This window comes from Trachypithecus francoisi, unplaced genomic scaffold (assembly GCF_009764315.1).
Source record: "Trachypithecus francoisi isolate TF-2019V2 unplaced genomic scaffold, Tfra_2.0 Lachesis_group5, whole genome shotgun sequence".
Classification (NCBI taxonomy): domain Eukaryota; kingdom Metazoa; phylum Chordata; class Mammalia; order Primates; family Cercopithecidae; genus Trachypithecus; species Trachypithecus francoisi.
Genome location: NW_022681470.1, coordinates 79952782 through 80024870, shown reverse-complemented (window position 1 = coordinate 80024870; position 72089 = coordinate 79952782). Strand labels below are relative to the sequence as shown.

At 38.1% G+C, this 72089-nt stretch overlaps 2 protein-coding genes and 1 long non-coding RNA gene across 11 annotated transcripts in view; 1 reads left to right on the top strand and 2 right to left on the bottom strand.

Moving 5' to 3' along the window:
• MIA3 (MIA SH3 domain ER export factor 3) overlaps positions 1-5282 on the bottom strand; it is a 55835-nt gene extending 50553 nt beyond the window's left edge. For both annotated transcript variants that reach the window (XM_033197634.1, XM_033197635.1), the window contains exons 1-2: positions 5114-5282; positions 2087-2220 (exon numbers count right to left, since the gene is read on the bottom strand). In XM_033197634.1, coding sequence (XP_033053525.1) covers positions 2087-2220; positions 5114-5246 — 267 coding nt within the window. In that variant the 5' untranslated portion in view covers positions 5247-5282. The remainder of the gene's footprint in view (positions 1-2086; positions 2221-5113) is intronic.
• A 16222-nt stretch (positions 5283-21504) lies between these two features.
• On the bottom strand, positions 21505-32043 carry LOC117074631. Its single transcript, XR_004433647.1, has 4 exons — positions 30677-32043; positions 28737-28866; positions 23252-23355; positions 21505-21727 (listed from the first exon to the last, which is right to left on the bottom strand). It is a non-coding gene; the product is annotated as an uncharacterized LOC117074631 (long non-coding RNA).
• A 587-nt stretch (positions 32044-32630) lies between these two features.
• TAF1A (TATA-box binding protein associated factor, RNA polymerase I subunit A) lies at positions 32631-68859 on the top strand. 8 transcript variants are annotated; one of them, XM_033196267.1, is made up of 12 exons: positions 32631-33312; positions 34475-34594; positions 38757-38926; positions 43149-43262; positions 45370-45568; positions 52299-52429; positions 53290-53448; positions 59161-59227; positions 59984-60107; positions 61749-61903; positions 64891-65040; positions 67274-68859. In XM_033196267.1, exons 2-11 carry the CDS (start codon positions 34477-34479, stop codon positions 65007-65009), a joined length of 1356 nt encoding a protein of 451 aa, XP_033052158.1. In that variant the 5' UTR covers positions 32631-33312; positions 34475-34476; the 3' UTR covers positions 65010-65040; positions 67274-68859. The 8 variants fall into 8 exon arrangements, with proteins under 8 accessions (XP_033052158.1, XP_033052157.1, XP_033052163.1 ...); XM_033196266.1 differs by lacking the exon at positions 67274-68859 and having other exon boundaries at positions 64891-65352; XM_033196272.1 differs by lacking the exon at positions 67274-68859 and having other exon boundaries at positions 43126-43262; positions 64891-65352.
• The last annotated feature ends 3230 nt before the right edge of the window (positions 68860-72089 follow it).

Genomic DNA, 72089 nt, shown 5'->3' with positions numbered 1-72089 from the left:
TTCACAAAACACCTCCATTCATGAGTGCTCTCGTTCTATCTGAAAACTATCTGAAAGCCAGTAGTACTAGTAAAATACTGCCATGGAGATTAGATAAGGGCAATTAAACTCTGTGTTATTGGCAGATCAAGTCTAAAACGCTAAGAAACCAAAAAAGACTGCAGAATGAAAACTAAGAAACAGAAACGAGAATCATTTTGAAAGCTGAAGACAGAGTTTTAAAATTCCTAAGAATAATGTTCATCAAATTAGAGGGGAGACTATTTTATTAAGGGAGAACCTGGAAAAAGGAAACAAATCAGAGGTAGAGGTATATAGAGAAAGGGAAATACTATACATTTATCTTCCTTAATCTTTGTCAATTGGGACCACAGGTGGCATCTCATTTCTTATGATTTGACAAAAAAAAAAAAAAAAAATAGGTCCACATGACAAGAAGCAATCTTTATGTCTAATTTTGCTTTCATACATCATTTCTGCCAAGGTACTATTGATTTCTTTTGGGCAGGGGGTGGTGAGGAAAGTAGAGTATTACCTTAAGAGAACAAATTCTGCATAAGATAATATCAGGACAAATACAAATAAATGCCAATGCCCTGTAAGGAAATACTGAAAAGGAAGACAGATAAGGCATGAGCCTTTCCATTAAAGAGTCTTCGACTTTATGTGAGCTAAGACAGTATACAAATTGACTGCCACACAAAGCAGTAAAGCAAATGCCACATGAACAGTGCAAACAAAGTGCCACCTAAACAATCACCAGGCAGCAAAGATCCCTTCTGGCTGGGTGCCAAAGGCAGCGTTCCTTAAGAAGGCAGGATGAGAGGTGCGACCCAGAAAGACTGACAGGACATCCAGAGGTGAATATGTGAATGAGCAAAACTGCAGTGGGAAGAAAATGTTAAGTCAAGTTCATTCATCTAAATGCTCAAAGATGAGGAGTGAAAAAAAAAACTTAACTGTTCTATGAAAACCACAGCCTAGGTACATGGAAAAACATTTCCAAGAGTAAAGAATAGCAACAAATCTCATTAGGTAGACTTGAAAGAAACAGAATAGATTTGTCTTGGTATGGAGTGAGCCACTTGGGATGCTCTCTCAATAGGAGAGCTGAACCTGACCAGCGGTTGTTTCCCAAGATTACTCCTGAGGAACCTGGAATGCCAACAAAATCAGTCTATTTTTCCCAAAGGGATTTCTTATTTTCTCTTTGTTTGTTTGTTGTTTTATTGAGAGTGAAAACTTTCATAGTTGGGATGGGTATTTCTCTAAGTGGGGACAATCCTAAAGATATCGAGGATGCTTACTACTTAAAGTAAAAACACAGTCCACACATCACGCTTTCTAAAAAGGAAAAGACAATAACTCATAAGACAGGCCTCTCAATTAGGTCACTCCCAGTGAATATCCTCGTTAAAAACACTAAAGCATTGATTGCCATGTCTGGTATCAGGGCACCCATAAAATCAGCTGGGAACAGAGCCCCTCGAGTAACCTCCAGACACAAGTGTCTGAAAAGCAGGACAAGGATGACCCCAAAGCTGCAAACAAAAATACAAACAAGAAAGCACATGGGAAACACAACATTTGGCTTTTTTACAGACTTATAATAGCATAGATGATTAGGGAACTGTTCCCAAGACTGCCACTTTTTCATAAATAAAAATATAAACAAAGAAATACACATAAAATCAACTTTAAACTTACATGTCTGAAACACTCTCTCAAACATAGTTTACATAGTAAGTCTAATTCCTAATTCCTATGAATCCTTCCTTTTTGAAGCAATGAAGTAAAGAATTTTTCAGCTCTTACCATTTCAACCCCTAATATGTATGGAGCATCCTAGAGGGTGACGCTGAGGGGAACTTGCCAGAATCAGTTCTATTTCAGAAGGCTCTGCTGAGCCCCTACTCTGTGCGGACCCAAGGTCTGCTGGGTACACAGGGCCATCTTTTTTCACAGTCAGGCAGAGAGGACAGGTTAACTCCATCAAGCGTCCCAAGAAAATGCAGTCATTTAAATCTACAGTGCTAGAGAAGCCAGTAAAAATTAAGCAAATAAAGTATGTCAAAATTTTACTTACACTTCCAGCCCAAACTTCAGGCCATGCCCTTGCCAGTTTATAGTAAACATATACAGGATCACCTTTTTTAAAATTCACAAAACGACAATCCGGGCCTGTGAAATCTTCTAGAGCCTCACCGCGGTACATTAACACTGTATGTAAAGACAGAGAGAGAAAAAAAATAGCCAGATATCAGGATTCAGTGTTCACAGTGCATATTGATTTATCAGGAAATATAACAATCCCACTAAAAACAACAACCAAGTTTTTCCAGTACTCTCTGGAATTTCTTTCATATGCTCAAAGAAAGTATCTCAAATCCTTAGAGCTTTACTGCTATATATCATATCTTCTGCAAGCAGACAGGGGAAAGGAAAACCTTCTCTATTTTTCTCTATGGATAATATTAAGAAACAAAAAGCAACGTGTCAACTGCCACACATGGCTTTTCTTACCCAAGTGAAACTCTCGATTCCCTCTCTAACCTTCTAGTCCTCAGTCTTTTCTGTTTCATATTCATAAAAAGCTTCCTTTTGCAAATGGGTAAATTCAAGCCCAGATGATGACTAGCTTAAGCATGACTACATGAAGGGTAATAGGGAGCTAGAGTACCCAGGAACTCCCAAGAGGTCAATTAACTTGAACTAACCACTAAAAGTCTCTATCTTCAAGTGGCTGTAACCGCTACTATGTAGCAGTAAACACTGTCAATTTCATTTGCAGCCAAGTTGTTCCCTCAGTAGTGTGTCTGGATAAATTAATGGGGAAGGATATCTATCACACCCTACTGTAGATTCAATTACATCACAAGGGAATCTTTTCTGAAAGTAAATAATGTTGACTGTATCCAATATTGAGTTTCAAAACAAAGGAAAAAATACCCTTATGTATATTTTTCTATAAACAAAATCAAAAGTCGACATCCCATTTGGCTGGGACTAAGCAAAACTATGAGAATAGGTCAGTAATTCAATCACGCTTGATCTAGAAACTGGTAGAAGCAGTACTTTTATTTTTGTTGACCACATACACAGCTTCCCATGTAAGATGAAATAGACAATAAATACACTGAAATAGCAGAGACAAAGAAGGATGAATGGAAATAAGATTTTTTCCAAAAGCCACTTTGCTATAAAATACATTAAAAACGTACCTTTAAACGGCTGTACATGCATATAGATTTGGAAGGGGTTACTTGTTTTTTGAAGCTAAACTCTGATTATTTTCCAATATGTCAGCTTTGTAGCTCAGATATAATTGAGTGTGAGGCCAGGTTTAAGGTGATGGACAATTTAAGGTTGGGAATAAGATCAGAATTGAAAATGGCAATGTTTTTCTTGCTCCCCCTCATAATAGATCATAGAGGATTTATAATATCAGAGGCCAAAAAACTGTGCCCTGCGGAACAGCTATTTGAAAAGCACACAAGGGCACCATACACACTCACATTACTAAACACTTTATACAACACAACACACACGCATCTAGATCTTGTTCCTGTTGATGCCTATTGTATTTGGTTTACTCTGAACACATACCATTTCTCAAGTTATGTTACAACCGTGAGCTCTTCTAACATCACGCCTTAGTACTGAAGAAGCATCAGTGATGTGATGATTCTCCAGGTACCTGTTTTGAGGAACCCAGGCAGGGCAACGCTTGCAAGCAAAGAATACCAACTATCTTGCCATTGCCAACGGCAAATGGGTAACAGTGTGGTTTTGACCCAAGAAAACTAAAGGGAAAAATCATGGCAGTTGTACCGCTTTTGTAGTGTTTATTTACATCAACCATAGGATTATCTCTAGGAATGGCTTCACACTCATTAGAGATCACTTTTCTTAATTAGTGTTGTAGAGATACAAACAGTTCCTATTATGAAATTTGGTTTTCATAACATCAATTTGAATATAAATAGCTAAACCGTAGGGTTCTTGCCCTTCTTAAAATGAATACTTTTCTATAGGCATTGCTTAACAATGTATGAAAAACCGTTTCTGCAGCAGCTATCGGTAAGTTACAAGGTTGAGCCTGCCTGGGAGGCCCTAAAATGATCCTGGTCCGGCGAACACAGAGGGAAGAGGTTTCAACACACAAGTGGCTAAGGCTAACCCAAGCTTGGCTTATGAGACCCTTGGAGAATTTACTGTCATTCCTGTAATAACCCTCTTCATCTGAGCCTGAAGATCTGTGCCCTCTCCACCGCCCACCTCCAATCCCAGACTGGAGAGCAATTCCGCTTCCTGCGCACAGAAGAAGAGGCTGCCGGTCCCAGGTGGCCGGTGCAGATCCTCGGTCTCTTCGCAGAGCGAATGATTTTGGTCTTCCTGCAGCCCTGCCTGGCAGTCTGCAAGGAGGCTTCCAAGCACAGAAACGACAGGATTGATCAAAGTCGGGCCAGAGACCTCGGAATACAATGTGTGCTTGGACTCCGGACTCGTCCCAAACCTAAACTCCCAATTTCTGTTCAAAAGGCGGTACAAGCCCAAATCCCAATAAAGCAGAAGGGCAAAGGAGCAGCGCCAGAGAGCCTTTCCTGAGAAACCCCACCATCAACCTGCCACTGGGAAAACGCCCACCGGCATCTGAGCCCTTAGCGCATCTGCCGGGGTATTGCACCCACCGAGGTCCCCGCAGCGCGGGCAGGAAAGCTTTGGCTGCGGCGTGGGGAGCCCAGACGCGCGGCGCGCAACCACATCTACCCTCCCAGCCCGGGCGGATGGCGGGGGGTGGGAAGGGGACGCTGTGAGCCACTCCTGGGGAAGCCGGGGACCACCGCAAGCAACCCCCAGCCCCAGTGGAGGAAAATAAAACGCTGGCAACAAGTGGGAGGTGCAACCCCCCATGGTCAGGCCCGCGGGGCTGGGCGCTAACAGAGCGGGAGAAGGCAGACATAGGGACCCGGAGCGCGCCCATTCCTGCGTTCCGCCCGTCCCGCCTGCGACCCCCGGGACTGCCCGCTGGGCTGCGGAACTCCGGCCCCGGCACAGCCGAGGCGGCGCCGCCGCGGAGACCCCGGGGCCAGCCGCCCACCGGCTCACTCACTGCTGCATTCGTCGTCCGCGCAGAGTTTGTGCTCCGAGAAGCGCCGGCCAGTGCTGGGGTCCAGCTGGCCCGGTACCCGCCAGGGCAGCCCGAGCACGAGCAGCCAGACGAGCAGCCCAGGCGCCGCAGCCATGTTGTGGTCACCTCGGGTAGCCGGTGACGCGGAGGAGGAGGCCGGGGCGGGGGCGGGGATGGGGGCGGGGACGGGGCGGGGGTGGGGACGGGGGGCGGGGACGGGGCGGGGGCGGGGACCGGGACAGGGACGGGGGCAGGGACGGGGCGGAGCGCCGGGGGCGAGTGGGAAGACAAGCACGGAGGGGCGGCGCCCGAGAAGGTCTGAGCAGTTTTCGACTGACACGTCAGCAGAGGCTCTAGGAGGGATGCGGGAGACCTCCAGGAAGAGGACTAGCAGCCGCCTCGTCCTCTCCGCGAAGCTTTCTCCTCTGGTCGCTGCCTTGGCAACCAGGACTCTAAGTGTTCTCCCTCGTCCAATCACCTGCCTTTGCCCCAGTCCCTCGCAGAACCCCCGCGTGACTCCCTTCGTTGTTCACCCCTCCCTGCGCGCTAGGGTCCCTCAACCCTGCGCCATCTCAACAGGTCCCTTCTGGCCCTTTCTTGCAGCTTCTGGTTTGTGGCCTGTCCCGAACCAGCGCCCCTCCACTTCACCCCGCTACCCCCACTCTTGGTATGGTACCTCCTTTTCTGAACTACCAAATCCCACCTGCGATTTGCCACTGTTTCAGAGTCTCTGGTTTCAGGCTCCCACCCCTTCAGCCTCCCAGGGCTTCCTTGGGGGCACCATCCCGTGATGCTCTTTACGAAAGGGAGAGGTGAATGGAATAGGGGGCTGAGGATGTAAATCAGAGCCTGTGGCCTGCTTGGTCTTTAATAGAAATGGGTACTGTTCCTTGGGCTGAGATCTTGAGATTCCTAGATCTATATCCATAGGGAAAAAGTAAACTAATTCAATAACAGTGTGATGAGCTTCCATTTTGTACTTATTTCATACCTGACATTGTATAAAGCACCCAGGGTGGTGTGAGAGAGGACCTTGTCTAAACAAGTCCACGACTTAGTGAAAACCAACTGACATGAAAATAACTAAACAATAAATGTCAGAGTAGGGAAACTAGTTAATAGCAGCTAACATTTATTGAGTACTTTATGCCCAGTTGTTATTCTAGGGTCTTTCTACATATGAATTAAGATTAATCTTCACAACAACATCACCTTAGAGTAGTAGGTCCTATTATGATCCCCATTTCAGAGATGACTACCATAAGGCATTCAAACACCTAGTGAGTGATGGAGCTAAGATTCAAACCCAGGTGGTATGCTCCTTTTTAATCACAACTCTGTAAAGCCTCCATCAAGCAACAAACAATTTTTGTACTTTCTTTCTGAGTAGGAAAACAAAATCTTATTTAAATCATATTATAACTGGATTATTTATATGTGCAATTAAAAAAGCGGGGGATGGCATGAGCAGGTCAGCCCAGAGAAGAGTGGCTACAATGCTCTCCAGCCCTGGTTGAAGAACTTGGCATTTTTCTGTGACCAGGAGCTTCTCATTGCAGTCTCTAAGGTTATTCATCAACCTTGAACAACAAACGCAGCAGCTGGTTTCCCAAACAAATCGTATTATTTAAAAGCAAGAAAGAATGTGGCTTGTCTGTGCAATCCATTATACTGAATAAGGAAAAAACAGTAAACAGATGCTCACTAATTTTTGTCTGTAGGAGCCGTGAGAGATCCTATTGGGCCAATGTAACTCCAATGCTGTCCTGAGAAAATATACATTTGGTAAGGTCATGGACAAGCACTCTCTATCCAAGTAGTAGTTCTGTTCATTCTTCATTTCTTTTCTACTGTGTATTTATTTGTTTTAATATCTTAGATGTGTCTAATAGGCATCTCTAACAATATGTTGAAAACCAAACTCTTTATTTTTTTCTCTCAAACTCTGCTCCTTTCAGTCTTCCCTATTTGAGATAGGAATAGGAATGACAGTTTAATTCCTATCTTTCAGGTGCTTAAGCCAAAAACATACAAACCATCCTTGACCTCTTTTCTCTCACACCCAAGTCCAATCCATCAGACAATCCCATGCCTTTTTTAATAGCTTCATTGAAGTGTAATTAACCTACAATAAATTGCACATGTTTAAAGGGTACAATTTGATAATTTTTGACATATGTCTACACCCATGAGACCATTACCACAATGAATTAACATATTCATCACCTCTGAAAGAGTTCTCATGATCCTTTATAATCCCTCCCTCCCTTCTTCCAGCTGTCTTCAGACAACCTTCTGTCACTGCAGATTGGTTTGCATTTTCTAGAATTTGATATAAATGGAATAATACAGTATACATTCTTTGTCTGATTCTTTCACTCAGCATAAATATTTGAAATATTAAGAATCTGACCACTTCTCCCCATCTCCAGTGCCAGCAGTGCAGGCCAGGCCACCCATCTCTCACCCGAATAACTGCAATAGCCTTGTCATTTTCTTGCTTCTGCTCTTACCCTTCCAAAGTCAGTCTCAATAGTAGCTAAAGCAATAGTTTTACGATATAAATGTGGTAATGTCTCTCCCCTGCTCATAACCTTCCTGTGGCTTTCCATTTCCAAGTAAAATGCAATTACTTTTTTATGGAGTATACTGTCTTATTTTACTCCTCTCTCCTTTTTCCCTCATTTCCTGACACTCCTCCCTTGCTCTCTTGGTTCCACCCAAATACACCAAGCCTAATCCTGCATTTATGTATCTGTACTTGCAATGTTCCTTCAGTCTGGAATAATTCCCCAAATAGTCTGCCTGGCTAACTAGTTTCCTCACTTCATCGTGTCTTTGTAACAGTGCCATATCTTACAAGTGAGGCCTTCCCTGATACCCCTACATAAAACAGAACTCCTTCTCATGACTAGCTGGCTCATCACCCTGCTTTATTTTTCTTTAGAGCGTTTACCACCTGCCTTATGTTTATCTACTTTACTGCCACCCAACCTCCAATATAAGCTCCATGAAAGCAGGGGATTTGTCTGTTTTGTTCACTGCTGTAATGTCAGTGCCTAGAACAATGTCTGGAATATATAAGGTACTCAACAAATGGTTTGTTGAATAAACCCATGGATCTTCACATATTATAAATATATTATGCTATTAACCTAAATAAAGCCTCCGTAAAATGAATAGTACCAAGAGGGAATATACCATGAAAACAAAGGCATTTGGTGTCTTCCCCTCAGCGGCATCCTTAACACCAAAGACAGAACCTGAAAAGTATTTACTGTTGAATGAGGGTGTATTTGTTGCAGAGGGAGTGGATGAAATAGCACATATTTTTTCCCTATATACTACCAGAATATTAAAGCAGATTTAAAACATGATTTTATCTTATTTCTCCTTAGATTAGAATTAATAACAATTCGTTGATGAAAAAAACAAAATTCCAAAATGATCTAATTGAATATTATTACTTTACAAAGTGGATAATATTTAATTTGACTAATATTTACTATGCTTTTACACGAAAGGTCAGAGCTCTCTGTTACTGAAGAACTAGCTACTTAAGTGTGTAGATTTTATAGGGTTTTGATTTATCTACATTTTTGAAAAAATTACTTTCTTAAAAAGATATTAACAAGCCGGTGGATAATTAGAAGACAGTTCTCAACTGACCACAATGAAGGTAGGGGTGGTGGTTCTTCCTCCTAGAGTTTATAAAATTAGGGGATGAATCAGCATTCATTTTCACTCATAGCATTTGAATACGTGGTATTGATGTTTAACATAAACTCTAATCTTACGTGTATTATTTGGTAACACTTCAAATGGAATTTTCAAATGGGTAAAAATTGAGTAAGAGTTAAAAATAAATTTGTCTAGTTTTGGGTGGAAGATACATAGAAACATAAGATTGGAGGGTTTCTGACCTCAGGGAATTTGCAGTCTAAATGAGAAAACAAGAGATATCTGAAACAAATAGGAGACGTCACAATAACATATATCATTGTAAACTTGCCATGGTGCCTAGCCATGAACATCCAGAAGGTCTAACACTGAAGTTACCAGTAAGAACCTAGTCTATGACCAATGATGAAATCACTCAGTGTTTAGAGAATGGAGTAAAACATTTATTGAGGACTATAGCTTCCATCCAAGATGGAATAACAGGGACAGGATTTACCCTTTCACATTAAACATCTAAAAGCCTGGACAAAATGTATGAAATATTTTCAGACATTGGACAATAAGCAATATAGAACAGTAATCCCTAAGATAAACTTGAAAGATGAGATGAGTGCTATGATTGTCCTTGCTTACTGCCTGGAGAATTTCCAGGACACAGCCAGGGAAGGGAAACTTAAATAGGAAATCTTCTTGAGTTAAAGAGACAGATTTGAGAGTTTGAGGAAGCCAATGTAGCTAGAGTTCACAGGGCAGAGTCCAAGAGAGGAAAAAAAAAAAAAAAAGCTACACGAAGAAGAGAGAATCGTACAGAGAGAGCTCCAGAGATCTACAGAGGATTTCCTTCAAGTCTTCAGCTGAGTAACAATAAGCATATATGTGTGAGGAACTAGCTGATGCCAGGGAAAGAACGCCAGGGAGGAATGGAAGAGACAATTGTTAGAGTGCAGAACAGTTTGTATTATCACCAGCCAGAGTAGAAAAATCTGTAATAAACAGGGCATCAAGTAAAGTATTCAGTAAAAGGGAAAAATTAGCCCAAGATTAGAGGCTACTCTGGTCCTGCCTAGCAAAACTTAAAAGCAAGCCTTGAAAAGATCAAAATGCTTCCAAGTAAATTAACTGCATTCCAGAATAAAGCTCTAGCGTATTTAAAAGAATACAAAAATATCTAACATTCAACAAGGTAAATTCATGATGTCTGGAATGCAGTGAAAAATTATAAGGTATGCAAAGAAGTAAGAAAATGCAACCCATAATGAAGAGAAATCGATCAACAGAAATTATTTAAAAAGACACTAATGATAGAATTATTACACAAGTATTTAAACACAGTTATAGTCCATATGTTCAAAATGCTATAGGAAAACATACGTATGTAAAAGAGAAGCAAGATATAAAAACAATTGAATTCAAACTTAGGTGAAAAAAACCAATGCCTGAGATAAAAAATACACTGGATAGGATTAACAGAAGATTATATACTACAGAAGACAATATTAGTGAGCTTGAAGATGTAGCAATACAAACTCCTCACAATGAAACCCATAGGTATGAGCTGACAGATGTACAAAGCAAAAAAAGAAAAAGAAAAACTTTTAAAAAGAAAAAAATAAAACAATGAAACATGAAGAATAAAGAGACGGAAAGAAATGAATAGACCGTCAGTGTGCACAACTTCAACCAGTCCAATATATGTGTAATTGGGGTCTCTGAAGGAGATGAAGAGACAGAAAACATTTTTGAATAAATAATGAGTGAAGGTATTCCAAATTTAATGAAAACTCACAGATTCAAGAAGCCCAACAAACCCCAAGCACAGGAAACATAAAAACAACAACAACAACAACAACAACAATAAAACAACACCAATGCCCATCAAATTGGCTAAAACCAGTGGTAAGGAAAAAAACTTGAAAACGATCTACAGAAAATATACATATTATATAGAAAGGAGCAAAGATAAAAATGACAGTATACTTCTTTTCAGAACCATGTCAGCTAGAACGCAGTAGATCAACATTTTTAAGCTCAGAAAGAAAATAAAGTTGACATTCTGGAATTATATACCAAAGATGAGGTAAAGTCTTTCTTTCAAAGATGAGGTAAAGTCTTCTCAATGAATGATGCTAAGACAACTGAATATCCATGTGCAAAAGAATTAAGTTGAACCCTACCTCATACCACATATAAAAATTAACTCAAAATGGATCACAGACCTAAATGTAATAGCTAAAACCATAAGACTCTTAGAAGAAAACCTAGGGGTAAATCCTGGAATAGGCAATGGTTTCTCATCTATGACACCAAAAGCACAAGGAACAAAAGAAAAGAACAGATAAATTAGACTTGATCAAATATAAAACTTCTACACTTCAAAGGCTACCATCAAGAAAATGAAAAGACATTATATCAAAACAAAATTTAAAAAAAGAAAAATGAATAGACAGTCACAAAGAACAGAAGAAAATATTTCAAAGTAATATATCTGATAAAGGACTTGTACCTAGAATACACAAGCAACTCTTACAACTTAGTAACAAAAAGATAAATAAATAGCCCAATTTGAAAATGGGCAAAGGGGCCAGGTGTGGTGGCTCACACCTGTAATCCTAGCACTTTGGGAGGCCGAGGCAGGGGGATTGCCTGAGCTCAGGAGTTCTAGACCAGCCTGGGCAACACGGTGAAACCGTGTCTCTACTAAAATACAAAAAATTTAGCTGGGCGTGGCAGCGTGCGCCTGTAATCCCAGCTACTTGAGAGGTTGAGGCAGGAGAATCACTTGAACCTGGGAGGAGGAGGTTGCAGTAAGCCGAGATTGCACCACTGCCCTCCAGCCTGGGTGACACAGCTAGACTCCATCTTAAAATAAAACAAAACAAAACCAAAATGGGCAAAGGATTGGAATAGACATTTGTCCAAAGAAAATATTCAAGGCCCTTATGCAAATGAAAGGATAGATACTCAACATCATTAGCTAGTAGAGAAGTGTAAATCAAAACCACAATGAGACACTACTTCCTAGCTACTAGGTTGGCTATAAGATAAAAGAGAATAACAGATGTTGGCAAGAATGTGGAGAAATGGAAACACATATACATTGCTGGTAGGAATATCAAGTGGTACAGGCACTTTGGAAAATAGCAGTTCCTCAAGAAGATAAACATAGAATTACCATATTACCCAATAAATCTACCCCTAGTTATATAACCAAGAGTACCGAAAACTTATAGCCACACAAAACCTTGTCCACCAATGCTCATAACAGCATTATTCATGAAAGTAAAAAATGAAAACAACCCACATGTTCATTCAACTGATGAATTAATGGTAGGTATAAACTATGGTAGGTATATCAATACAATAAGGAACGAAATAATGATATATACTACAACATAAGTGACCCTTGAATGCATTTCTCTAAATGAAAGAACTTAGCCACAAAAAGCCAGATACTGTGTGGTTCCATTTAGATGACATTTTCAGAATAGAAAAATCTGTAGACTCACAAAGTAGGATGCCCAGGGCTGGAAGAGATGGGAACTCAAGGGCTGACAGATGAAGTGTACAGCGTTTCTCTTTGGGGTGATGGAAATGTTCTAAGATTGATTGTGGTGAAGGCTGCATATCTCTGACTATACTAACAACCACAGAACTGTACACTTCAAGTGGGTGGATTGTATGGTATGCGAGTTATAGGTCAATAAAGCTGTACCCCTCCAAAAGACTCTCATGTCAAAAATTTCTAAATATGCAAAACAAAGCAAGACAAAATATGGTAAAATACATTTTCACATGCACAAATGCTGAAAGAATTCATCACTACAAGATCTACAATACAAGAAATGTTGAAGCCCTTTAGGCAGAAAAAGAATACCAGATGGAAATCTGAATATACAAAAAAGAATAAAAGAATGCCAGAAATGTATATATGTAGGCAAATATAAAATATTTTTCTACTTAAAATATATAAAACGTGTTTCTTATTTTAAAAATCTCTTTAAAAGATAATTACCTGTTTAAAGCAAACTAATAACAGTATATCACAAAATATACAATATACGTACATTAAAATGAATGGCAACAAAAGTATAAAAGCAGGAGAGAAGAAATAGAAATAAAGGTCTTAAACTATAGATGAAGTGATAAAATATTCCATGAAGGTATAGTATAATAAATTAAAGATATATATTATAAACCCTGAAGCAACAACCAAAAAAGCACAGTTATAGCTAGTAAGCTCACAAAGGAGATAACATGTGGTTAGTTCAGAAGTAGATGACAAGAGTAAAAGGAAAAAAAACAGATGGGACAGATAGAAAGCAAACAACAAGACCCTAGATTTTATCAATCATACCAATAATCACATTACATGTAAATGGTCAAAGGCGGGATTGTTAGACACAAACAATTCAAAAGCAATACCCTACTAGATGCTGTCTACAAGAAAACACACTTGAAACATAATGACACAAATACATTAAATGTAAAAAAAGATAAACCATGCTAACACTAATTGAAATAGGCTAGAGAAGCCATATTAATATCAGACAAAATAGATTTAAGAGCAAAGAATATTACCAGAGATAGTCATTTCATAATGTTAAAGAAGATAACTCATCAAGATGATACAACAATTTTAAATGTATATACACTTAAAAATAGAGCTTTAAAATACATGAAGCAAAAACTGATAAAAACCTAATAGGAGAACTGCACAAATAGTTGGAGATTTCAACACCTCTCTCTCAATAATTGATCGAACAAGAACCCAGATAATCAGTAAGAATGTAGAAGCCTTAACACCATCAATTAACTTGGCCTAATTGATATTTGTAGAACACCCCACTCGTCGACAACAGAATACATATTCTTTTTAAGTTTTTGTGGAATATTTACAACAATGTCATGGGCCACAGAACAATATGCTTTTAAAAATTCAAATTATGCAAAATATGTTCTCTGACTACATGGAATTAGAAATCAATAACAAAAAGATATCTGGAAGATCTCCCACGTTTTAGAAACTAAATAGTATGGTTTGGCTCTATGTCCCCACCCAAATCTCATCTTGTAGCTCCCATAATTCCCACATGTTGTGGGAGGGACCCGATGAGAGATTATTGAATCATGGGGGTTGGTCTTTCCCATGCTATTCTCCTGATAGTGAATAGGTCTCACGAAATCTGATGGTTTTTAAAATGGGAGTCTCCCTGTACAAGCTCTCTTTTTGTCTGTTGCCATCCATGTAAGATGTGACTTGCTGCTCCTTGCCTTCTGCCATGATTGTGAGGCCACCCTAGCCATGTGGAACTGTGAGTCCAATAAATCTCTTTCTTTTGTAAATTGCCCAGTCTCAAATATGTCTTTATCAGCAGCATGAAAACAAACTAATACAGTAAATTGGTACCAGTAGAGTGGGGCATTGCTGAAAAGATACCCAAAAATGTGGAAGCAACTTTGGAACTGGGTAACAGGCACAGGTTGGAACAATTTGGAAGGCTCAGAAGAAGACAGGAAAATGTGGGAAAATTTGGAACTTCCTTGAGACTTGTTGAATGACTTTGATAAAAATGCTGATGGTGATATGAACAATAAGGTCCAGGCAGGGGTGGTCTCAGAGGGAGATGAGGAACTTGTTGGGAACTGGAGCAAAGGTGACTCTTGTTATGTTTTAGCAAAGAGACTGGCAGCATTTTGCCCCTGCCCCAGAGATTCGTGGAACTTTGAACTTGAGAGAGATGATTTAGGATATCTTGCAGAAGAAATTTCTAAAAGAAAGCATTCAAGGGGTGACTTGGGTGCTGTTAAAGGCATTCAGCTTCAAAAGGGAAACGGAGCATAAAAGTTGGAAAATTTGGCTGAGCACAGTGGCTCATGCCTGTAATCCCAGCACTTTGGGAGGCTGAGGTCGGTGGCTCACAAGGTCAAGAGATCAAGATCATCCTGGCCAACATGGTGAAACCCCATCTCTACTAGAAATATAAAAATTAGCTGGGTGTGGTGGTGTGCACCTGTAGTCCCAGCTACTTGGGAGGCTGAGGCAGGAGAATCACTTGAACTTGGGAGGCAGAGGTTGCAGTGAGCTGAGATCGCACCACTGCACTCCAGCCTGGTGACTCTGTCTCAAAAAAAAAAAAGTTTGGAAAATTTGCAGCCTGACAATGTGATAGAAAAGAAAATCCCATTTTCTGGGGAGAAATTCAAGCTGGCTGCAGAAATTTGCATAAGTAACAAGGAGCCAAGACAATGGGGAAAATGTCTCCAGGGCATGTCAGAGACCTTTGTGGCAGCCCCTCCCATCACAGGCCTGGAGGTTTAGGAGGAAAAAGTGGTTTTGTGTGCTGGACCCAGGGTCCCTCTGCTTTGTGCAGTCTAGGGACTTCGTGCCCTGTATCCCACCTGCTTCAGCTGTGGCTGAAAGGGGCCAATGTAGAGCTTGGGCCATGGATTTAGAGGGTGCAAGCCTCAAGCATTGGCAGCTTCCATGTGATGTTGAGCCTCTGAGTGCACAGAAGTCAAGAATTGAGGTTTAGGAACCTCCACCTAGATTTCAGAAGATACAAGGAAAGGCCTGGATGCTCACGCAAAAGTGTGCTGCAGGGGCGGAGTCCTCATGGAGAACCTCTGTTAGGGCACTGCAGAAGGGAAATTTGGAATGGGAGCCCCCATGCAGAGTCCCTACTGGGGCAATGCCTAGTGGAGCTGTGATAAAAGAGCCACTGTCCTCCAGACCCCAGAATGGTAGATCCACTGACAGCTTGCACCGTGCACCTGGAAAACCTGCAGATACTCACTGCCAGCCTGTGAAGGCAGCTGGGAGGGAGGCTGTACTCTGCAAAGCCACAGGGTTGGAGCTGCCCAAGACTATGGGAACCCACCTATTCCATCAGCATGACCTGGGTGTGAGACCTGGGGTCAAAGGAGATCGTTTTGGAGCTTTAAGATTTGACTGCCCCACTGGATTAAGGACTTTGTTTTAGCCCTTTGTTTTGGCCAATTCCTCCCATTTGGAATGGCTCTATTTATGCAGTGCCTTTACCACCCTTGTATCTAGGAAGTAACTAACTTGCTTTTGATTTTACAGGTTCATAGGTGGAAGGGACTTGCCTTGTCTCAGATAAGACTTTGGACTGTGGACTATTTTTTTTGAGACAGAGTCTCACTCTGTTGCCCAGGCTGGAGTGCAGTGGCACGATCTTAACTCACTGCAACCTCCACCTCCCAGGCTCAAGTGATTCTCCTGCCTCAGCCTCCTAAGTAGCTGGGATTACAGGCGTGTACTACCACATCTGGCTAATTTTTGTATTTTTAGTAGAGATGGGGTTTCGCCACATCAGCCAGGCTTGTCTCAAACTCCTGACCTCAGGTGATCTGCCCACCTTGGCCTCCCAAAGTGCTGGGATTACAGGCCACCATGCCTGGCTGACTGTGGACTTTTGAGTTAATGTTGGAATGAATTAAGACTTTGGGGAACTTCTTGGGAGGCATGATTGGCTTTGAAATGTGAAGATACCAGATTTGGTAGAGGCCAGGGGTGAAATAATATGGTTTGGCTCTGTGTCTCCACCCTAATCTCATCTTGTAGCTCCCATAATTCCTGCATGTTTTGGGAGGGACCCAGTGAGAGATGATTGAATCACAGGGGCAGGAGTTTCCTGTGCTGTTCTCATGATAGTGAATGGGTTTCATGAGATCTGATGGTTTTTAAAACGGGAGTCTCCCTGTACAAGCTCTCTTTTTGCCTGCTGCCATTCATGTGAGATGTGACTTGCTCCTCTTTGCCTTCCACAGTGATTGTGAGGCCTCTCCAGCCATGTGGAACAGTGAGTCCAATAAACCCCTTTCTTTTGTATATTGCCCAGTCTCAGGTATGTCTTTATCAGCAGCATAAAAACAGACTAATACACTAAATAACAAACTTTTAAATAATGCATGAGGCAAAGAGGAAATCCAATGAGAAATAAGAAAGTGTTTCACAGTGATTGAAAATGAAAAGAAAACATATAAAAAGCCACTAAAATCCTGCTTAGAGATAAAGTTATCACCCTAATTTGCCTCTATTAGAAAAACCAGAAAGGTCTCAAATTAATATCCTCAGCTACTACCTTTAAAAACTAGAAAAGGAAGAGCAAATTAAAACCCTAATGAGCAAGGAAAAGGAAATAATAAAGATAAGATTTATGTAAAACAAAGAGAAAATAGAGAAAATCAATGAAACTAAAAGCTGATTCTTTAAGAATATCAATAAAATTCATAAAATTCTAGTCAGACTGATCTGGGTGGTAAAAAGAGAGAAGATACTAAATACCAATAATAGAAATGAGAGAGAGGACATCACTACAAATTCTAGACATTAGAAGAAGAAATAAGTTAGAAAACTTAGATAAAATATTTAGCCTCTGAAAGACACAGACTACCAAAGTTCATTCAGTTAAAAACAAAGTAACCTGAAAAGCCCTGTATTTATTATAGAAATTAATTGGTGGCTAGAAAAAACAAACTTCCAGGCAAGGCACAGTGGCTCATGCCTGTAATCCCAGCACTTTGGGAGGCTGAGGTGGGTGGATCACCCAAGGTCAAGAGTTTGAGACCAGCCCAGCCAACATGGTGAAACCCCGTCTCTACTAAAAACACAAAAATTAGCCGGGTGCTGTGGCACACACCTGTAGTCCCAGCTACTTGGGAGGCTGAGGCAGGAGAACAGCTTGAACCCGGGAGACAGAAGTTGCAGTGAGCTGAGATCGTACCACTACACTCTAAACTGGGTGACAGAGCAAGACTCTGTAAAAAAAAAAAAAAAAAAAAAAAGGAAAAGGAAAAGAAAAACTTTCCAACAAAGAAAATTCCAGATCCAGATAAATTCAATGGTGATTTCTACTACACATTTAAGGCAGAAATAATACCAACTGTACACAAACTCTTCCAAAAAATTCAAGAGAATGAAATATATCTGTATTAATTCTATAACGCCAGTACTACTCTGATATCCAAACCAGAAAACAACCTTATAATAATGACATTACAGAAGCCTTCATGAACACAGATGCAGTAATCCTTAACAAAATTTTAGCAAGTTGAACCTGTCAGTATATAATGATGGTAATGCATCACCACCAAGCAGGTTTTATCACAGCAATGCAAGGTTATCATTCAAAAGCCAATCGATGTAATTTATCATATTAATAGATTAAACAATAAAATCTATATGATCATCCCAATAGATGCCACAAAACATTTGACAAATTCCTTCCTTCCCTTTTTTTTTTTTTCAAACAAAGTGTTCATGCTTGTCTCCCAGGCTGGAGTGCAATGGTGCGATCTCAGCTGAGTGCAACCTCTGCCTCCTAACTTCAAGCAGTTCTCCTGCTTCGGCCTCCTGAGTAGTTGGGGTCACAGGCATGTGCCACTACGCCTAGGTAAATTTTGTATTTTTAGTAGAGATGGGGTTTCACCGTGTTGGCCAGGCTGGTCTCGAACTCCTGACCTCAGGTGATCTGCCTGCCTCAGTCTCCCAAACTGCTGGGATTACAGGTGTGAGCCACGGCGCCCGGCCCCCACATTTATTCCTAATAAAAGCTTGGCTAAGCGCTGTGGCTCACACTTATAATCCCGGCACCTTGGGAGGCCGAGGCAGGTGGATCACTTGAGGTCAGGAGTTTGAGACCAGCCTGGCCAACACAGCAAAACCCCGTCTCTACTAAAATAATAAAAATTAGCCAAGCATGGTGGAGCATGCCTGTAGTCCCAGCAGCTTATAAGGCTGAGGCATGAGAATTGCTTGAACCTGGAGGCAGAAGTTGCAGTTAGCTGTGATCATGTCAGTGCACTCCAGCCTGGGCCACAGAACAAAACTCTGTCTCAAAACAAAAACAAAAGCAAAAACAAAAACAAAAACGTCTCAGCACACTGAGAATAGAAGGAAACTTTCCCAAATTGATAAAGGTTTTTACAAAAAATCTACTGCTGGTGTCAGTCATGTTGGTGATTGACAGAAAACTTTCCCTCAAAGAAGGAAGAAGTCACAGAGGTCTGCTTTTACCACTTCTACTTAACAATGTAATAGAGGTTCTAGCCAGTGAAATAAAGCAAGAAAAACATAAAATGCCTACAAATTGGAAAGAAAGAAGTAAAATTTGCAGACAAAATGATTGGCACTATAGAATATCCTAAAGAATCTAAAATAAAGCCACTAAATTAAAAAGTGAGTTTAGTAAAGTTGCAGAATAAAAGATCAATATGATCTGACAACAGATGTGAAAAAACTGAGCACTGAAGAATACAAACCATTGCTGATAAAAAGTAAAGAATAATTAAATGGAAAGCTATACCATCTTCACAGATTGGAAGACTTAAATGTGTAACGATGCCCATTTTCCGCTAATTACTTGATGGACTTAATACAAGCCCAATCAAAATTCAGAAGGCTTCTTTGTAGAAACTGACAAGCTAATTTTAAGATTTATATGGAAATCATATAATAAGGACAGAGAATAGCCAAAATATCTTTGAAAAGAACAACAGAGTTGGAGGAGTTACATTGCCTTTACCAAGATTTATTATTAAGTCGTATTAATTACAACAATGTGGTATTGGTGTAAACACAGACATACAGGTCAATGGAACAGAACTGAGGGTCTAAAAATTGACCCACACATATATAGACAACTGATTTTCAACAAACATGGCAAGAGAATTCAACTGGAGAAAGGTAATCTTTATAATAAATGGTGCTGAAACAACTGCATAGCCATAACTAAAAAATAAATAACTTCAATCCTTGCCACATACGATATACAAAATTAACTCAAAATAGATCATAGACCTAAATGTCAGAACTAAAGCTATAAAACTTCTAGAATAAAACATAGGCAAAGATTTTTAAATACACACAAAAAAAACACAATCTCTAAAAGAAGTAAATTAATCTATTGGGCTTAATAAAACTAAACACTTTCGGCTGGGCGTGGTGGCTCACTCCTGTAATCTCACTCTTTAGGAGGCCAAGACAGGAGGATCGCTTGAGCCCAGGAGTTTGAGATCAGTCCTGGCAACACAGAGGGACCCCACCCCCCAATTCTTCCCTCCAAATTTAAAAAGTTAGCTAGGCATGGTGGCACATACCTGTGCTCCCAGCTACTCAGGAGGCTGAGGTAGGAGGATCACTAGGGCCTGGGAGGTTGAGGCTGCAGTGAGCCATAGTTGTGCCACTGCACTCCAGCCTGGGCAACAGAAGGAGACCCTGTCTGAAACAACAAAAAACTTTTGCTCTCTCTACATTCACTGTTATGAAAATGGAAAGCTAAGCCATAGACTTTGGCTTAGTATTGCAAAACATCTACTCAAAAAAAGAATTGTATTTAGAGCATATAAATAATTTTTACAACTTATCAATAAGAAAACAATCCAGGCAGGGCATGGTGGCTCATGCCTGTAATCTCAGCACTTTGGGAGACCAAGGTGGATGGATCACGAGGTCAGGAGATCGAGACCATCCTGGCTAACATGGTTACACCCCGTCTCTACTAAAAAATACAAAAAATTAGCCAGGCGTGGTGGCGGGTGCCTGTAGTCCCAGCTACTCGGGAGGCTGAGGCAGGAGAATGGCGTGAACCCAGGAGGCGGACCTTGCAGTGAGCCGAGATCATGCCACTGCACTCCAGCCCAGGCAACAGAGCGAGACTCCATCTCAAACAAAAAAAAAAAAAAAAAAAGGAAAAGAAAGAAAAGAAAACAATTCAATGGGAGAAAATAGGCAAAAGATTTGAACAGACATTTCTTCAAAGTAGACGTGCATATAGCAAATATATACATGAAAAGATACTCAACATCATTAGCCATTAGTGAAATGCAAATCAAAGCCACAATATTATTATTACACATCCACTAGAATGGCTAAAATTGGAAAGGCTGATCATAACAAAGATTGACAAGATAAGGGCAATTGATATTTCATAACATTGCCAGCTAGAATTTAAATGGTACAATCAGTGTGGCATTTTCTTTAAAAGTGAAAGCACATCTATTATATGAACCCAGTCTTTCCACCCCTGGGTATTTACTCCAGAGAAATAAAAGTATATGTCCACACTAAGACTTGTACGCACAAATGTTCATAGTAGCTCCATTTGTAATAGTTAAGAGCCCCAGATGCACATCATCAAGTAAATAGATAATAAATTTTAGAATACTACTGGGCAATAATAAGGAACTATCAATACTAGCAACAGGGAGGTTGAGTGAAATAAACCAGATAAAAACAATACATACTATGTAATTCCATTTATGTAAAATACTAGAAAATTCAAACTATAATGACAGAACACAGATCAGTTGCTGCCTGGTGAAGGGGCAAGGAGGCAAGATAAGGAAGAGATGGACACAAAGAAATTTGGGTGTCCTCCCCCTCTTGAATGTGGTGATGGCTTTAGGTGTACATGCATGTGTCAAAACTCATAAAACTGTACAATTAAAATACTTAAATATCCTTTATACTGAAGTAGAGTTGTCAAAAAAACTTATGTAGAGAAAATCTGTAAGTTAGACAGAAAGAGATAAATTCAATTATCCTTAAAGGTAACTTAAGAGTTACAAACCAAGTAAAGCCTAGTAAAGGTCTTAGTAAAAATAAAAACACTATGATTGGTCACAATACAGTGAGTCAGAAAAATGATAACAAACATACATTTCTTTATTCTATCAGGTCAGCCTGCAAAATCTCATTTCCTGCTGGGCGTCATGATGTCTCTTTCCTTTCTTCCCTCTTCTGCAAGTTCTCGCTTTTTGTGTGTGTTTGGCCAGTGTCTAGAAGATGGGTCCACCTTTATGCCTGTGCCCAAGGAGCCCTAAATTTGGCTCTATCCCTGAGGGTGGAGGATGACTCTGAATCCTCATCCATATTCTTCAGAGTGGGAACTCCTAAAAGATAAACAAGCCTCTCTTGCTGATACCAGTTACTTCTCTCAGTAAGAATAAGGGGATGGGGCATACAAAGAACCCTGTCCTGCCACACAATAAGTGCTCAAATGTGTTTTACTACACATTCTAAGCACTAATAAGTTAAAAGAAGGAGGAAAGTAAGTGATGGTGGTGGAATTTGAACTGAGCCTTAGTGAATACATAGAATTTAGATTCTAAACAGAGAGGATAGGGCAAATGAAGAAAACAAGATAGGAAAAGACGCAGCAGTAGCAGAAAGCAATTTGTTTAAAGGACAGTACGGAGACCTAAACTTACTAGAGTGAAAGAGTTCTATTAGAAAAGTGGGAGATAGGCTGGGTGCGGTGACTCAAGCCTGTAATCCCAACACTTTGGGAGGCCGAGGCAGGTGGATCACCTGACATCAGGAGTTTGAGACCAGCCTGGCCAACATGGTGAAACCTAGTCTCCACCAAAAATACAAAAAATTAGCCCAGGTGGTGGCTGAGGCAGGAGAATCACTTGAACCCAGGAGACAGAGGTTACAGTGAGCTGAGATCACGCCACTGCATTCCAGCCTGGGTGACAGAGTGAGGCTCCATCAAAAAAAAAAAAAAAAAAGAAAAGAAAAGAAAGAAAAAACAAAAGTTTGGGCAGCTAGGATGGGTCAGATTATTGAGAGCCCTTGAAAATCAGCATGAGAATTTAGATTTAATAGAATAAAATACGGAAAGCTATCAAATTTTAAGTAAAGGGAGCATATAACTGCAGGGGAATTTATGCAAGTATCTTGTTCTGAAAGCCAGTAAGAACAGAAGTTTGTGTTGGGCATGGTTAGTAGGGAAAAATCTCTCCCAACATCTAAAAAGTCTTGTCAAAGGCTATGATCTATTGGGAATGAGTCATCTATAATATAAGGTCTATCAGCATGTACTATTTGTCTAGTCCTGGCAAATATTATTCCAATTTCTATTGTACAAAGAAAGAAACTCAAACATCTCAAATTGCTACTAATATACAGACATATATGCAAGTTCCTGTTTCCGGTTCCACCTAATTTACCTTGGCACCATTTCCACAGAAGTCAAATATTTGGTGCTTTGAAACAAATGCAGAACAGATTGCAGGGTGTGGCCTGTACAACTCAATTTCCACAGTTTGGCTTTTCCATGTAATTTTCAGATATAAATTACTTTCCTACCAGGGCAACAGTGGAGGCAGGGAATAGAGTCAAAAGCATTGGCTAGGAATCAGAAGTCTAATTGTGTGACTATAGGCAAGCCATTAGCTTTTCTGTGTCTCAGATCTCTCTTCTAGAAAATTGGGGCTAAAGTCAAAACTTTATAGTGTTTCTTTGAGAAGGCAATCAGATACTACATAAAAAGATTGTCTACTTATGTTATATAAATAATTAAACAGCAAAATTGCAAGCTGTTACAGTCAAGAGATGTTTGATGATGCAACAAGAATTGTTTGATGGCAAACCAATGACTTCTACACAAAGGAGACATTTTTAGATAGTACCTTCGCTGGAAACTGTTTTCTTCTCACTAAGTCAGCAAGACTGGAACAGCCTCCCAAGCTGTGGTTGGAAGATTGAAAGCGCCTTCTAGAGGAGACACTGAGAACTGAGAAGGAGAAAATAGATTGCTGAGAATACTATACAATCACAGCTGATTTGTTATAGATCATGCATTGAGACAAACCTCCTGAATCTTCAGCATTTTTCATTGATACATGTAGTATAAAATTAGAAACAGGAACATAAGTACCATTATGAAAACTATACTCGTGTGGATACTGATCAACTGACACAGAAAAAATAAGAGTACGCTGTAATTGGTATGGAAGTTCACTGCTATCTAAATACATGCAGAATGTGAAATGGTATGGAATACATAAGAGGATCAATGAATGACATTCAACCAGAATGATTACATACAGCATCTAAACATGACCTACTTTTGTTTATTTCTCACTGATTCCCTAGAAAGATGCTGTCCAATAGAAATGTGTTAGCTACATACGCAATTTGAATTTTCTAGAAGTCACATTTTAAAAAGTTAAACAAAATAGGTGATCTTAATTTTAATAATATGTTCTATTTAGCCAAATCTATGCAAATTATCATTTCAACTCATTATCAATATAAAAATTATTAATGAGATATTTTACAGTCTTTATTTCACATGGAGTCTTTGAAATCTGAAGCGTATTTTACATTTACTGCACATTCTAATGCAGACTAGGCACATTTAAAGACAGCCACAGCTCTAGAAACTAGGGATTGGAAATTAACACCAGATTCACACTATATATTTGTAGATTATTTTGTATATACCACTTTTAAAGAAAAGCAAAGCTTCAACTTGCATTTAGTATTTAAAATATTTCTGCTCAAGCTCTCTTGGAACTTCTGCAGAAGAGAGAAAGAATAATGATGGCTATCTAAAAGACCTTAGTTTTTTGTTTGCAATCAGAGGTTGAGATATTTTTTGGGACATCTGAGAATTTTATCACCATTTCAAATGAATGTGAAGTCTTCAATTAAAAAGTATAAGCCAGAAGCCATCATTAAGCTCCTATACTAGTCATGCTTTTATCGCTTCTCATAATTATCTTAAATACATTTACTATTCATGACACACAAAAAAATTAAACATTGCATTTAAATGGATAAGAAAATAATATGACTTCAGGAAGGCCCTTATCCCTTTAGACAGAGCTATAGGAAAACACAGTTGCAGTTAGGTAAAGGACCAGAGCATATTATCTGTGCAAATGTGTAACATCCATGCCCTGGTCATGAACTTTTAGTAGCATCCCTAGTCATGGTAGCAAAATAAAAATTGCTCCCACGCATTTCCAAACTCCCCTTAGTGGGAATGATACCACCCTCCCAGTTTGAGATGCACTGCTTGAGACTTTTGTTAAAATTTGATCAGTTAACAAGGCACCTGTGGTTGTAAATATTCTGTTTTCTGTAGTTTCTCTTACCAGCAAAAAGGAGAAGATTATAACATCAATGTAAAAACAAAAACAATAAAACCCACATAAACTCAAAAGTCTTTCCATATTCAAGTGACTTTGCTTCACATTTTTTTTTTCATTTAAAGCTAACATCACCTTAAAGGATGTCTCACACTTCTGAATTTATATTTCCTGACCTCCAAAAGGGATCCTATCTATTATTAAAAAGTCAAAAAATAACAGATGCTGGTGAGGTCGCAGAGAAAAGGGAATACTTATACAATGGTAGGGTGGATAAGAAAATGGAATACCACGGAAGACCATGGAATACTACGTAGCCATAAGAAAGAATGAGATCATGTTCTTTGCAGCAACATGGATAGACCTGGAGGCCATTATCCTAAGCTAATTAATACAGAAACAGAAAACCAATTACTGTATGTTCTTACCCATAAATGCCAGCTAAACATTGAGTACACATGGACACAAAGAAAGAACACCAGGGGCTACTTGAGGGTGGAGGATGGAAGGAGAATGAGGACTGAAAAATTACCTATCAGGTACTATGCTTATTTATTAGTTGGGTGTTGAAATAATCTGTGCACCAAACTCCTGAGACATACAATTTACCTGTATAACAAACCTGCGCATGTATCCACTGAAACAAAAGTTAAAAAAAGAACACAAAAGGGGTCTTATATTGTTCTACTTCCACATTCTCACATTTGTTCCCTCTTCTGCACTATCTTACCTCAAATTTACATCTTAATGAGTTCTATTGTTTGTGTGCGTGTGCGCGTTAATAGTTGAACCATTGATACAATTTGACCTATTTGGAATGGATGTGAAGGACTTTTTCTTTATTTTAATTAAAGCACGTTTCTCAATTATGACCTAGGGAATATAGGTTGAGACTTAGTACATAGTTGTTAGAATGACAACTGAAATTGAAATTAAATAAATATGTATTGGTTCATGATGGTTGACCTCATTTACCCCATTATAATTAGTGCCCTCCACTACAGAACAGCAAACTCACTCCTAGCATTGACATCTACTAGCTGTATGTTAGAGATTGCAAAAGAAGCAATATAGAGTTAATAACTGTCATAATGACTGAGATGCATGATGACATCAGTAATTTTTTTAGTAGATCGCTTTTTGGACACAAAAATCACCACCAATATGACTATGTGTCTTTAAAATTATATTTATGTATATACATATATATATACATATTTAGGTATATAGCACAACCAAACCTCTATTGTGAGCATAAACATTTATAGGTACTCCAGAGCAATGGTTAGCAAACTATGGCCCATGAGCTAAATCCAGCATCACATCTGCTTTTGTAAATAAAGTTTTAATAGAACACAGACATGCTAATTCATTAATATATTGTCTATGGCTGTTTTAATGCTATATAGCAGCAGAGTCAAGTGGTTATGACAAAGACTGTATGACATGCAAAATTTAAAATACTCTCTGTCTCTACAGAAAATGTTTGCTGACTCCTGATATAGATTGTAAATGAAAGGTCAGCAGAATACATATGCATTTTTTTTTTCTTTTTTTATTGCTAGAATCGGTTGTATGAAATGGGATCAAGGAGCTGCTAATTGTTGGGACCAACGTCTCCTCCCTACAAAGCTAGAAATCTTGGCACTGTGTCATGTCAAAGGTGAAAAACAACAAATGAAGTTCATTTTGATGAGGTTTAAGAAATGTATTTTCTAGGGCATTTTGAGGTGTATCTCATCTTTGGGTTGTAGAAAATGACAACGTGTTTCAAAACAGTTGAAAAGAACATTTTAATCTGTTATGTTCATTAGTATTTTATAATAATTTCAGAACCATCATCTAATAAAGTATCACAAAAGACTATATTGAATTGCAGTAAAAAGTTTTGAGTCCACCTGTTAACATTTATTTGTCCAGTTATTGTGGATTTCATACTCATAAAACTATTGGTAAAACATATGATCATTTAAGTCATATTGCCTCATAAATTTTGGCCAGCTTATTTTTCATAGACCCATGTTGGGGTTTACTCCTTCAGCTGATTTTGGTTTCCATGGACATTAAAAGAGATGCTACAGAGTTTCTCTATAATTTGCCCTGTTTAATGAGTGTCTTCATCACGAATGATGGAAAAGTGTATAAGGAAGTTAGTACGTTCGCTTTGAACCATGACTAAGTACCTGGTACTGGACTTGCCTTCCTGTCACAAACGAGTAAGAAACTAGAAAAACTACTTAAAGCAACTGCTTTCAGGCAATGATAAACAGGCAGCACGTGACTGATCCATGAGTGCAAAACACACAGGTGAACTCCATAATCAGGAAGGAGACACTTAAGTAAAGTGGTGGCCTTGCTGAGTTGAGGAGGAAATTATCAGAGTTCAAGGTTGTTGGAATGGCTGAAATTTTGTAGGCTAGAATATCTGAGCGCTCTCACTCTCTCTCTTTCTCTCTCTCTCTGTATGTGTGTGTGTGTGTGTGTGTGTGTGTGTGTGTGTGTGTGAGAGAGAGAGAGAGAGGAGAGCGAAAGAGACAGAGAAGGGGGGAAGGGAGGGGGAGAGAGAGAGAGACAGAGAAGGGGGTAATACTGAAAGCTTGTATGGAAATTCACGGAGGATAAAGATGTGCCAGGCGAGACCTTGCAAGACTTAGCAGAGCTTGCCTGCTGTAGGGGGAAGGCTGAAGAGTGATACTAAGGGTCAGGCAGTGCTGGAAGACATTAGATTTCCAACCTAGCAGTGGAGTAAACTTCACTAATACCTTGAGCACTTAATTGAGAATCCAGAACCAAGCCTTAGGAGAAAGACCCATACAAAAGAGTAAGGGGTATATGCTTGGACTAAATTTAAAACCAAATAAGACTTATACTGAAAATGAATAATACCAAATTTGACATGACCCAAAGAATCCACCACTAATTAAGCTGCATGCCACACAAAACATAATATCATTTAAATAAGCCAACATAATCCAGATTCCCTATAAATAGCACTACAAATGTCCAGCATACAATTAAGTTTTATCAGGTATCCACAGAGATAGAAAGATGTGAACCATAAGAGAAAAGGCAGTCTATTAAAAAAATGTCTGTGAGATGATCCAGATGTTGGAATTAGCAGAAAAAAAATTTAATCTAGCTTTTGTACTTTCAAGGACTTAAAGGAATAGAGTCATAATAAATGGGATATCAGCATATAAATGAAAACTTTTTTTAAAAAAGACATATTTCAAGAACTAAGAAGTATAGAATTTGAATTAAAAAATTCACAATATGGGCTTATCATTAGACTGGACGCTGCAAAAACAACAAAAAAGTTAACTTGATGATAGATCAATAAAAGTATTTAGTCTAAAGCTAAGGAAAAAAATGAATTGAGTCTTGATACATATCAATATGGAGTGGTCTTACATACATATAATTGGAGTCCCAGAAAGGGAGCAGAAGCATAATTGCACAGAAAAAATATTTAAGACAATAATGGCTGAAAATATCCCAAGTTATCATAAAGCAAATGGACAAATCTAGGAAACTCAGTGAATACCAAATAGGCTAATTACAGAGAAAATCACACCTAGACACATTATGGTCAAACTGCAAATAACCAAGTATTGGGAAAGAAAAGTTTTACAGGCAGTCTGAGAAACATAATACATTATGCATGGACAAAAATAATAAAGTGATAGCTGACTTCTCATCAAAAATAAGAGGTTAAAATCATCAGAGAGCTTAAAGTGCTGATGATGTATAAAAACTGCCAATCCAGAATCCTATATCTACAAAAAAATCCTTCAAAACCGAAGACAGAATCAATATTTTCAGATAAATAAAAACAGAAAATTCAACACCAATAGACCTCCACTGTAAGCAATGCTAAAAAAAATTCTTTAGGATGAAAGAGGACATACCAGATGCAAACTGAAATCTGTAATGTTTTAGTTATCCTTTTGATATAATAGAGTTAGTAATTTAAAATAATAATCATTTATATTTCTCCCTATTCTATAGCTTTGCTTACCTGGATGATTTTCCTGCTCTGGATATTATTGGCTGGGGTCACTCAGGTGGCTGCATTCAGCTGGGTGTTTAGCCAGGGCTGGAACTTCCAAACTAGCTTCATTCACATGTCCGGTAGTTCAGCTGTGTGGCTGAAATGGTTGGGACGGTTGGCTGAAATGTTTTTCATTCTTTAGTAATCTACTCTAAACTTATTTATTTGTTGGCCAGATTTCTAGAGGATAAAAGTAAAGGTGTATGGCTTCTTAGGGGCTAGGCCTAGAATTGGTATGACATCACTTTCACCATGTTTTGTTCATCAAAGCAAGTTAAAAAACCAGCCCAGATTCAAGGGGTGGGAACATAGATTCTGTTTCTGTTTTTCTTTTGTTTTTTTTTGAGACAGAGTCTCGCTCTGTCACCCATGCTGGAGTGCATGGTGTGATCTCAGCTCACTGCCACCTCTGCTTCTCAAGTTCAAGTGATTCTCCTGCCTCAAGTCTCCCAAGAAGCTGGGATTACAGGTATGTGCCACCACGGCCAGCTAATTTGTGTGTGTGTGTGTGTATGTGTATTTTTAGTAGAGACAGGGTTTCACCATGTTGTCCAGGCTGGTCTCGAATTCCTGACCTTGTGATCCACCTGCCTTGACCTCCCAAAGTGCTGGGATTACAGACGTGAACCACCATGCCCGGCTGATTCTATTTCTTAAAGGGAGAAGCAACATGCACATACAAGAATGTGAATACTTTTTGAGCGCTATTTTTAAAAATAATTCACCACAAACAGGAAGGAATGAAAAGAACTGAAAATAGTAAAATGTAGGTAAATACATAAAAGGTAATATATATTTTTCTTCTCTTAATTTCTTTGAAATACATACGACTAAGGCAAAGATAACAATGTGCATAGATGTTATATATATGACAACAAAGCACAAAGGACTTGGGGAGGTGGTAAGTAGAACTTTACTACTGCAAGGCTGTTTTATTTTACATGAAGTATCATAATTTTAACTCTAAGGCTGTGATAAGTTAAGAATCAATATGATAATTCTCAGAAACACTGTAAAGCAATAATGCAAAAAGATATAATTAAAGCCAACAGAGGGATTAAGATGAAATACAAAAACATTAATTAATCCAAAAGAAAGCAGAAAGTGAAGAACAAAGGAACACAAAACTAATGGGACAAATCAAAAACAAATAGCAAAATGATAGACTTAAACTCAACTATCTGTTGTCTGTAAGAGAAGCACATTAAATTAAAAAACACAGGTTGAAAGTAAAAAGATGGATAAAGATATACCAGTAAACAGTAAGCCAGGAAGGCTGTAGTGGCTACACTAATATCGGATGAATTAGACTTCAAGATAATGAGTATTATCAGCGATAAAGACATTTCATAATGATAAAATGGTCAATTCATCAAGAAGACACAAGAACCACAAATGTTTATATGACCAATAACAGAGCTTCAAAAATGCAAAAGAAAAGCTGACAAAACTAAAGAAAGTGGCAAATTCACAGCCACAGTTTGAGTTTTACACTATCTCAATAATTAATAGTAACACTACACACAAAACAATCAATACAATATAGAAGATCCCAAGAAAACCACCTTAATCACATTGACATTGATGGACACAATGCTCAATAACTGCAGAACACATATTCTTGTCTACTGCTCATAGAACATTTACCAAGGTAGAGTATATTATGGGCACAGTAAGTCTCAAAAAAACTTTATCAAAATTTCAGAGTTTGTTTTCTAACCATGGCAGAAATAAACTGGTAATCTCCAACAAGAGTAGTCATAAAAAAGAGAGAAGATGCAAATGATCAATGTCTGTGTTTCATTGATCTATTCCTATGTAAGAAATCAGTGCAAACTTCAGTGACTTAAAATAACAACCGTTTTATTGCTCACAATTTTGTGAGTATAGGGCTGAAAACAGCTCACCTCTGCTCTGTGTGTTGTCAACTGGTCTCACTCATGTAGTTGCATTCAGCAAGTGCCTGATTTAGGATACACAGTCTGAGATGAATTTCTTCACATGTCCAAAGCCAAGGTGCTGACTGTTGGTTCCATGTGGCCTCTCTTTCCCTGTGGTCTTTCACACTCCAAGGGCTCTTTCTTCACGTGGCCACTCTCTCCAGCAGGATAGGCTGATCTTCTTTTTGTAGCTACTCAAGAGCACTGAAACATGAAAAAAAAAAAAAGAAGAAGAAGAAAAAACTGTGTCTTTGAGGATACAGTCCCTGGGGTGGAATTCTAGCCCATGTATTTTAGTTTTCTCTATTTTCTGAGATATTTTTGTTTTTATACTTTCATACCACATTCCTTTTTTATTCTTGTTAGCTGTGATATAGGATAGTCTATTTATGATGAAGTCTCTTTAACTGTTTGGCTGTGTGAAGTTTGTCCTTTAACAGATTGTACAGGAAGCGTTCATGTAAAAAATAATATTCCTCAAATGACAGTTTGCAACTTTAAAAACAACATAATTCATCACCATATTAAGTTGCTCTTTAGTACAAAGCAATTGTAAGAACATCTTTTTCTTAGGACATGTTTTCTTGTAGATTGAAATCTAGAAAAGTCTTTTGCATGCTTTATGTTTTCATATTTGTCACGTCTTTTTTTTTTTTTTTTTTTTAGACGTGTTCTTGCTATGCTGTCCAGGATGACATCGAACTTTTGAACTTTTCAGCTCAGTGAGCTTCCTGCCTCAGCCTCTGGAGTAGCTGGGACTACAGGTGCTTGCCACTGCAACTTCCCTCCTTCCTTCTTGTTTATGCTATTGGATGTGATCTAGTTGATTTTTTAAAATCTCTTCTCTCCAACACATTTTCTGTCAGAATTGTCGCCTGGGAAAGAAAAAGGGTAGGTAGGGCACATTAAGTGATTCCCATTGTTTCCTACTGCTCCTTAGAGGTGTTTGAGAACTTCAAGGAAAATCAGAAAGTTCTTCCTCACTTTCGGGAGAACATAAACTTTTGGCCATGTAAAATCATTTCTGGGCTGGTTTTGGTGAATTTATACCTCAAGCCAATTGGAGAAAAGTAGCCAGACTAAGCCTCTAGACAAGAAAGTAATGATTATGTATGTTATTTTGTGTGTGCTCTCCTGAACTACGCATAATTTATGTTAGCCCTGCCTGTACAGTTAGAGCACAAGCTTGAGTGAGGACTCAAGAACTAATGACAGAAAGAGCAGCAGAAAGAACTTTTCTTGCAAGTCCTTAACTACTGCATATTGTTTATGAAGACAACATAGAATCAACTATTTGTAGCATTTTAAGGAATCCATGTACAATTTTTTTTTTTTTTTTTAAAGACAGGGTCTCATTCTGTCACCCAGGCTGGAGTGCTGTAGCGTGATCACAGTTCACTGCAGCCTCGTCCTCCCCGGGCTCAGGTGATCCTCCCACCTCATCCTCTCGAGTAGCTGGGACTAGAGGCATGCACCACCACCCCAGCTTATTTTTTAAAATTTTTTTTGTAGGGACGGGGTTTCATCATGTTGCCTAGGCTGGTTTCCAACTCCTGAACTCAAACGATCCGCCTGCCTTGGCCTCCCAAAGTGCTGGGATTACAGGCATGAACCACCGCACCTGGCCTCAAACTCTTACTAGACCCTTTAATTTCCTCTCCGATACTCTGATTCTACCCAAATTGTTCACCTTCACGGAGGAAACTCAGTGATTCGTGGTATTTGTGCATCCTCATTTATTATTTGTGCATCTCATTTGTGGACAAAATTCTTTCTTGCTGTGACTTGAAAGCAGCCTCCCTTTAGCTTTCACTTATTAGTCCTAGTTCTGTTCTCTGCTGCTAAGAAAAAAGGTCTGATCCTTCTTTCACGGATCAGCCCTCCAAATACTGGAGAAGCACACTGCGTTTCCTTAACCATCTTACTTTTGACCCATATTTCATTTGTTTGTCTCAATGTCCCTCATGAAAGTTGAACCAGACGGGTCCGCAGAACAATTTTTGCTCAGAAGGCAAAAGAAATTCTCGCCCAAATTGTGGAGAAGGGAGTCGAACCAATTAAACCCAAAGCTAAAACTGTAATAGAAAAGAACTTTCAGGCTCGCAATGAACAGGATATGCATGGATTTGTCTCGTCACAGCCACTAACCACGCCTCCACTCGTGCAGTGCGCCTGCGAGCCAACCAGAAACCAATGGCCCATCGTAGTGAATTTCTCGGGTAAAGTGACATTCTGCGCTTTTGAATGCTCCCTTCGCCCAGCCGCCGACCCCTCGCCCCAATTTCCATTTTAAATGAAAGTCTCCCACTTTCTAGCTGAGACAGACAAAAATAAAACTCGGGCAAAACTAATCGGAGAGAGGCCGTTCACTGTCACTTCCTGGGTCACTTCCAGAAGTCACTTCCGGGGTCGAGGCGAGGCCAACAACACGCCTGCTACCGCAAGAGTTACGAGCTGGGCCGCGCGCAGCCTGAATGCCTAAACCAGGTTTTGCGCATGCTCATATAAAGCTCTCCTAACCCGTCTTCCGGTGGGAATTCCTTCACGTGGTCCGGAGTCGGAGACTGAGTTTAGCTTTACTGAGGAGCTCTAATTTTAAGCGGGTAAGTGCCGCAGATATCGTCCGTGGTTCCTGCGTTTAAATGGGACGGTAAGGGGTGTGTCAGGATTCATCCATGTTCTCCTGATATTTCCTCCTAATACCTGAAACCCTTGGAGTCTGAGAACGAGAGAAGGGGATAGAGAAGCTTTGGTTGCCGTGGCAACTGCGGGACACCAATTTGGATTTTTGAGGATTTGGAAAGGGAGGATTTGTGTAACTGCTACTCAAAATACATGATGGGTCGGATTCAAATTCAGTTGTTACTTATAATTCATACTCGTAGCTACAGAATTTGATTTTAGAAGGTTTTCTCTGGGTGTAATGCAGAGAAGCAAAATCTGAACAAGGATAATTATTTAGAAAGCTAACGCAGTAATCTAGGCACTGTTTGAAGGGGTCTTGAACTAGGGTAGTGCTGTAGGATTGCAAAGAAGAGGGGAATTGGGGAAATTTGGGAAGCAGTATCAGGGGCACTAATACTCGATTTCATATGGGGAATGAGGAAGGGGCCCTGAGCATCTTTAGGAGTAAGTCCAAACTCAGCTTGGCTTATGATTATTTTTCTAGGTTCGTTTCTCACCTTCCGCACCCCTCTCCACACACACCCCAACTTCTAGTCATGCTAAGTAGTTTGGTGTTCTATTTCCTAGAATAACGTCCTCACCTTTTTTGTGATTAGGGAGGTTCTATCATTTCACTAAGCCCCTCAGTTTTTTCAACCTTAACATGGAAGAAAGTAATAGTACCCACCTCAGGATTGCTGTGGGGATTAAATTAGATAATTTATACTTCTGGTGCATAGTAAGGGCCTAATGAATATTAGCTGCTAGTACTATTCTTATTGTACTTCTCGTATTGTTTTGTTATTGTATGTTTTGCTATTTCTTCGTCTAGACTTGAGATTTTTTTTAAATTAAAGGGGCAGTATCTTACTTATCTTTATATGGACTTGAAACAGTAGTAGTTCGGTCTTTTTAATGTCTCATTCATTTTGGCTGTTGCTGACATAGTTAAATTCATTTTTTACTTTAAAAGAGCTGACAGGTATAATGCATTTTGCTGATCAAATTGTATTTATTTGATAAAAAGCTGTTTTTCTGTACAACTCAGAAGACTGTGGATTAAGATGTATAGAAAGTAACTGATATCTCAGTTTGTAATAGGTATGAGTGATTTCAGTGAAGAATTAAAAGGGCCTGTGACAGATGATGAAGTGGAAACATCTGTGCTCACTGGGGCAGGAATGCATTTTCCTTGGCTTCAAACATACATAGAAACTGTGGGTAAGTAAAACAGTAACATTGAGCTATCTTAACTTAAATGTAAGGAGATGGTAAGATTCAATATGGATACAAAATGAATAACCAGGCTGGTTTAATTTTCAAGAGGAATATGTGGAGTGTTTTTAAGCCAAAAAAAAATGTTTTTTCTTTTAGAACTCTTTGACCTTGGATTAACAGTAGTCTGTATTATGCTAGATACACATTTTTTCCAGTAATGCTTACTGAGCACTTTTATCTCTGGCATTGATTAAATATTGGGGAGTCATAGATGAAGAAGATATGGTCTCTGCCATTGAGGAAAACATGCCTAGGAAGTGTTCAAGCCTCCAAAGTGGTGGGATTACAGGTGTGAGGCACTGCACCCGGCCTAGATAAAAGAGCATTTTCCCTCATTTTTATCTAATGTAAATGCAAGCATGTTTTTCTATGGGATAAAATTTCCCCCATTTTTATCTAATATAAATGCAAGTATGTTTTTCTATGGGATGAATTCCCTATAAGAATTTATTTAATATAAGTATAAATAAAAGAAGCTATTATCTGTATGCTGGCATATTGAGTGGTTTACATTTGGGATTACATTTGAACCAGCATTTTACTTACTGCCCTTAAATATGTATTTTTTTGCCCAGACTTTTCTCCTCTTGACACAGATTCCTTGGCTCCTAAAATTTCGCTTCCATTTTTTTCTTTCGATCTAAGTATCATCTCATTTAGTGATCTCAGTAAATTCTCAATAAATTTTTGTGCTAGGCAGTTCAGGTAGGAGGAAACTGAATCTCAAAGACATTAAATTCGTAAGTGGTGGTATCAGAAGTCAAATCCAGGTTTGTCTGATCTCAAAGCCTACACTTTTAACCACTGAGATATATTTTTTAAAATGAGACAATATATGTAAAGTACCTAGCATAGTATCTCATGCATAGTGAGTGTTTAAAAATAATAGTGCCTTTCCTCTCCTCATTTTAGTTTTGCTGGATTAATGCACATGGCTTAAGGCAGATTTGAATGAATGATACTTCAGAGATAGTGCTACTTCATCCCTGGTAGGGAACTAATAATTTAAATTTCCTATAGTTATATCATACTTGGGTATGTTTCTGTTACCAGTGTTCTATAGAAAGTCTGAGTCAGTCTGCAAGCAGATAGGTTTAAGACCAAAATTTACATGCTTAGAAATATTTTATATGTCGTGGATAGCCTGTTAAACCCAAAATACTTTTGGTCTGCAATGAGAAAATACTTGGAAGTAATATTGACATTGTGCTGGTAATTAACCATAATAGGAAAACAAAATTGCCTAACAATTGCTGTATTTATTTTTTATGCTGGTAGATAGCTTTTGGCATTTTGAAGGGCATGCCCAGCAAGCCCCTTAGAACAAAAACTTTGAAGACAGGGCCAGTCTGGATTGAAGCTATATGATGAGTACCTGCAGTAGTGCTTAGCACACAGTGGTGCCCGAAAAATATTTGTTGACAGACTGATAAGTTTCCAGATTCTTTGAGTAGCATATTAGAAGTTAGGTTGGCCGGGCGTGGTGGCTCAAGCCTGTAATCCCAGCACTTTGGGAGGCCGAGATGGGCGGATCACGAGGTCAGGAGATCGAGACCATCCTGGCTAACACGGTGAAACCCCGTCTCTACTAAAAAATATTAAAAAAAAAACTAGCCGGGCGTGGTGGCGGGCGCCTGTAGTCCCAGCTACTCAGGAGGCTGAGGCAGGAGAATGGCGTGAACCCGGGAGGCGGAGCTTGCAGTGAGCTGAGATCCGGCTACTGCACTCCAGCCTGGGCGACAGAGCAAGACTCCGTCTCAAAAAAAAAAAAAAAAAAAAAAAAGAAGTTAGGTTGATGACAGTAGTTCCTTATTGTACATCTCTATTCCATGTAAAAATGTGTTTTCCTTGACAATTTTTTTTCTTAAAGTTATCAGGATCAAGTAAGACTCTCTTTTGCTCATTAAAGAATGAAATGAGAGGAGAACTTTTCCTGAGGTAACTAGGCTAGGTTGGAAGACAAAAGTATTTTCCAAGCATTTAGGTATAGTTATCTAAAGTCAATTTGTAGTCTCAGTTGTGAAAGCTTGAGCGATGGAAGGGAGCTTAGCCTGAGAACAGTTCTCTCCTTTAGGTAAATAAAAGATGTTTTAAGGATGAGGTGTTTTGTCAGTTTCCTAGGCTGGCTGGCTGGTATTGCCACCGACGCTGAGCAGCTTTGGTGTGGGGATCTTATAAAATGCAGCTTCTGATTCAGAGAGCTGGGCATAGTACTCTGTAGTTGTAATGAGATTCCAGGTGATACTTCTGCTGCATGTTCCAGGACCACATTGAGTAGCAAGGGCAGGTCCCCAGGTGATTTGTATGTACATTCAAAAGTCTGAGAACACTAGCGCAGTAGTCTTCAAATTTTTCACTTTTGTATCCCCTACTTTTTTCTGAAAAATTGAGTACTACCTTGCACAGTTTTAAGGAATCATCTGAAAATATTTTATTGCATGTTTAATATTTTCAAGAGATAAAATTTCTAGCACGTTGGTATTTTTAAATGAATATATATTACTTTATATGTGATGGAGTCCAGATAGCATAGGAGTGACATACGGTTTTAATACCTTGCGTTATCCATTTAAAAATTAAGAAAAAGTTTTTAATAGATGGAATTTTATGTTCCTTTTTGTTGTACTTCTTGCAATAAAAGTTATGTATCAACATTTACCCTTTTTTTGTTTATATCCTGTAAGTTTTAAGAATTAAAACTTTTTCTAGGTTGGGACGTTGCTATCATTAATAGTTGTACATAGCTGATCAATATAACACGTATTAAAAGTGTTGCTGGCCAGGTGTGGTGGCTCATGCTCATAATCCCAGCACTTTGGGAGGCCAAAAGGAAGGATTACTTGAACCAGGAGGTCGAGGCTACAGTGAGCTATGATTGTGCTAGTGCGGTCCAGCCTGGGTGACAGAGCAAGACTCTCTTTTTCTTTCTTTTTTTTTTTTAATAAAGTTATCTAAAACTTTTTCCCAATTTTTTAAATATATATTTGTGGGTGACTTTTATGTATTCCTAGGATGAGAAAAGATTTAGCATTGATTATGCTATTTTTTTTTAACTGACATAAATTCTGAGAAACCTTAGTCACATAAGTAAGAAGATGGCAGTGAATGGAGTTTAATTATAGCCATGCATCAGGTCCTTGAATTTCTTCTAAATTATTCATGAAAAATTACATAATGATTTATTGTAAAAAATTATGTTGTTTTGCAGTTTTGATAAGCAAAGAATTGGGAATTGCCTGACTTGCAAAAGGAGATGTTAGAGTTACTTACTTTTTCAACACCTGTGTTTTCACCTTCAGATAATATGTAATGATTTTGATTGTGAAGCTTTGACTATGTAGGCACAGCTGTCTAGGAGATTAACTTGTGGAAAGAGTATGTAAGGAAATCAAAGATCTGCAAGTTAATTGTTTTAAAAGTATCTTTGCAAAGTACCTGTTGGTCTTTGTGTACCTACTGGGGTACAATTACCCAGCTGGACTAGAGGGGTCTCATAGTTCTGTGGGAAGAGAAGAAGAGGTAGCAATGTAACTAGTCATTCATATAATAGCCCTGTATCTAAGCCCAAATGTTCTTAACATTGGGATTGCCAATACTTTTAGAGATATAAATGTTTATTTTTGCAACTGTTTTAAGCTCATTTGTATTTAATATCGTTGAGTTACTAGGAATTTGGTCCTTAAAAAATAAAAGCCCACTTGGAGTGTGCAGAACATGGGTAGGTAATAAAGACCATGTTTGCCTAGAATGACCCTGACATTTTACCCATTCTAAATACCTGGGACTGTGCTTTTGGGGGCCTGTTTGAGAGATTCTCCCCAAATTATTTCGCACAAGGATTAAAGGATGATTGAATCAGATTTAAAGGCTCTGGTGACTCTAGTAGCCCCAAAACATCAAATTAGATATTTTTTTATCTGCTAAAAATAATTAATATAATGTGGAAGGGGTTGTTTCAAGTGAAGCTGGCTTTGATACTGGAAATGGGCTGGGTCAAGTAATGCCTACTGTTTACTTGTTAAAACTTCTTATCAGAAGTAAGTTTTTTGAATAGTTGAACTGGAGCCATTGTGGATAAAAACTCTTTTCTTTTTCATTTTTATAGCCATTGGAGGGAAAAGGAAGAAGGATTTTGCTCAGACAACAAGTGCTTGTTTAAGTTTTATCCAAGAAGCTCTGCTGAAGCACCAATGGCAGCAAGCTGCAGAATACATGTACAGTTATTTTCAGACCTTGGAAGATTCAGATAGCTACAAAAGGCAGGCTGCACCTGAGGTAAACAAAGTTTGAGTTTGCTGGAAGAAATGATAGATTCCCAGGAATTTCTGCCTCCAGCTTCACCTTCACCTATAGTAGCTTTTACAGAATCTCAGTGATTTTGCTAAAAGCTACTAAAACTACTTTTGGGTGGAGAGTTTGTATTGGGACCTTATTTACACACTTCTTTTTACCTGTTATTTTAAAGGAAAATAAAATATTCATTCCAATAATTCTTCCTTTTCCCCCCTCTTTATGGATGTTTCCCATCATCATGTAAAAATTTTGTTACTCTTTTTTTTTTTGAGACAGGGTCTTGCTCTGTCGCCAGGCAGTAGCACAATCTTGGCTCACTGCAATCTCCGCCACCTGAGTAGCTGGGACTACAGGCGCGCACCACCACATCCGGCTAATTTTTTTGTATTTTAGTGGAGATGGGGTTTCACCATGTTGGACAGGACGGTCTCAATCTCTTGACCTCATGATCCGCCCGCCTTGGCCTCCCAAAGTGCTGGGATTACAGGTGTGAGCCACCATACTCAGTCTATTCTATCTTAAAATCATCTCTTCACCCAAACTTCCCCCATTAACTATGCTTCCTAGTTTTACTCTCTTTCAGCAAAACTTCTTGAAAGAGTTGCTCTCTTTTTCCAACCAGATCCTTTTTTTTTTTTAGTTTTGTCAAGACATTGTTAATACATCATCATCCATTTAAATTGTACAGTTCAATAATTTTCATATGTTTACAGAGTTGTGCAGCCAACCATTACCACACTCTAAATTTAGAACCTTTTTTTCTCACATGAAACCAAAACCCTGTACCCACTTGCAGTCTTTCCCTATCCCTCCTCACAGCTGCCAGACACTGACAGCCACTAATCTATTACTTTCTTTTTCTTTTTTTGTTTTCTTTTGAGACAGATTCTTGCTCTGTTGCCCAGGCTGGAGTACAGTGGCATGATCTTTGCTCCAGCTCCTGGGTTCAAGTGATTCTTGTACCTCAGCCTCTTGGTTGGCTAGGATTACAGGCATGCACCACCACACCTAGCTAATTTTTTGTATTGTCGGTGAAGACACGGTTTCAACTCCTGGCCTCAAGTGATCTGTCCGCCTCGGCATCCCTAAGGTGCTGGTATTACAAGCGTGAGCCACTGTGCCCAGCCTAATCTATTTTCTATTCTGGACATTTCATATAAGTGGTTCCGTACAATATGTGGCCTTTTGTAAATGGTCTCTTTGACTTGGCATAATGTTTTCATGGTTTATCCATGTTGTAGCATGTATAAGTACTTCATTACTTTTATTGCCAAATAATTTGTCATATGGAAATACCATGTTTTATTTGTCCATTTATCAGCTGTTAGACACTTAGGTTGTTTTTGCTTTTTGGTTTTTGGAAATAATGCTTCTGCAAACATTTGTGTGCAGGTTTTTGTGTGGACATTTGTTTTAATTTCTCCTGGGTCTACACCTGGGAGTGGAATTGCTGGTCATATGGTAACACTATGTTTAGCCTCTTGAGGAACTGCCAGACTATTTTCCAAAGTGGCCATGTTTATATTCTCACCAGTAATATCTGAGGCTTCTAATTTCTCCAATCCTTGCCAATATTTTGTTATTGTCCTGTCTTACTGATAATAGTCATCCTTGTGGTTGTGAAGTGGCATCCTCCTGACTATGATTTGCATTTCTCTAATGACTAATGATTCAGAGTGAGCTTTTTAAAACATGTCATATCATGTCACTCCTCTGCTGAAAACACTGTAATGGCTTTCCATTTCATTCAGTAGAAGCCAAAGTCATAATTGCCTGTAAATTCCTATATGATGTGCTCACTCCCTTTCCTTGTTTGACCTCTCTGACTTCATCTCCTGAAACAGGTGGAGCATTCCGAATTCAAAAATATGAAAACCAGAATGCTACAAAATTCAAAGCTTTTTGAGTACTGACATGAGATAGTGACACCTTTGCTTTCTGATGGTTCCATATATACAAATTTTGTTTTGCGCACAAAATTTCAAGAATATTGTATAAAATTACCTTCAGGCTGTATGTATAGGTGTATATGAAACATAAGTGAATTTCATGTTTAGCCTTTGGTCCTATCCCCAGTCTCATTATGTATATACAAATATTTAAAAACCTGAAAAAATTACAAATCTGAAATATTTCTGGTCCCAACGATTTCAGATAAGGGATACTCAACCTGTATTCTCCTGCTTGTTTTTTCTTTTCCATCTTCACTGGTCTCCTTGTTCTTACTTTGAATGGGCCAGGCATATTCCTGACTGATTGCCTTTGCCTTAACCAGTTCTTGGAAAGCTCTTTCTTCAGCTATCACTATAGCCACCCTCCTTCAAAGCCCCTTTTCAATGAGGCCTACCTTGACTATTTAAAATTGCAGTTGCCTTACTCCATCTGCAACCTGCACTTTCTGAATGGCACTCCTGATCTCCTTATCCTGCTCCATTCTTTTCCCCTAACACTTGACAATTTAATTATATTTCTTGGTTATTGTTTGTCTCTCTGCATAGAAGGTAAATTTCACAGGGCGGGATTAAAACAGTGCCTGGCATATACTACTAAATTTCTTCAGTAAAAGACAGTTTACCCACAAATAACTTGACATGAGTGTCTCATAGGTTTTACTGACATAGTCACCATTGCATCCATTAGTTATCTTTTAAAGCAAAAAAAGAAAGAAAGCTGAAAAAAAATTTAACCATTCATTGAAAATTTAATTTATGTACTTAAGTTACATATACCTGTGAAACACTGGACATGTTACAGCCTCTTCTTGTCCAGATTTTGTTTTGTAAAATGAAGGAATTGGATGAATGGTTTTTGAGCACTTCTTTGGCTCTATTTGGATCACCGAAGGCTTTCGTTGAAAGTATAAATTCCTCTACTCCACACCCCTGTCCTACTGAGTCAGAATATCTTTTTTTTTTTTTTTTTTTAGATGGAGTCTCACTCACTCTGTCACCCAAGCTGGAGTGCAGTGGCACGATCTTGGCTCACTGCAAGCTCCACCTCCCGGGTTCACGCCATTCTCCTGCCTCAGCCTCCTGAGTAGCTGGGACTACAGGCGCCTGCCACCACGCCCGGCTAATTTTTTGTCTTTTTAGTAGAGACGGGGTTTCACCATGTTAGCCAGGATGGTCTCGATCTCCTGACCTCGTGATCCGCCCGCCTCGGCCTCCCAAAATGCTGGGATTACAGATGTGAGCCTATAATAGAATATCTATTTTTAACAGGTGTCCCATGTAATTATTGTGTACACTGGGTGTAAGAATAGCTATAATAATCTCGAAGTTTTCTTTTTTTGTTTTTGTTGCCTGCTTTTTTTTCCCCCCTGCATTTACCCATCCCTGGTGGTAGGTGATCCAAGACCCAGGTTTTCTTTAAGTTCCCAGATACTACAGTGTGATATTCTACAAATGAAATCTTGATATCTCTGAGTTGGGAAGATGAGGATCATTATACCAAATGATAATATGTGTATCATATATAATTATACCAGTGATAGTATGTGTATCCACATATAACCAATGTGTATGTTCATAGAAATAATTGATTTATGGTTCAGTTTAATTTACTTTGAAGTTAGTATTACTGTTGTACTTGAAATTGAGGTTAGAGAAATAGAGATTTGCTCTCATGAAAAAAGAGCTCCAAGTTCTGCCCCCAAAGTTTTGGTGATCTGAGGATAAAATTTTTTTTATTAAGATTTGTCCATAGCTAATGAAAATTCTTAAATTGGCATTCTAAATATAGAATAAATGTAGTCAATAGTTGTAGAATTTGATGAGCTCTCAGGAAATAGGTAGTTTGTTGCCCTCATTTTGCAGATGATAAAGATGAGGCTGAGAACAATGAAGAAGCCAATATTATTAGAACCCAAATTTTCTGACTTTAATATTCTTCCTTCCATGCCAATTAAACATTTTATATTAAATATGTATCTTAACTGCCTTTCTTTAAACTACTAAATTAGTAATGATACTATTATATTATCTGGTATTTTAATAGAAATCTAGAAGGTTGAAACTATTTTATCACATAAGGAAGTAGTATTAATTTTACATGGCAAAGTGGAGTAAAATGTTGACAGTAGTGGTCTCTAGGAAAAGGAATCACAGGTTATTAATGTTGTAATCAGGAAAACAATATCTTAGACAGAAACTGAATAAGGCAAAAGTTTTACATTTTGGCAGTAATTTATGCTATGCTTTGACAGATTATTTGGAAGCTTGGAAGTGAAATTCTATTTTATCATCCCAAAAGCAACATGGAGACTTTCAATACTTTTGCTGACCGGATGAAAAATATTGGCGTCATGAATTATTTAAAGGTGAGAATATGGGCTTTGTGAATTTACCCTTGTGGTATTCTTTTTTTTTTTTATTGCTTGTGTCAGTGATAAGGTAGTTAACCTAAAAAATGTGGGACAAGGATAAGGCATCTGGATAAATAAGAAAAACTGAAAGAAAAGAGCATTATGAGAACCATTCACTTCTTGATTTTCAGTCATCTCCCGTGTTGTCTGACTGAAAATTCCTTTTTTTTGTATATTTCTTCTGGCTGCAAAAATCAGTTATTCAGAGATCGCGGTGGTATGATGATGGGCCAAATTCTGAAATGTTTGCTGAAGTCATTTGAGCTTAGAGTTGGTGTTTAGAAAAAGGAAAGAGCTAAACAAGTTGGGAATTTAAATACGTGAAAATATTTTAATACTCCTAATGTTTAGGTGGAATCTTGACCTCCAAGTCCATATATTCTTTTGTAAAAGTCTTATTGAAGAAGATTGAGAAATTTTCAAAATATTGTATCTCCCTCTCTCTGTTTTTGTCTCAGCACTTTTTCAATACAGGTTTGTAAATGCTTTGCTTTAAAAAAATGTTTTGAGTGCCTACTTTATGTGCCAGGTGCTCTTATGGTTTTGTTCTCTGGTAGACCAGGTATACTGTGAGTGGAAATTAAATGGAGGCAGTTTACAGTTCTACTTAAGAAAAGCTTTCTAACTAAACAATTGGAAATGGGAATGGCCTACCCTGATGTGTGCTGTGCATCTGTTTTTTCAGGTCTAAACTGGATAGCCATTTGATTGGGGAGGGAGTGTGAAGTTTAAACTGTTGGTTAGGTCCCTTTTGGCTCCTAGAATCTACTCGGTTGAAGTAAAGAAACTGAAAGGGAACCTCATTTCTCAATAAGAGTCTGAGAGTGATAATTAGGATAGATAATAAAACTTTTTTTGTTGTTAATAATTTTAAAAACACTTATTGCCGCTTACCAGGTATTGTTCTAGACATGGTTCTTATAGTAGAGGAAGATCATGTAAATGGCATTAAGTGTTATGGCTACCATAGTAGAAATGTAACATATAGTGAGAAGATAAAGGAGAAAATGTCCAGTTCTCTGGAACTAGAGAGGGTTAGGATTTAATGGATAGGGGAATCAGGAAAAGAATGAAAGTAATACTTGAGATAAGTTTGAAAAAGCTGTTGGCTGTTCACTAGGCAGGTTAGGGGAAAGGGCAGCCCTGTGTGGCAGGAGTTATAAAGAGTTCAAAAGCCCTGCATCCAATAGTTACTCTAAAAATCATTTGGATAGAAGTCGGAGGAAGTAGGCTGGGCGCTGTGTGCTGCACCCTAGGAACTTGGATTTTAATTCTGTAGTCAGTGGGAGCCATTGAAGGAGTTTATGCAAATAACTAACAAGATGAGATTTCTTTGGTAGCCACTTTAAAGATGAATTGTAGGGAGGCAGGAATGGAGAGGCCAGTTGACAAATTATTGCAGTACTTTGGCTCTACCCATATGATTAATTGTATTTCTCGTTATTCTCCTCTTTGATGTCTTCCCTTCTTGTAATACTCATTCTTTGTATAATTATTCTTCCTGCTTCTCCTGTGTCAGGGATACACTTTCCTTTCCATCTGAACTGAAGTCATTCTTCAACATCCCTTATTAACATATTTTCTCTAAGCTTATATAACATGTATAAAATAGTAATATTTATTGAATGTCTGCTATGAGCCAAACTATTAGGTGGTTTGCAAGTAGTATCTCATTTAATCTTGAAAACACCCTTCTGAAGGGGCAATAATGTTCCCGTAAAACAAATGAGACTCACGAAGGGTGAATAATTGACCCAGGCTTATTTAGTTTTTAAGTGGTGTATTAACCAAGACACTCCATCTTCAAAGCCTCTTTTTTCCTCAGTATATCACACTGTCTTTTGTTTGTAAGTTTACATAATTTAGCTCATATTTGCATAGTGTTAATTGTTTCCTATGTCTTACTTCTTTGCCAGATTGTCCCCAACATCAAAATTTTCAATGTCAAGTTATTTGTATCCTACCAAGGTCTTAGCCCAGCATGTGTTATATGTTTACTGAGCTTTTTGACTAATGGTTATCAAATGTCTTAAATAGCAGTGTGCCCTTATTATTTTTGCAGATCTCTTTACAACATGCATTATACCTTCTGCATCACGGAATGCTTAAAGATGCTAAGAGAAATCTGAGTGAGGCAGAGACATGGAGACATGGTGAAAACACATCTTCCCGGGGAATATTAATCAACCTTATTCAGGCCTATAAAGGGCTTTTACAGTATTACACCTGGTCTAAAAAGAAGATGGAATTGTCAAAGCTTGGTGAGTAAACACAAGTAAACTTTTTTTTGTGATGAGACTGAGGGGCAGAGGGATCTTAAGGAGTAATCTAGTAATTTCCCTGTTGACTTCATCCAGATATTACAGTGAGCAGACTTTTTATGGATTTAAAATTCTTGATCCTTTATAATACTTCTGATATATAAAAAGCTTCAGTCACAAATTAGATGGTTCATAATTAAGTTCATGATCATTTTAGGTTCGTTGCTGTTTTGAATGTGGTTTAGACGAGGATAAACACAGCCAGACATTAGAGCAGTGAAGACAGGTTTGATTCAGTAACTACTGACAGGAGGAAGAGCTAAGCTCTATTCCAGTTTCTGTGGAGGTGACTTGGGGTTGTAAGGGGTGGGGATGGGGAGCCTAAAAAGCAGAAGGCAGAACCACCAGTAAATTTTTCTGGAGTTTTCCCAGGCATGCATTTCAAGAGGGGCTGGGGTAATCCTGGGGATGTGGCCTTGAGCTGTTAGAAACTATGTTACTGTCTGTTCAAGTTTTTATTGGCCAAGTTTGAGGCCTAGTTCAGAAGAGAGCTTAGAGGAGCCTGGCTGGAGTTTGGTCAAGAAGAAAGTCCTTGCCAATTTCTAAGAAAGGCTACAGGTTTTCTTTAGCAGTCATTATTACGTATAATAAACATTTCTTCCTGTTTGCCTAGAATGGAGTTTAATTTATTTTGTAATGCTATTTCTCAGAATAATATGTTTAAAGAATACGTCAAGATGGTCATTTCAGTTTTGTATAAAGGTTATAATGGACAATTTCCTTGATTTTTTGACTATACCAGGAGTTGACCATTCAGTTCTCAAACTGATTCCCCTTCTCTTAACCTTCAGTGCTGTTATCAGCTTCATTTATGCCCAGATTTGCATTCATTGGAGCTGTATGATTCTTTGCAAATTGCTTCGTTGTATAGTTTCTCCATAGTCTCTCTAGGATTAACCCCTTCTGTTTTCATTCTCCTCCATATCTTAGTCCTAAGTAAGTAATACTGCTTAGTCCTAAATACTAGGACTAAGTAAGCAGTATTTCCTTATGTGATAAGTGTTATCTCCTTGGTCTCTGGGCAGGTAGTTTCACTAACTTCGACTCCCTTCCCTCTTCTTTCAAGATACTCTGAAATGCTGTCTTCATCACAATAATCTTGTGAGGTCTTTGTAGAGTCTCCTCGTCTAGAATGCTCTCTACTCTTCAAGACTCATTGGATTGCTGTCCCAACCCCTCATTCTTACACCTTAAACTTAATATATCAGCTGCATGTTCAGCCTGAATCATTTGGCTATTCATCTCTTGCTTTCTAATTGTGCTAAGTTTTTTCATGTGTATTTTATTAGTGTAGATGTCTTCCCATTTAGACTAATCAGTCTTTGATGTCATATTCCTCTATTTCTTTTGTTAGTCTTGTCATATTTTCTGGTGTAATATTTCTTTCTCAAAAGAGCTTACTCACTGGTTAGGTTAGTTTTAAAGTCAATATTACTGTTCTTCTTACACGTGGTTAGGTAAAACTCAAGCAAATATTTGATGATTAAAGCTGTTGGAACATCCCATTTGTAATGTTACTTCTGTGGATAGATGATTCAGTACCTTTCCATAGCTGACAGTTATGTAGCAACAGTAGATGATGATGGGATAATATGTAGAGGTCTTAGATGATCATTCACCTCAAGTGTCTATTTAACGAGAAAAAAAGTTAGGACTAGTTCTTTATAACGAAACTCATAGGCACTTACCATGTGAACTTTTATTTGGAGTCAGCTTGGGACTTTCTTGCTGATATGTGTGGCTCTGTCTTGGTTGAGGTTGATGCACTTGGTGACTAGGAACCTCCTTCTATAATAAATTCAAACACAATTTATACTCAGGGATCTGCCCCTTTCTCTTTGAGACAGAGTCTTTCTGTCACCCAGGCTGGAGTGCAGTAGTATGATCACAGCTCATTGCAGCCTCGACCTCCTGGGCTCGAGTGATCCTCCCACCTCAGCCTCCCGAGGACCTGGAACTACAGGTGTGCACCATCATGCCTGACTAATTTTTTTTTGTAAAGATGGGGTCTTACTGTGTTGGCCAGGCTGGTCTTGAACCCCTGGGCTCAAGCAATCCTCCTACCTCAGCCTTCCAAACTGCTGGGATTATGGGCGTGAACCACCATGCCCAGCCCTTTTTTAAAAATTTTTTTTCCATATCATGTCTTGCCTACTTTCCTATCACCTCATTTCTAAGTTCATATTGCTATGTATTTAATCGATCTACTGGGAAAAAGATACCAGTGCCTCTGTTTGGTTTGCAGTATCTTGTGCTTCTAATAGCTATTTTTGAAAGACTTGAGTAACTTTCCTTGTAAATCTTTAAGATTGCGAAATAGATACAGAAAAAGCATGTAAAACAAATGTGAGATATAATGAATAAATTTAAAATGAACATTCACATAACCACCACCCAGATTAAGGAACACAAAATACTGTCACCCTAACCTGAAAGTTCTCCCTGTGTGCCTTCCTGATCACATTTCCTCCCATTCTCTCTCAAGAAAATCCCTGTCCTGACTTACAGTAATCACTCCCTTGTTTTTCTTTATACTCTTTCCACTCATGTATACATTTGTAAACAATGTGGTTTAGCTTTGCCTATATCTGAATGCTGTATTTGGAGTCATACTGTATATGTTCTTTTAGGCCTTGCATATTTTGTTCAAAATCAGTTTTAAGATAATACATATTATTGGATATAGCTCTAATTTTTTCATTTTTATAGTTATAAAATATTTTATGATAGTCACACTATTCCTTCTATTACTGATGGCCATTTAGGTTATTATTTTGGGCTATTATAATTCTGCTTTGAAATTAACCCCTATTAATTTCTGTATACCGGTGCACCTAAGTATGCATTTCTAGGAGTAGAATTGTCATAGAATATGTTTTGTGCATCTTTAACTGTAGTACATAATATACTAAACTCTTTCCAAAGAGGTTACCAATTTGTACTTTACTGACAATCTGATTAGAGTTTTCTTTTTTTTGTATTCTCCTCAGCACTTGCTATTGTCAGTTTTCATATCAGCCAGTTTGTTGAGTATAGTGATCTCTCATGTTTTTTTTCTGTATAGCTTTATTGAGAATTAATATATAATTCACATACCATACAAATTCACCCACTTAAAATATACAACTCAGTGGTTTTTAGTATATTCATAGAGTTGTAATCATCACTACAATTTTAGAATATTTTCATGACCCTAAAAAGAAACCCTGTACTCTCCATTTCTCCCCACCCCTCCAGTCCTAGGCAACCACTAATCTCCTTTCTGCCTCTAGATATTTGCCTATTCTGGACATTTCATACAAATGGAATCATACAGTATGTGGTCTTCTTTTACTTAGCATAATATGTTTTTTTTTTTTTTTTCGGTAACAGAAAATTTTGACAAAGAAAGCATGTTTTTAATGTTATAGCATGTAATGGTACTTCATTTCTATTATTGAATAAAATTCCATTGTGGATACCACATCTTAGGTTCATTCATCAGTTGATGAGCAATTAGATTGTTTCTACTTTTGGCTATTTCGAATAACATTGCTGTGAACATATATGTACAAGTTTTTGTATGGACATGTGTTTTTATTTCTTTTGGGTATATACCTAAGAGGGAAATTGCTGGGTCATGTAACTCTAAGTTTATCCTTTTTAAGAACCACTGGACTGTTTTCCAAAGCAACTGCACTGTTTTACATCCCCAGTAGCAGTGTATGAGGGTGCAAATTTCTCCACATCCTCACCAACACTTGTCATTATCTGTCTTTTCTGTTATAGTCATCCTGGTGGGTGTGAAGTGGCATCTTGTAGTTTTTATTTGCGTTTTCCTGGGGGTTAATGATGTTGAGCATCTTTTCATGTGCTTATGGGCCATTTGTATATCATTTTTGGAGAAATTTTTATTCAGATCTTTTGCTCATATTTTAATTGAGTTACCTGCTTTTAGATTATTGAGTTGTCATAAGAGTTCTTTAGTTGTTCTAGACAGAATTCTCTTATCAGATATATCAGATTCATGACTTGGAAATATTTTCAGCTTTTCTGTGGGTTTTCACTATCTTTTTATTTTATTTTACTATTATTATTTTTTGAGACAGAGTCTCACTCTGTCACCCAGGCTCTAGTGCAGTGGCGCAATCTCAGCTCACTGCAACCTCTGGCTCCCAGGTTCAAGTGATTCTCCTGCCTCAAGCTTCCTGAGTAGGTGGGATTACAGGCGCCTGCCACCATGCCTGGCTAATTTTTGTATTTAGTAGAGATGGGGTTTCACCATGTTGGCCAGGCTGGTTTCAAACCTCTAACCTCAAGTGATCTGCCCACCTCGGCCTCCCAAAGTGTTGGAATTAGAGGCGTGAGCCACTGTGCCTGGCCTTCTTTTCACTATCTTGATGGTGTCCTTTGAAGCATAAAAGTATTTAATTTGATGAGGTTTAATTTAACTATTTTTTCTTTTGTTGCTTGTAGTTTTGGTATCACATCTAAGAAGCTATTGCCTACTCTAAGGTCACAAAGATTTTTACTTCTTCTGAGAGTTTTAAAGTTTTAGTTCTTATATTTTGGCCTTTGATTTATTTTGAGTTAATTTTTATGGAGTGGGTAGGGGCCCAACTTCATTATTTTGTATGTGGATATCCAGTTGTAGCATTTATTGAAAAGTCTATTATTTTCCCACTGAATTGTCTTGGCACCCTTATTGAAAATTATTTAGCAGCCGGGAGCAGTGGCCATGCCTGTAATCCTAGCACTTTGGGAGGCCAGGGCAGGTAGATTGCATGAGCCCTCAGGAGTTTGAAACCAGCCTGGGCAACATGGTGAAACTGCATTTCTACAAAAAATACAAAAATAGCTGAGTGTGGTGGCATGTGCCTGTAGTCCTGGCTACTTGGGTGACTGAGGTGAGAGGTTCACTTGAGCCCAGGAGGTAGAGTGAGACTGCAGTGAGCTGAAATCATGCCACTGCAGTCCAGCCTGGGAGACAGAGTGAGGCCCTGTCTTAAACATACACAAAAGAAAATTAGTTACCTATAAATGTGGAGGTTTATTTCTGGACTCTGAATCTTCCATTGATCTACATATGTCTCTGCTTGTACCCATATCACACAGTCTTGATTACTACAACTTCGTAGTAATTTTTTTTTTTTTTTCTGAGACCGAGTCTTATTATGTCGCCCACGCTGGAGTGCAGTGGCATGATCTCAGCTCACTGCAATATGCATCTTCCGGGTTCAAGCGATTCTTATGCCTCAGCCTCCCAAGTAAATGGGACTACAGGCGTGCGCCACCATGCCCAGCTAATTTTTTTGTATTTTTAGTAGAGACAGGGTTTCACCATGTTGGTCAGGCTGGTCTTGAACTCCTGACCTCAGGTGATCCACCCACATCGGCCTCCTAAAGTGCTGGGATTATAGCAATGAGTCACCATGTCTGGCTGTAATCATAGAATACATTCTCCAACTCTGTCTTTTTTGTTCTTCTTTGGTTCGTTGCATTTTCATATGAATTATAGAATCAGCCTGTCAACTTATGCAAAAAGGCCAACTGAGTTTTTGGTAAGAATTACATGTATCTGTAGATCAATTTGACAATAGTAAGTCTTTCAACTGAACATAGAGTGTCTTTTCATTCAATTAGGTCTTTAAAATTTTTTTTCAACAGTATCACTTTTCAGAGTAAAATTTTGCATCTCTTTTGTAAAATTTATACCCATTTTGTTACTTTTGATGCTTTTGCAAATGGCATTGTTTTCCTAATTTTCTGATTGTTCATTGGAAGTGTGTAGACACAGTTGATTATTGTGTATTGATCTTGTACTCTGCAACCTTTGTGAACTCATTTATTAGTTCAGTAAATTTTTAGTGGATTCTTAGGATTTTTCTATGTACAAGATGATGTCATCTACAAATAGATACAGTTTTACTTCTTCCTTTCCAATCTTGGATATCTTTTTGTTATGTTCTTGCTTAATTGTCCTGGCTGGAACCACCAATATAGTGGACAAAAGTAGTGAGAAAAGACTTATTGTCTTATTCCTGATTTTAGGGGGAAAGCATGCAATCTTTTATCATTCAGTTCAGTGTTAGCTATGAGTTTTTCATAGATGCCCTTTATCAGATTGAGGAAGTTCCTTCTATTCCTACATTGTTGAGTGTTTTTATCATGAAGGGTTATTGTGTTTTTTCAGATGCTTTTTCTGCATCTATTGTGATGATCATGTGGTTTTGGTCCTGTATTCTTTTGATTTGGTTTAGATCAATAGATCTCTATTTTATTATTTGCATTAATTGATTTTCAGATGTTAAGCCAACCTTGCATTCCTAGTATAGATCCCACTTGGACATGATGTATAATGCTTTTTATATGTTGCTGGACTCAGTTTGCTAGTATTTTGTTAAATATTTTTGCAGCTATATTCATAAGAGACACTGATCTGTAGTTTTATTGTGTTGTCTGGTTTTGGTATCATGGTAATACTGGCTTAGAATAAGTTAGGAAGTATTCTTTTCTGTCCTTTTTTGGGAGAATTTGTGAAGAATTAGTATTTTCCTTTAAATATTTGTTGAAATTTGCCGTTGTAGCTATCAGGAACTGAGTTTTTCTCGCAGGTAGTTTTTTAAATTACTACTTTAATAGAAGTCCTCAATGTTTAATGAATGTTAAAAGATCTTTTATCTTTGGGCAGATAAGGATGATTATGCTTACAACGCAGTAGCCCAGGATGTGTTCAACCACAGCTGGAAGACGTCTGCAGATATTTCTGCATTGATTAAAATTCCTGGAGTTTGGGACCCTTTTGTGAAGAGTTATGTAGAAGTAAGTAGAATTTTCATAAAATGTATTGGTTTTATTTTGTCAAAAGCCTTTACAAAGACTCCATGCCTAATCTTTATTGATCAGAAAGAAACTAATGGAAAAAATTATTTAAAAGGAAACAAAAATATTATGTCCCTTGTTTGGTCTGAATTTGTTTATTTTCACCACTGTATAACCCGTCGTGGCCAAGTATATATGAAATAAATAGCAGTAAAGTTGTAATTGTTAATTCAATCTTATTCTTGTTGAGCTTAAAAGAAACACAGTAAGATATTTTATGATTTGGTGGAATATAGAAGGAAAGAGGACAAAAATCTGAAAAAGTGGGTCATAATATATGAGATAAAGAATGATGACTTTTTGGAAGTTTGTAAGAATGTCCTGTCATCCCAGAGTCGTCGTAAAAGGACTGAGGGTCTTGGTGCTAAGCACTAGGAACAATAAATAATTTGCTTTGTGAAAGTTATTGAGTGGTGAATTGATATTTGTGTTGTCAGAAGATAATCTCCAAAATCATAACCTGGAAATTCCTGTGTAAGGATGAGAACAGAATGAAAGCAATTACAATTCTTGTGCACTCCTTTTGTGGCTGCAGTGATGTAGGGCACTGAGGTTAGTTGCATCACATTTTCAAGCATTAGTGTTCCCTGCTTTGAGGACTCTTATTTTTTATAGGAAGAGAATTTATGTTGAGGTGGCTGCATTTTTTATTAGTAGTAACAAAATATAGGGAAAAAATGGGAACCCTGTCAGTTTTGTGATTTTTAAAAAATACCCATCAGTAAACTTATACTGTGTATTATCTTTCGCACAGCTGTCTTACAGAATTCAGCTAAGGTATTATGATTTATTTTATATAGATGCTGGAATTCTATGGGGATCGAGATGGAGCCCAAGAGGTACTCAACAATTATGCATATGATGAAAAGTTTCCATCAAATCCAAATGCCCATATCTACTTATACAACTTTCTAAAGAGACAGAAGGCACCGAGATCAAAAATGATAAGTGTGCTTAAGGTATAGAATTTTTTTCTCAATGTTTGAACAGGGTTGGGAATCTACATTAAAACATTCTTAGGCCATTGCTTTCTAACTTTTATAGCATCCACAGAAAATTACAATAATGTACAGTACACTGAGATAAACAGAAAGTTGGCTCCAGCTGCCATCTCCATGTATGTATCATTCACATTATCTCCTGCTGCCTGGGTGAGACTGAGGAGAGAGGATCAGAAGTCTTGTTCAAACCTGGTTGGAATACTCTGCACTGATATTTTGTGAAAATCAACTTTATTGAAATTTAATTTTCAGAGAGTAAACACACTTATTTTAAGCATATGCTTAGATGCATTACATTCATGAACCACCATTCTAATCAAGATAAGAGAACATTTCTGTCACCCCGGAATGCCTTTCATTTCCCTTTGTAGTCAGTCTGTCCCCACACCCATGGCCCCAGACAATCGCTCATCTGCTTATTGTCACTATAGATTAATTTTTATCTCTTCTAGAATTTCATATAAATGGACTCTTATGTAGTCATTTTAATCTGGCTTCTCTTGCTCAGCATAACATATTTGAGATGCATCCATGTTATTGTGTATATTAGTAATTTGTTATTACTGCTGAATAGTATTTCATTTTTATACATTCACTTCTTGATGGACGTTTGGGTAATTTTTTACTTTTTGGCTATTGTGAATGATGCTGCTGAGAAAATTCATGTACAAGATTGTGTATACACATATATTTTCATGTTTCTTGGGTAGCTACCTGAGAGAGGAGTTGCTGCCTAAGAGTAGTAAGGAAAGTATGTGCCTAACTTCTTAAGAAACTGCCCAACTGTTTTCTGAAGTGACTGTACCATTGACATTCACACATCAATATGAAAATTCAGTTTCTTCACATCTGTGCCAACACTTGGTATTGGAGGTCTTTTGAATAATAGCCTCTTGTGGGTGTATATAGTGGTGTCTCACGTGGCATTAAATTGTATTTCCCTAATGACTGATGATGTCGAGCATCTTTTAATGTGTCTATTGGCCATTCCTATATCTTCTTTTGTCAAGTGTTCAACTACTTAGTCTATTTTTGGGGGGATCAATTGTCTTCTTACTGATTTGGAAATTTTTATATAATCTGGATATAAGTCCTTTGTGAAGAATATTAATTATGAATATTTTCTCTCTGTGCCTTGCCTTTTGGTTTCCTTAATAGTATCTTTCAAAGAGTAGAAACTTCTAATTTTGATGTTCAGTTTATACATTTTTTTTCTTTTATGGTTAGTACTTTTTGTCTAAGAAATCTTTGCCTATCTCAAGATAATGAAGAGTCTCTTCTTTTTTTTTTTTTTTCTAGATGTGTTATATAGTTTTATGTTTAGGTCATGGTAGATTTTTAGCTACTTTTTGTGGGTAGTGTGCAGCAAAGGTCAAGATTTATTTTTTCCCATATGGTTGTTCCAGCATTATATTGAAGACTCTCCTTTCTCCATTTAGTACATTTGGAACTTTGTTGAAAACCGGTAGGCTGTATATGAAGTCCGTTGTGTTCTAGTGATGTATATTTCCACATCGATATATGAAAATTCAGTTTCTTCACATCCTTGCCAGTAGTTGGTATTGTAGGTCTTTTAAATTTGAATTATTGCCATTCTAATGGGTGTGTAGTAATACCTCATATGGCCTTAACATGATTACTGTAGCTCTGTAGCAAGTCTTGGAATCATATCATGAAAGTCATACAAATTTGTTCTTTTTCAAAATTGCTTTTGGCTTTTCTAGGTTCTTTAACTTTCCATGCATATTGTGTAATCAATTTATCTGTTGCTACAAAAAGGTCTTGCTGAGATTTTGAATCTATAGATCAGTTTGAGAGAATTGACATCTCAACAGTATTGAGGTTTCCAAAGTGTAAACATGGCATGTCTCTCCATTTATTTAGGTTTTTAATATCTCTCTGAACTGTTTTGTAGTTTTTAGTGTATGTATTTTGTTAAATTTGTCGCTAAGTGTTTCATGGGGTTGTTGTACATAATATTGCTTAACATTTTAAATTGTGAGAAAATATATACAAAAATAAATGTTACCATTTTGATCATTTTTAAAACACATAATTTAGTGGCATTAAGTACATTCATTCAGTTTTGTGCAACCACCATCACTGTCTATTTCCAGAATGTTTTCATTATCCCAAGTAGAAACTATTCATTAAACAGTAACTCATTGCCCACTCTTCCCAGCCCCTGAAAAGCTCTATGTTAATTTCCATCTTTGTGAATTTGCTTATTTTAGGTACCTCATATAAGTGGAATCATATAACATTTGTCCTTTTGTGTCTTGCTAATTTCACTTAGCATAATGTTTTGAAGGTTCATGTCGTAGCATATATCAGAATGGCCATTTTTATTTAAGGTTGAATAATATTCCATTTTATGTACCTATAACATTTTGCTTATCTATTCATTTTTTGGTAGACATTTGGGTTGTGTTTGTTGTTTGGCTATTATAAATAATACTGCTCTAAAGATTAGTGTACAGGTATTTGTTTGAGTCCCTGCTTTCACTTCTTTTGGGTGTATACTTAGGAGTGAAATTGCTGGATTATATGGTAATTCTTTAACTTTTTGAGGAATTGTCAAACTGTTTTCCATAGCAGCTACACATTTTACATTCCCACCAGCAATTCCACATCCTGGCTAACAGCTTCTATTCTCCATTCCCTTTTTTGATCATTGATATCCTAGGGCAGGGATCCCCAACCCCTGGGTCATGGATCGTTATGACCAGTATCTGTGGCCTGTTAGGAACCAGGCCACACAGTAGAAGGTGAATGGCAGGCAAGTGAGCATTACCTGAGGTCTGCCTCCTGTCAGATCAGCGGTGGCATTAGATTCTCATAGGATCCCGAACCGTATTGTGAACTGCACATGCGAGGGATCTAGGTTGTATGCTCCTTATGAGAATTTAATGCCTGATGATCTGTCACTGTCTCCCATCACCCCCAGATGGGATCATCCAGTTGCAGGAAAGCGAGGGCTCCCACTGATTCTACATTATGGTGAGTTGTATAATTATTTCATTATATATTATAATGTAATAACATAAAGTGCACAGTAAATGTAAAGTGCATAAATAATGCAATCCTGAAACCATCCTTGACCCTCACCCAGGTCCGTGGGAAAATTGTCTTCCACGAAACCAGTACCTGGTGCCAAAAAGGTTGGGGACCGCTATCCTAGTGGGTGTGAAGTGGTCTCTGTGTCTGATTGTGGTTTTGGTTTGCATTTCCCTAATGTCTAGTGATGTGTATCTTTTCATGTGCTTATTGCCAATTTGTTTATCATCTTTGGCAAATGTCTATTCAAGTCCTCTGCCCTTTTATCAATTGGGTGTTTGGTTTTTGTTGTTAAAGTATAGGAATTATTTGTATATTTTGTGTTCACTTTTTAATAATGGCATTTTAGGGGTGAAAGACAAAGGTCCTTTTCAACCTAAAGAAATGATAGAGTAAAGTTCTTATCTCTGTTTTCTTTTAAAAGACCGATTATCTTTATACTTTTCATGATCAAAATTGGCATTATCAAACCTTCAGATGTGGAAACTATGTTTTATAAATTTTTCAACAGGCTTTGTTTTACTAAATAATCCTTTGCTGTTGTTGTTATTTGAAACAGGGTCTCACTCTGTTGACCAAGCTGGAGTGCAGTGGCATGATCACGTGAGGCTCACTGTAGCCTCCACCTCCCCAGCTCAGGTGATTCTGCCACCTCAGCCTCCCGAGTAGCTGGGACTACAGGCACATGCCACCATGCCTGGCTAATTTTTTGTATATTTGGAGAGACAGGCTTTTGCTATGTTGCCCAGGCTGGACTAAACAATACCTTTGAAGTTGCTATTTTTATTTTACTCTGTTAAGATAGCTTTTGGCTCATTTATATTAAAAAATATTAAGGATTGTGTTTAAAACAAAAGCAAGACTGTGCTTTCATTCAGGTTATCAGTCACTAATGGTGTTTTTGAAAAGATTTTTAAAAATGCTACAGAAAATAACTGTTGAATACTTATCTCATTTATATTCAAGACAAGATGGATTTAGAAAGATTCTGTTTTTCCTTTTGAAAAATACAGTATTTGGAATTAAGATCTCAATACATGGGTTTAATAGCAGATTGAACATAGCAAAAGAGAGGATTAATGAGCTGCATAGAAAATACCAGGCTAAACCATGGAGGACAAAAAGGATGAAAGGTGCAGAAATGAGCATACAAGTGAATTGGTGAAAAGATCTGACATATTTGTCATTGGAGTCCGAGGTGGAGTACCTCTGAATAGAACAGGGCAAAAGCAAGCAAACTAATTTTTAAAAAACCCTAACATTTGAAGGGCTCATGACTAAGAATTTTTCAAAACTAATGGAGGATTTCTTTTTTTTTTTTTTTTTTTGAGGCGGAGTCTCGCTCTGTCACCCAGGCTGGAGTGCAGTGGCCGGATCTCAGCTCACTGCAAGCTCCGCCTCCCGGATTTACGCCATTCTCCTGCCTCAGCCTCCCGAGTAGCTGGGACTACAGGCGCCCGCCACCTCGCCCGGCTAGTTTTTGTATTTTTAGTAGAGAGGGGTTTCACCGTATTAGCCAGGATGGTCTCGATCTCCTGACCTCGTGATCCGCCCGTCTCGGCCTCCCAAAGTGCTGGGATTACAGGCTTGAGCCACCGCGCCCGGCCCTAATGGAGGATTTCTAGCGTTCTGGTGATATGCTATTATTTGATCTGGGTGCTGGTTACCTGAGTGTTTAACTTTGTGAAAACTGACTGGATGCCATGATTTGTATACACTTCTGCTACATGTTATATTTCAATTAAAAAAAAAAAAAAAAGTGAATTGAGCCATAAACAGAATTCTATAAAATCATGAGACAAATGTGACTTTCTTAGGAACCAAATTTCAATAATATTCTCTGATATTGGTGTATTGATCTTGATTGATCTTTTTAAAAACGATTAACAGAAATTAACAAAATTTACTTTTAATTTTGTTGGAAATTACTTCAGTGTAAGGTCAAATACTTTAGTAAGCAGAATGAATTCATTTCTAGAATTAAATATATTAAAATGAAAAATACAGTATTACTTTAAATTCCATTTTTTGAATATTCATAAAAATAATCCTTCCTGTTTTTTAAAAGAGAAATTTTTTCGTTGTGTGAAAGTTTGTTAAAATATTTACTCATATACCCTTAGTAAACTGTTCCTGAGCACAATCTGTGAAATTAACTCCCAATCTTTTTAGTTTTTTTTGCTTTATATAAATATTCTGTGATCTCTTCTGTTTAGTAAATAAGTATATTTTCTCTGTGATAATTGATTTTTTTCTTTTTTTCTTCAGTCCTGGCTTCTGAAATAAATTGTTTTAAGTTGTTGAGCATGGTAAACAATATAGATGTATATAAGGAGCAAATAAAAAGTCCCTGCCTATTTCCCTCAATTCTCCTGACTATCTTGTTAGCAGGGACTTAAAAAAAAAAAAAAAAAAAAAAAAAAAACCCAGCTTTACAGAGAATACTTTTCTATACTTAGATTGAAATTAGATAAAAAGCAAGGTAGTTTAAAAATAATTAATAAATTTATGGAGAGCATATTAGATAGTAAAAACTTTATTTTGGAAGTAAGCTGAAATCTGAGAAATGCTTTTACAAGTATGTAAAAATTACAAGACTGTTCTTTCTTTCAGATTTTGTATCAGATTGTACCATCTCATAAATTGATGTTGGAATTCCATACATTACTTAGAAAATCAGGTAATAAATAAATTTTGTTTTTTACCTTGTGTAGACAAGCTATAGATTAGGGACCAGCAAACTATGGCCCATCAGCTAAATCCACGCCTTGCCTGATTTTATAAATCAAGTTCTGTTGATGTCCATCTATTTATGTATTGCCTGCAGCTACTTTTGCACTACAGTGACAGAACTGTGTAGTTGTGACAGAGACTGTATGCCTTGCAAAGCTTAAAATATTTACTATCTGGGCCGTTATAGAAAAAGTTTGCCTACTCCTGTCATACAATGTGAAGGCAGTAGTTTGCAAAAGAGAAATGGCTCGATTTTATATAATTCACTCCATTTTAATCCCTACTAGATTTCAGCACACCATACAAAAGAGCATACTCCTTCATAGAAGGAAATAAGTTGGCTAAGCCCAAACTGGTCCTAGGACTGCCTAGGTTCCACTCTGAATATAAAAGAACATGTGTAAAATGCCCAAACAGGGCAGATACTTTAAGTAATGTTCTCAGTAGAGGAGTGTAACCCACACTGAGATCAGACTCACCACTATTAGCTCTTAGCAGGAATTTTTATTGAGTTTTTCAGATTCATTGCAGGAGTAAAAGCATAATGAATTTTTAAAAATTGTTAACCAGAAGGCTTATGATTCAGTATTTTATCAACAACATATATGTAAAGTATATATACAGTTGATAAAGTATACATGTATATTTTAGCTTTGTACACTTCAATATCTTATGTAAACTTGAATTGTTACAACCATTGCAGAAAAAGAAGAACACCGTAAACTGGGGTTGGAGGTATTATTTGGAGTCTTAGATTTTGCCGGATGCACTAAGAATATAACTGCTTGGAAATACTTGGCAAAATATCTGAAAAAGACTTTAATGGGGTAAGAAACATACAGTATTTATTACTAGGTCATCATGAATAATATTTCCCAATATTTTAGCTAATATCTATCAATTTTTAAAGATCTTTACTTTTTGGATTTTTTTTGAACTGTGTCTTTAGCTGTTTTCTGAGTACATTTTCTTCTGAAGCAAAGAAATACAGAGTCATAAGGGGAACATACAAAAATTCTATCAATTTTTTTTATGCCATCAAAATAAATCCTGTACTTAGCACTGCTGCTTGCTAAGGACTACATATGTGTTTTCCAATTGGAAATAAAGACTAGCAGGGATCACTCTTTGCTAAAAACTCCTGATTTGTGCGTCATTAACTTGTAAGATCACGTGGGAAGCAGCTTTCCTCCTACCTGTATTTGATCATTTTTTCAGTGAGTATTTTTAGGACCTCACAAGATCATCATACACTATTCATTCAACAAATACTCATTAAATCCATTGTGACCTGGGTATCTAAAAGTGTACCTCTGCTCATATTATTATTAGTGTCACATTTTGAGTAAAGGAAAATGAATTTCCTGTTATTTTTACTTAGTGTGTGAGAAGAAGGGATATCACAAAATTGTTTCATATATTTATTATATCCAGTTGTTAGGCAATTCAGTATCAGTTGGAACTTGTTTCAGGCTTCAGATCTGACTTGTCTTGATGGGACAGTGCTGTTTATAAATGGTTTTGGTGTCATATGTTGACGCACTCACTGTAAACCATTTTCTAAATCTCAAGCACTGAATAAACTCCTACTAGATTATAAGGTCCTTGAAAGCAAAGAGGCTCATTTTTTCGAACCGCTGTTTGTTCTACCATAGGGGGCACATGGGTGCCAATAAGCATTTGCTCAATTAAATTATAGAGATCTAATGTGCAACACAGACTGTAGTTAATATTGTATTGCGTATAGGAAATTTACTATGAGTAGAGTTCAGGTGTTCCCACCACACAAAAAAGTTTATGTATATAAAACATGTTGTATACCTTAAATATATGCAATGAATAAATTATTCACTGATACATAGAATTGCCTGCACTTAACAGTTTAACCTATTTGTTCATGTATTTGTATAATAATGGCATCTTAATTTGGATAGTCATTCATGGCAGCATATAATTTTAAGTAAGCTTTTACTTAAGTAATAGTAATAGATAATGTTGATTGAATATTTACTGTGTACCAGACACTATGCAAAGAGCTTTATATAAGACCTGCTGTACCCTACTACTGGAATAGCTTAATCTTAATAACAGTCCTATGAGATCAGTACCGGTAATGTCCTCAAGGGCACTGAAGCTCAGAGAGGTTCAGCAACTTGCCCAGAATCACATACATAGTAAATGGAAGAGCTGATATTTGAATCCAGGAGTCTGGCGTCGAGTCTTAGCACAGACTCGAAGACACTGTGCTAAACTGTCTGTTTAGTGAAATGGAAAATGGGATATGGAGATAGAAGAGAACAAAAAAGGATTTGCTTTCCTGTTGTTGCCAATGTTATGCCTTGGCCATATTCAGAATTTAGCTTGGAAACATCTTCCTTGTCATCTTTCTGTAGACTCTAAGTCTAAATTCTGGTAATATAGATTTGTTCACATCATTGACCCTCTCTTTTGACATTTTTCTTTTCCAGAAACCACCTTGCGTGGGTTCAAGATGAGTGGAACTCCAGGAAAAACTGGTGGCCAAGCTTTCATTTCAGCTACTTTTGGGCAAAAAGTGATTGGAAGGAAGATACAGCTTTGGCCTGTGAGAAAGCTTTTGTGGCTGGATTACTGTTAGGAAAAGGTACATGTTTTTGTTTTCGTTTTATCTGGACATAGCTTTTGACTGATTTTGGAATAATTCATTTAGAGTTTACCTAACGTGGTACCTAAAAATACTAGGTGCTTAAGACGTAACTGCTTAATGGAAGAGTGAATCCTGAGTTGGGACCAGGTCATGTGCTTAGATTAGAAGCAGTGATTTCATATCATTGATTGTGAATGGTTTTCGTCTCCTGACTTGAGTGTTGTTAGGGGGCATTAAGATACATGATACAGACTTTTCACAAGAATTGACCATTTGGTCTTGTTTTATAGGAAGTTTACTGATAGTTTCAAGTATCAAAATATTCTTTATTGATCTCACTGTTCTTTAATAGCTTCATATTATACTAATATTTACTTGTCTGTTTCTGTAAGCATGAAACATTTCCTCCACTTAAGAAAAAGAATACCTTCTACTAGCATATGAAAAAAATTATCTTCAAAGAAAAGGAATATTGATTTTTTCTTCAAAGAGAAGAAATATTTTGGGTGGTAAAATTCTTACCTGCTTTCTACCACTGAAATATTGAAAAGGTGGCCAGTACCGAAATGAAACTATCACAGAGTATGTCCAGAAACGAAGAAAATGAATCTTACAGTGACCACTAGTAAGCAGTCCATTGCTAGGGAGCTTAAGGTGTCCTGAAGAGATTCTCCAGTTCATTTTTGAATATAGTTTCTGTTATTTTGGAATTAGTAGTCTCAGTGAATGTAATAAAACGTTGATTAAGAAGAAAATAAAAATTCTCTAATACACTGATGACAAGGAACAGAAAGGTGATTTGGATTGTCATTTTTCTTTTTTTTTTGAGACGGAGTCCCACTCTGTCCACCAGGCTGGAGTGCAGTGGCGCGATCTCGGCTCACTGCAGGCTCTGCCTCCTGGGTTCACGCCATTCTCCTGCCTCAGCCTCCCTAGTAGCTGGGACTACAGGCGCCTGCCACCACGCCTGGCTAATTTTTTGTATTTTTAGTAGAGACGGGGTTTCACCGTGGTCTCGATCTCCTGACCTTGTGATCTGCCTGCCTCGGCCTCCCAAAGTGCTGGGATTACAGGCGTGAGCCACCGCGCCCGGCCTGGATTGTCATTTTTCTACTACTTTATGAGTAGAGAGGCATCTAGCACAATTATCAACAGGTCTCTGAGCAGAGTAGAAAGATCTGGGTTACGGAAAGTGGAGGTTGCAGTGAGCCAAGAACATGCCACTGCACTCCAGCCTGGGCGACAGAGCGAGACTCCTTCAAAAAAAAAGGAAAGATCTGGGTTAATTTTCCAATTCTCTCACTCACTTGCTATGTAACTTAGGTCAAGCAATTAACTTTTAGGAGCCTTTTCTGTGAAGTGGGCATTGTAACACCCGTCTTATTGTTGTAAATATGTGAACATCGCATCAAAGTGCTTCATAATTTCTAAAGTGCTCTACAAATATGAGGCATCAGTTACTCCCGCAAGAGCCACATCTCCTCTCAGGCTGTTAGTGTGGGGTTAAATCAGTCTATTCATTAGTTAAGCTGGGCTTTCTTCTTGCTCTGGTTACCAACCTTACTTTATAGGATTCAAATTCTAGGCATGGTCTGCCTTTGCTTTGTGCTTAGAGTGGGGTATGATGGCTCTCTTTCTTTCCATGTCTCGCTAAAAGCAAGCCAGGCCCATTTCTCCTTGGAGGGGCCTTTCTTGTTGGGATTGAAGCTACTTGGTTGCCCTGTGACTTCAGCTGTCATGGACTTGCGAGTTAATATTTGTAGTTTTTAAAGCTTTTTCTCTATGTTAGGGTGGGAACAAAGTTCTTTCCAGCTTTCTATATAGGTACAGGCAAAAATTTGTGTGCAAAATATTTTTTTACTAAGGTAGTATGATATGTTTAGAAACACAAATTATTTTGGTAATATTATAGACACCACTGCTTCCCAGCTAGTAAAACGTTACTAGCTGGGTTTGGTGGCATGCAGTGCACCTATAATCCTAGCTACTTGGGAGGCTGAGGTGGGAGGATTGGTTGAACCCAGGAGTTTGAGACCAGTTTGTGTCACATAGTGAGACCCCATCTCAGGAAAAACAATAAAACAAAAATGTTAGCAATTCTGGCATACTAGTTTCAGGAATAATAAAAATGGTTACTATAGATACAGTATATGTCCTTGCATTTTCTCAGATAAGATAGATGCATACAAGCTGAAACCGTAATGAAATTAATTTTTCTTATGTGATTTACGGTCTTACTCATTTACCAACTCTAAAAATCCTCAATATCCAGTTTACGTTTTTCTTACGGAATATGATTCATTTGTCTGAAATATTTGACAAATGCTTGACAGTCCTTTGTGTTATAAGACTATGAAGAGCAGGTGGAACTTGTAATGACCACGAGGCACCTCTTTCAGAGCTATGTGGTCTCCACCTTGCTGCTCGCTACATGGCTAGAATGAATAGATAATGTTTAACCATTTCTAACCTATGATTTGTTTATTCTAATCCTTCACACCAAGATTTTCTACAGAGAACTTTCTTACTGTTATGAATGTAACTTTGACTGATTTACAAGCTAACGTTGAGAAGGAAGCTGTACAAATGTGCTTTTGGAGAAGGCTCATTTAATATGTGACTGTATATAATATACCTATCACCATCACTAGGGTGTAGGAGGAAGGGTAGAAAACAAGCTAAAGTCTATGCTTTAATTATGATGGATTACAAACATCTTTGTGTATGGGAAGAAATATATTTCATTGGGCACAGTTGAGAATATACTTTCGCCATATTGGTAATGCAAATACATTTTGTATATAGGAAGAAATATATTTCATTGGTCACAGCTGAGAATATGTTTAGGACATATTGATAATACAAATAAATCTATTTTCATAGTGTGCTAAACTTAAAGCAAAAATTTAAAAATGTAGAAATATACTTGAAAAATGTGAAAATGTGATGAGTATTAAAACTTTTTATTTTGCTTTACTTTATAGGTTGTAGATATTTTCGGTATATTTTAAAGCAAGATCATCAAATCTTAGGGAAGAAAATTAAGCGGATGAAGAGATCTGTGAAAAAATACAGTATTGTAAATCCAAGACTCTCATACTGAATTTTAGTTATTTCACAGTAGTAGCTACACAGTAAGTAGCTCAGTAGATAGTTATTGAATGTCTTTTTGTAGTTATGTATTAAGAAGCTTATATTACTACAAAAATCTTATTTTTATATATTTTTATATTTTTGTATTTATAGCTAGAGAAACAGTATTACTGCCTTTGCTCTTTGTAACTGTGTCTGTTTTCTTTTTTGTAATGTTAAATGTTACATTTGTTAAAGAATAATTCTTCAAATGACAAAATATTAGAGAATATAGTTCTACAGCAGTTATTGTTTGCAAATGCTTTGCCTCTAGCTATTGTGTAATAAACTGTAACTTGTGGTGCTGTGAAATGAATTTATATTCTTTTGTATGCTAATTAATCAATTTTAGGTATACCACCATGAAGAAATATATTGGTGATGAGTTCTCTTGAGGAATTTTGAAAAGAGAGAAGGATTTAGAAAAACACTCTTTCTCGGCCAGGTGCAGTGGCTCACGCCTGTAATCCCAGCACTGTGGGAGGCCTAGTTGGGTGGATCATGAGATCAGGAGTTTGAGACCAGCCTGGCTAACACAGTTGAAACCCTGTGTCTACTAAAAATACAAAAATTAGCTGGGCATGGTGGCAGGCACTTGTAATCCCAGCTACTCAGGAGGCTGAGGCAGGAGAATCGCTTGGGCGGAGGTTGCAGTGAGCCAAGATTGTGCCAGTGCACTCCTGCCTGGGCAACAGAACTAAACTCTGTCTCAAAAAAAAAAAAAAAAAAAACTCTTCTCTTTCAGTATAAAGACATGACAGTTTGGGGCAAAATAATCTCCTGCTAGAGAGAGACCTTTTGCTCTAGAGGACTAATTTGGGTTGTAGCAGTAGGGAGGGCTCGCTCTTTTCAGCTGGCACTGGCCTCACTTCAAAGGGCTTTTGGCTTTTTGGTGCCTGGCACAGCAGTCTAAGATCACGAGATCAAGAGATTGAGACCATCCTGGCCAACATGGTGAAACCCTTTCTCTACTAAAAATACCAAAAAAAAAAAATTAATCTTGGTGGTGTGCGCTTGTAGTCCTAGCTATTCAGGAGGCTGAGGCAGGAGAATTGCTTGAACCTGGGAGGTGGAGGCTGCAGCGAGCTGAGATAGTGTCACTGCACTCCAGCCTGGCGACAGAGCGAGACTCCGTCTCGGAGAAAAAGAACTCATGCGTCCCCTCTCCTTTTTCTCTTGGAAACTAGGATGCAGCGGTATGTAGCTGGACAGTGGAGGAAACTCGCCAGTGGAATAGTATCCTTGAGTCACACAGTAAACCCACTGGGAAAACCTAGCCAGAAGCTAACAGCAACTTTCCTGGAATATGGGCTGAGCTTTATAATATGTTGGGATAATTGGTAGAATAAGTGCTTCTTCAGAAATGTCTTGGCTTTTACATTTACTGCTGGGATAACTGGTAATTGAGTTCCATGAAAACTAACTCACTTCAGAGCAAGTCTAATATTTAGATGGCGAGACATGTTTCCCATTGGCTTATATTCCTACTAATTCTAAACCATCTGCAAGAAGATTAGGGGACAAATTGTGCTTTGTGAATAGTTTATATTTCAATATTACTTAGTAAGAAAGGTCTATCAATAAAGAAGTACTTAGAAAGGACATGTAAAATGAGTAGGCGTTCCACAGAGCCAAAATAAACCAAGTTTAACTTTTAACATAAATAGGATAGCTTTACTGCTGCAAGTCCATGATTCGGTTGTGTAGGAGTTCTGTATAAGACTAATACTCTAGCAGTGAAATTCCCAGAATATGTGGAAAACATCTGAAAGCATAGGCCAAGATCTGCTTCCTGAAACTTTTCGTCAAAAGTAATAAAATAGGATTATGATTTCTTTTGATCTCTAAGAAAATGGAGGTGAGAATAAAGAAATGAGTAGATATGATTCTTGGTTTCCATACAGAGCTGTCTCAACATTTTTACATCAAATGTTCTTATCTAATTGTTAGTGCAATTCACCTGTGAAACTTTTTTTTAGGTCCACTGATGTTTAAGCTGCTTCCATGAATAACAGTAATAGCTAAAATTCATCAAGTACTATGGGCTTTACCTTTCATTGTAAAACCACCACAGTCCTATGAATTATCCCTATTTTACCAGTAAAGAAAATGAGGTCATTGGAGATGAAGTAACTTGCCAAGGTCACAGCTCATAGGTGTTGGCACCAGGATCCTAACCCAATCAATGTGGTTCCAAAGATCACACTCTCACATAGTATCTGTATGGCCTCCCAGTGCAGTCGGTGTTGACTACATGCAGAGCACTGAGCCAGGTGGAGTGAGACAAAGCAGCAAAGGTAAGAACCCAGGTCTGCTCATTTCTGCTTGCCAGCATCACTTCACAAAGCCTGTGACCCTGTGACGACAGGCAACTCTCTGGAAAGATGCCTTGAAGACAAAACAGCATAAAGCACGGGGCACCCCCATGTCTCTTGCCTGAGTCACTACATTCCTTAAGTGACCCCAGTCCTTGCCTTCTCCTACACATGAGATAAAGTCTGATGGGATTAGTGATTATGTTTCTGTAATCCATAACCAGATGTACTCTTACACATAAACCTTGATAAGATTCTGCTTGAATGTAACTTTTGAGCAAGTTTGATGTGTTTTGCTCTATATGAACCCTACCTCCTGTATATAAGCGGTGAGCGGAAATACTGCGCTGGAACAGTCTGACAGGACTGCTTGCTTATATGGTTACTACTTATAACCATTCATCACTACTACTTTAAGACACTTTAGCAATAACTAAATAAAGATAATTTAAAGTCTTGTTTTCTCCTTGAAACCTCTGAATGTATAGATTTAGGATGTACAACCCGATGTTTTGATATGCATTCTGAAATGATCACTACAGTCAAGCTAATTAATATCTTCATTATCTCTACATAATTACCATTGTGTATGTATGTGTGATGAGAAGATTTAAGATCTTCTTAACAAATTACAAGTATGTAATACAGTACTGAGCTGTCATCACCGTGCTGTACGTTGGATCTCCAGAAATCATCTTGTATCACTGAAACTTTGTACCATTTGACCAATATCACTCCATTTCCCCCTTCCCTCAGCCCCTGGCAACCATCTTACCCTCTGCTTCTCTGTATTTGACTCAGATTTCACATACAAGTGAGATGATCATGCAATATTTCTCTTTCTGTGGTCTTGCCTATTTTAATTTTGCTCAGCATAATGTCCTCCATGATCCGAATGGCAGGATTTCTTCCTTTGATAAGGCTGAACAATATTTAATTGTATTTTTATAAACCCTATCTTTATTCATCTGCCAAAGGACATTGAGTCATGCTGCAATGAACTAGGAGTGCAGATATCTCTTTGCAATCTTGATTTCAATTCCTTTGGGTATATACCCAGAATTTTCTATTTTCAATTTTTTGGGGGAACCTCCGTATTGTTTTCCATAATTTACATCCCTACTGGCAGCATACAAGCGCTTCCTCTTTTCGTCCTCACTTGCACTTATCTTTGGCCTTTGATACTATTCGTTCTACCAGATGTGAGGCTGTATCTCCTGGTTTGATTAGCATTTCCGTTGTGACTGGAGATGTTGAGCACTTACTCATATACCTGTTAGCTATTCAAATTTCTTTTGAGAAGTGTCTATGTAGGTCCTTTGCCCATTTTAAAAATTGAATTATATTTTTGTTACTGAGTTATATGAGTTCTTTCTGTATTTTGGATTATTCGCCCCTAGCTGATTAATTATATGGAATGTGAATTACATCTCTGTAAAGCTGTCAACACCCCATTCCCTTCCTACCTCCCCTCATAGAAAAAAATAAAAATGTTCTATGGAGTCAGAAAGGTCTGGGTTCAAATTCCAGTGTGGCTGAAGCCCCCCACCTAGCTGGGCCTTACCGTTATTCTATAAAATGGGATGGTCTGGAAAGGTTGATATAAAGTGCTGAACATGGTTCTTGGCAAATGTTTTTTCTCAATAAATAGAAACATTGTTTTATGTTAACATTTTTGAAAAAGGAAAAGCAACAAAAATTAAGAAAAAAACAGGTGTGGCCTTTTGGACCCAGTTATTTACCTGTATTTATAGCACAAGGGCTTTTTCTGCTGGATTGAATTAGAATCTTTGTATTTTAAATATTCCTAAAGGAAACAAGCAAGACCTTTGATGGATGGTCTACAAATAATATGACTAACATCTGAATAAGTCAATCCAAGATTCATGCATCTAAACCAATCTGCCACCAAGTAAGAGTCAACTCAGCCCCACAAAAAATGCGGAGCCGACTTCTATGTTGTTTTCATAGTTACGAAGGTAGCCTTTAGCTCAGTGAGTAGAGGCAGCTCTTTGCTTCTGCCCATCAGTCCCATAGTGATACCACTGCCAGTTGTTTAATTACAACTCCCCTCATGCCTATACCAAGAACTCCCAGATAATCTTATCAATGGAACTGAATCATCAGTCAATACACTCTTCAGTAGGCTGCATCCGAGACAAATTTTTCCAAATGAAGGACAAATAAAAGTGATAACTGTACTTTCATTCTTTTTGGGTACATCATGATGGAATGAAAAATATCTGGGCTGTAATTCAGAACACCTGAATTGTGTTGCCATCTGTATTCATCTAAAGTGGGGCTCTAAAATATTTCACTGAACCCCTCTTGGACTTCATTCATTCATATGCTCACTGGTAATATGATATCTACCTTGCTGACTTAATTGTCTTGAGAGAATTGAAGATCAAATGAAATGCAGTGTGAGAAAATACTTTCTAAACTGTAATGCTTCGTACAAATGAGTTGTTATACTTTCTCTAATCTCAGGTACAACCTGTTCATCTTTAGACTGTGAGAGAGGGAGTCTGAAGGCAGATAGATAGTTACATCAGTAAACTATGTGAGAAGCTACTGAGCTAGAACATTTCTTTTTATATTTTTTTCTGTTATGATCCATGACCTGATTTAGGATAAACACCTGACTCTCAACATCACTTTTTAAAAGACACTTGCATTGGGCGTGGTGGCTCACGCCTGTAATCCCAGCACTTTGGGAGGCCGAGGGGAGTGGATCTCTTGAGCCCAGGAATTCAAGACCAGCCTGGGCAACATGGTGAAACCACCATCTCTACCAAAAAAAAAAGTAAAAATTAGCTGAGCGTGGTGGCACACACCTACTGTTCCAGCTACTGGCACCACTGCACTCCAGCCTGGGTGACACTGAGACCCTGTCTTGGAGGAGAAAGTTAAAAGGCACATGCTATATGAAACTGTGTGTGTGTGTGTGTGTGTGAATGTGTGTATTACTGCTATGGGCTGAATTGTGTCCCCTAAAAAAGAATGGTTGAAGTCCTACCCCCCAGTACCTCAGAATGTGACCTCATTTGGAGATAGTTTTTACAGAGAGAATCATGTTAAAATGAAGTCATTATGGTGGGCACTAATCCAGTATGACTGGTGTCCTTATCGAGGGGAAATTTGGACATAAATGCGCACAGGGAGAAGGAGCACCCATGTGAATGTGAAGACAGAGCTCGGGGTGATGCATCCACAATCCAGGAATGCAAGATCGCTGGCAGACCCCACCAAGTTAGGGATCAGGCATGGAGCAGTGTCCCTTGCGGCCTTCAGAAGGAACCAACCCTGACAACATCTTAATCTCAGACTTCTGGGCTCCAGAGCTGTGAGACAATAAATTTCTGTTGTTTAAGCCACCAAGTTTGTGGCTGTGTTACACCAGCCCTAGATAATTTTTTAAAGGATTATATTTGCTTCAAAAGTGGAAACTGAAGTGATTTCAGATACTCTGGTCCTAGCTTATAGTTTCAGAGTTATTTCATAAGTTCACCTAACGTTCAGTGAAAATGTGTTTTCTGTTCTTTTCCATCCGTAACTTATCTAAAAGCTCCACTCAACTTTCATTATGATATTCTTAATCCCCTGCAGCCAAATGTCATCTCTCCATCCTCGGGATCCCTAATGGCAGTTTGCTCCTCCCTTATTGTTACCTTAATCTTATATCTGCCTGTATTATTTGGATACTTTAATCCTTTTTTCTCAGAGCATAAACTCCTTGAAAAAGTTTGTTTTATATGTCAGTTTTCTGTTAAACATTTCTCTTCCAGCATAATACTTCGCACAAAATAGTATGTATTTGCTGAATTGACACCAAGACATCTTTGTAAAATTATTGCATGATTATTATATAATTTTATATATATATAAATAATATATATATATATGGAGAGAGAGAGAGAGACGGAGTCTTCTCTGTCACCCAGGCTGGAGTGCAATGGTGCAATCTCTGCTCACTGCAACCTCCGCCTCCTGGATTCAAGTGATTCTCCTGCCTCAGTCTCCTGAATGTCTGGGATTACAGTCGCATGCCACCATGCCCAGCTAATTTTTTTTTTTTTAGTAGGGACGGGGTTTCACCATGTTGGACAGGCTGGTCTCAAACTCCTGAGCCTGTGATCTGCCCACCTCGGCCTCCCAAAGTGCTGGGATTACAGGCGTGAGCCACCACGCTTGGCTGTAATTACATATACGATTATATATAAAACGTAGTATGTTACGTATTTTAATAATCAGAAACTCATGCTGTCACTGTCTGATCAGATTATGCCCACCAATCTTTCTCTGCTAATCTTGCAGTGACTCTGCTCAAAACAATAAGATCTCCATATTTTTCACGGCAAAGGGAAAACGGAGACATAAATGTCATGGGAAGATCAGAAAATACTCTCAGGTCCTACATGAATGAGATAATACACTCATTCTTACATATCCCAGGGTTAGATGGCTCTGAGAAGGTAATGGGGGTGAATTCACTGGCTGAAATTAGTCCAGTGTTACTCCTCCTGCTTAAGCCTCCAGAACCATGACATTCTGTGACATTTGAGCAAATAACCCAGAAGAAATACCACAGTCAACAGTGAATCATGGATGACATTTATTTTATTTTAATTTTTTTTTATTTTGAGACAGGGTCTCACTCTGTCACCCAGGCTGAAGTGCAGTGGTGCAATCATGTCTCATTGCAGCCTTGAACTGCTGGGCTCAAGCAATCCTCC

Excerpts from the sequence above, each read along its gene's own strand:
- TAF1A (XM_033196267.1), top strand. The coding sequence starts at position 34,477 with ATGAGTGATTTCAGTGAAGAATTAAAAGGGCCTGTGACAGATGATGAA. Across the intron at positions 45,569-52,298 it reads GATGGAATTGTCAAAGCTTG|ATAAGGATGATTATGCTTAC; the intron begins GTGAGTAAACAC and ends ATCTTTGGGCAG. Across the intron at positions 61,904-64,890 it reads TGGATTACTGTTAGGAAAAG|GTTGTAGATATTTTCGGTAT; the intron begins GTACATGTTTTT and ends TTTACTTTATAG.